At 37.2% G+C, this 71565-nt stretch overlaps 5 protein-coding genes, 1 long non-coding RNA gene and 3 pseudogenes across 8 annotated transcripts; 8 read left to right on the top strand and 1 right to left on the bottom strand.

The window, feature by feature from the left end:
• Positions 1–16191: 16191 nt before the first annotated feature.
• LOC143540074 (phosphatidylinositol 3-kinase, root isoform-like) lies at positions 16192–21502 on the top strand (annotated as a pseudogene). The gene is made up of 18 exons (XR_013136540.1): positions 16192–16510; positions 16582–16684; positions 17462–17558; positions 17631–17788; positions 18227–18436; positions 18507–18685; positions 18772–18919; positions 19002–19097; positions 19178–19313; positions 19402–19523; positions 19593–19787; positions 19854–20018; positions 20101–20238; positions 20316–20470; positions 20558–20701; positions 20903–21049; positions 21132–21286; positions 21366–21502. The product of XR_013136540.1 is annotated as a phosphatidylinositol 3-kinase, root isoform-like (transcript).
• Positions 21503–23170: 1668 nt separating this feature from the next.
• LOC143540075 (ADP-ribosylation factor 2) lies at positions 23171–25543 on the top strand. Its single transcript, XM_077033227.1, has 7 exons — positions 23171–23242; positions 23939–24111; positions 24186–24256; positions 24678–24797; positions 24893–25011; positions 25103–25184; positions 25267–25543. The coding sequence occupies exons 2-7, from the start codon at positions 23964–23966 to the stop codon at positions 25270–25272; spliced, it is 546 nt and encodes a 181-aa protein (XP_076889342.1). The 5' UTR covers positions 23171–23242; positions 23939–23963; the 3' UTR covers positions 25273–25543.
• A 9887-nt stretch (positions 25544–35430) lies between these two features.
• LOC143540045 (BOI-related E3 ubiquitin-protein ligase 1-like) lies at positions 35431–37383 on the top strand. The gene is made up of 3 exons (XM_077033210.1): positions 35431–35670; positions 35757–36082; positions 36490–37383. Exons 1-3 carry the CDS (start codon positions 35565–35567, stop codon positions 36985–36987), a joined length of 930 nt encoding a protein of 309 aa, XP_076889325.1. The 5' UTR covers positions 35431–35564; the 3' UTR covers positions 36988–37383.
• A 1539-nt stretch (positions 37384–38922) lies between these two features.
• Positions 38923–40750, bottom strand: LOC143540046 (axial regulator YABBY 4-like). The gene is made up of 6 exons (XM_077033211.1): positions 40324–40750; positions 40058–40195; positions 39810–39966; positions 39535–39583; positions 39374–39449; positions 38923–39245 (listed from the first exon to the last, which is right to left on the bottom strand). The coding sequence occupies exons 1-6, from the start codon at positions 40507–40509 to the stop codon at positions 39156–39158; spliced, it is 696 nt and encodes a 231-aa protein (XP_076889326.1). The 5' UTR covers positions 40510–40750; the 3' UTR covers positions 38923–39155.
• A 7867-nt stretch (positions 40751–48617) lies between these two features.
• On the top strand, positions 48618–49317 carry LOC143540047 (uncharacterized). The gene is made up of 5 exons (XR_013136533.1): positions 48618–48650; positions 48751–48784; positions 48888–49007; positions 49071–49160; positions 49255–49317. It is a non-coding gene; the product is annotated as an uncharacterized LOC143540047 (long non-coding RNA).
• Positions 49318–49848: 531 nt separating this feature from the next.
• Positions 49849–50523, top strand: LOC143540094 (uncharacterized). Its single transcript, XM_077033246.1, has 4 exons — positions 49849–49979; positions 50074–50121; positions 50182–50306; positions 50384–50523. The coding sequence occupies exons 1-4, from the start codon at positions 49849–49851 to the stop codon at positions 50419–50421; spliced, it is 342 nt and encodes a 113-aa protein (XP_076889361.1). The 3' UTR covers positions 50422–50523.
• A 4135-nt stretch (positions 50524–54658) lies between these two features.
• On the top strand, positions 54659–58044 carry LOC143540048 (ATP-citrate synthase alpha chain protein 1-like; annotated as a pseudogene). Its single transcript, XR_013136534.1, has 12 exons — positions 54659–54719; positions 54845–54960; positions 55073–55249; positions 55319–55480; positions 55556–55636; positions 55745–55796; positions 55884–55997; positions 56984–57065; positions 57136–57332; positions 57409–57525; positions 57600–57716; positions 57814–58044. The product of XR_013136534.1 is annotated as an ATP-citrate synthase alpha chain protein 1-like (transcript).
• A 2444-nt stretch (positions 58045–60488) lies between these two features.
• Positions 60489–62385, top strand: LOC143540095 (uncharacterized). The gene is made up of 3 exons (XM_077033247.1): positions 60489–60984; positions 61170–61751; positions 61865–62385. Exons 1-3 carry the CDS (start codon positions 60489–60491, stop codon positions 62383–62385), a joined length of 1599 nt encoding a protein of 532 aa, XP_076889362.1.
• Positions 62386–70112: 7727 nt separating this feature from the next.
• The window catches only part of LOC143540096 (F-box/kelch-repeat protein At1g23390-like), a 1647-nt pseudogene continuing 194 nt past the window's right edge, over positions 70113–71565 (top strand).

The raw sequence follows: 71565 nt of genomic DNA on the forward strand, positions 1-71565 counted from the left end.
GAAGCATTATATCTGATAACGACGGCAAATGGTGGCGTCCGCCGACAACGTTGAAGAATATTGTTGGTAATTACAAAAAAAAATTGTAAATTTTGTTATTATTTGCTGCTTCTTTTGCAATAATATTGTTGGTAATTACATAATTTGTAATTTGTTGAATTTTACTTTGGTTTGGTTTTTGTTTTCACACAGGTACAAGGTTGGAACCCTACCGCCATGATTTTTGTATATCATGAATATTATACCTTTGTTGACGTTTAGCAACCGGAAAAAAATGGTACAGAGAATTTAAAACTTTGCCAAAGTCCTAAATAGAAAATATACAAGAAACATAAGACATTTAAGTAAAACAAGCTTTGACAGACAATTGGTGGAGAGGTGGTAATGGTGGTTATGAAGTTATGTTATAATTAAGGGCACCGTGTGGAAAGAGTGTTTTATGGGATATTGGTGTGTATCAACCAACTTGGGAAGACAAGTGAATTATGTTTGGGAAATCATAATTGTTTTCTTTAAATGTAAGGAACATTTACGCCAAATACATCAACTTTTGTATCAGGTAAACAATGCATGCTCTTTGAAGACCATACCAAACTGAAGCTACTTCAATGCTCATTGAATACTACACACTTCACGGATGAGAACCACACATGTTCAACACCACCAACTTATATTTATGACAACTATGATCTAAGACATCCACCCAACCGTATAGTCACAAATCCGGCGTTGGGTATAACTACTATTTTATTAACACCACGAGTGACAGCCCCACCGCAACGCGACGAGTCCTTAAAACTAGTTTGATTAAAATATCAAGACTTTTAATCATTCATAAATAATGGTAGCTAGGATATGGGAGTCATGATCTCTACATTCGGGGTAACAAAATAAAGAAATGCTCCATTGGTCAAGGAAGTGCCGGATGTATGACGTCTCTTGCGTTCTATTTGTTTGATAGGTGACTGAGCGTACTCAATCGTTGTGGGACATCGTTTTAGCCCAAAACGCCGGGGAACACCCCCCACCCCCACACTCTGGCATTTTGGGAGCGTTTTGGCTTTAAAAATCTCCCAACGTTATGGAGAAAACGCTAGTTGAAAGAATTACTAGGGCCAAAGGAAGAAACCATCCAATGAGACGGGAGGTGGTGGCGTTTCCCACATTATGACTACGGTTAGTCTAAGACACTATTTTCCCTTTTTAAATAACTAGCTTATTGGCTAAACAACTAGGGTGTGCGTGGTGCGTTTTGTTAGCTAAAACCAAATCAAAAAACCGAAACTTTATTTATATTTTTACTATGAGGATTCTACCGCCGCTTTATCATCTCTCTCCATTGTCTGAGATCTTTTAGTAACACCGCCACCATTGGCGGTAATAAGCAGGAGGTGTTTGCCGGTTTTATATTTAGTTGTGGTGAGGAGTTCTCCTCAAGCGACCCGAGCATTTACACCGCACCGCTTTTAGATAGCTTTCCTGGCGTGACACGTGGCGGGAGATTTTGTAGTTGGTTGATTGGGTGTGGCGTGTTAACCCCATATGTTAAAGAATCTGAAGAACAAAAGGCGGTGCGATGTTGTGTGCATATGTTTAGTGCTGTCTATCTGATCATGTCTTATACCCCATGAAAAAGGGGTTGATGTGGTTTTTGTTTTGGGATTATTTGGTGGGCTTACAAGTGGTTATTTTGTGTTTGTCCTAGGATTGCAGTTTCTTCCTTGTAAAATGTCTAAACTTCTGTTACTATAATCCATTTTAGTGTTTACAATAATTGTTTACATCTTTGATTTTCATTATGCACTTGCAAGCAAGACAATTTGATTCCTGAAGTTGATGAACACTAAATTTCATATTAAAAACTTCAAATCGCATTTGTTTGGTAACTGAAATTGTTATAGGACTTGGAACGCGATTGTTTGGTGTATGGAGTTGGAGCTATTAGAATGTTTAATGTTTTTGTTGCAAGTATGTCCGATGAGAAGATCAAATGGCAAATGGTAATTTTATGAGAATGATTCACTTGGCACTTCAACTCAATCTCTATAATTTTCATCAAACTCGAAATTTACAATCACCATGATATAACACGCAAGTTCAGATGCATATACAGACTCAAACTTGACTACATAATTAGACTAAAATCCAATCGTATTCAAATACAAAATCATTAATAAATAAATTCATTGTTGTCTAAGTCATTGGCTCAACTTGTTCTATACGTAATTTTGATTTCTTATAAACCGAGCTATAGGCTCAACTTGTTAAACAAGACGTCAACCCATCATAGGTGATAGTCTCGTGGTAACCTAGTTTAACAACAGTTAGTGGAAGAGATGAACCCATAACAAATATCAAATGTTAGTGTAACTATTATAGTTCACAAATGTTATCTGTAATTGTCGGGTACAAAATAGAGTAATTTACGGGATCAAGTAGTCACAAAAGTAAATTATTTTACAGCTAGTGTAATCAAACAAATTTTATATAAACTATTGTTATATAGAGTAACATTTCTACTTTTTTTAACAGCCGAATTTATTAGTAATCAAAGAGGAATAGCAAGTCACTAACCTCCAAAGAGTTACAAATCAACAAAAAAACAGTTTACACTAAGAACAAATGATATTAATTAGAAACAAAACATGCACCAATTATCCCCTGAAGAGGTATGTACCCGCCTCAACACTGAGCAAGGCGGGTCAATCCACAAGATAAAGACATTATGAAGGCACAAAGCCAAAACCTATGCGCATGGCGCATACGAAACATGCTCAGGCATCATATGCCCAGGCACACATATGCTCGCGCATCACATATGCGCGCGGCGCATCAGCGCGCGGCGCATATAACATGCTCGTGCATATCACATCTGCCCAGGCACACATATGCTCGCGCATCACATATGCGCGCAGCGCATCAGCGCGCGGCGCATATCACATGCTCGTGCATATCACATCTGCGCATGAAATATCTGCGCGTGAGAATAAAGAGAAGACCTCGCGCATCCTCAGGATGGGCGCATATCACACGTGCACATAATCAACCTCGTCCTTATCCAAATCAGGATTAGGGCAACCTTGATTGTGCACGTCAGACAACCTTCCAGAAGGCATCTTTTTAAGGAGTAAGAATATGCTGATGTTGACAGCTGCCAAATGAAAGGTCGACAACTCAGCATGACACATGTGTTACCACGTGATTACAACCAACGAGAAAGCGCCAGGTGTCCCAGAGGACACGTGGCGCAAATCGATTGGAGGAGGACAACAAAACCCTAATCTGATCTCAGCTCAATTAGTGGAAACCCTAGCACTATAAATACAGCATCAACTCCACTTTGATGGACACATTCATACTCAGTCATTGACAGTTACAGGCAGTGATATCACATTCAATCATATTGAATTACATTCACTCACAGTCAGTTACATACAAACACACAGTCTCACAATCAGAGGGCATTCAGCTATTAAGCAATACTCTTGAGATTCCCTTACTCACACATTATTATCTTCTCCACCATATACTGATTCTCACGCCGGAGGGTTACCCCAAAGAGGACCCCTCTGTCCCTTTCTGAGGGGTAAGTAACGGCGCTGTTCATTTTGTAGGTGGAAGAACACGGATCCAGAAGAACCATCGGTGAACTAGTACAATCAAACCCGAGGAAAGTAGATCTGCTACCAGTGAGTAGATCCACGTTTCTTCATTGGCGCCATCCGCTGTTACATCGGCAATCAGATCTCATCAGATCTACATAAAAAAAATCAATCACCATGGTTTCTGGCGTTCGTAACGTTGATCAAGCTCTGGAGGATATTGAACGTGAGGGTGTTAATGACGGACAGCAGGTTCTGAGGGTTCCGCGTGATTCTACGCGTACCACCAGCAACCGTCCCTTCGTCACAACCCCTCACGGCCAGACTGAAACTCCTCCGGACGATCTCATGTTACAGAATATGGCCGGCGCAAAACTGAAAGGACCAATGGGTCCAGAAGAAGAAACAAATGATCCAAATGAATGGCTCATAAACGAGCAGCGGCGTCTGATGGAAAAGTACACTGAAATGGTCAAACAGAAGAAGCTAGCCGACCAAACACAAAGGCAAGCGTTTGATAAGCAGACTACAAAAAGGCCGCGCGCGCCGGAAGAAGGACATTCTGTTCACACTGCACACACTGAGTTCAGTGATGAAGAAGTGCATAGCATGAGGAAGACACGGGATACTCATGCAGGAGGCTCACAGCTCCGCGCGCCTGTGAACATGGCGCCTGGAGCCAGAGCCGATCTGGATCTGCACTTGCCGTACAGCCCACCAGTTAGAGGGCAAGTGGACGTAACCACACCCTACAGACCAGCCATCTTGGTGAAACACTCAAAGTTCACTGCGCGCATCGCGCAGGCTCCCATCCAGCACAAGACCAAGATGCCAAGTGGTCTGGGTAAGTATGACGGCACGACAGATCCAGACGATTTCTTGCAAGGTTTTTACAACACGGGAAACCTGGAGAGCTGGACGATGCCAACATGGTGTCATATGTTTGCTCGCTGCCTAACGGGCGCGGCGCGAGTATGGTTCGAGAGCTTGCCGACTGGGCAAATTGATGGGTTCGAGGAACTATTAGAAAAGTTCCAAGCCCACTTCGTACAGCAGCGCAGGCACACGCGCGATCCTGATGACATCATGCACTGCGTACGCAGGAATGATGAAACGATTGAAGATTACATCACTCGGTTCAATCAGGAGTCTCTGGCAATCGGAGGTATAACCGAGCAACTCCTGCGCATGGCCTTTATACAAGGCGCGCGCAGTGATCAATTACGACGAGCTCTCGTAAGCAAAGATGGCATGCCCACCACGTGGGCCAAGTTAATGGAGGCATCGCGAGTTTTCGCGAGAAATGAAAAACATATTGCCCAAGATAGGGCAAGAGAAAGAGCGCATCAGGCAGAATCACCGCGCAGCAAAGAGAAGAGGGCCAAACAGAACTCTGTATGGTCCAGGTTGCAGCCAACAAGTTTTTCTTCCGCAGAAAAGCAAGCGCAACCAAGCTCATCCCAGCCCCAAAAAGATGTTCGTAATCGCGGGGAGGGTGACAAGAGGGAGGGCGGCAGAGATCCAAGCAGACCTCTGCCAAGAATATGGACTCCCCTAACTAAAACACCTTCACAGGTGTTAAGTACTGAGAATGTCCAATTCAAGCCCCCCAAGCAACTACACTACAAGGGACCGCAAAACAGTGGCAAATATTGTGAATTTCACAGGTCCCCGGGCCACAACACCGACGCATGCCATCATTTAAAGGATGCGATCGAGAAGGATGTAAAGTCAGGCAGGCTGGCTCACTTGGTGAAAAACCAAAGAATAGAAGATGAGCAACCGGAAGGAGCCTCTGCCAGCAAGAAATACAAAAGAATCTGTGTGGCTGAGGGGGGACGACAAGGGCAGACGTCAAAAAAGAGAAGCGCGCAAATCCACGGGGATTGGCGCGAGCAGCAAGTCATCTTCCCAAGAATCAGGGGAGGCCCTTCAATAAGCAGTCCTCTCGTCATCACCACACACATTGCTCATTACGAAGTGTCAAAAGTCCTGGTGGACACTGGAAGCGAATCTGACATTATGTATGAGCAGTGTTTCAGAAAGTTAGACCCGGCAGACCAAGCGCGGCTCGAAATTGTGAACGCACAAATCTGTGGTGTTTCAAATGAAATCATCCATCCCCTAGGCCAGATTCAGTTTGAACTAACTATGGGGGATGATGAGCACAAGCGAGCAGAAGTTGTCAACTTCTTGGTCTTGCCTACCACGTCATGCCACAATATGATCCTGGGTAGGGGAACGATTGCCCAATTTAATGCTGTACCGTCGCCAGCGCACGGCGCATTGGGGTTTCCTACACCAACAGGCGTAACATTTGTTTATCGCGATCATTTGTGCGCAGTGACAAGTACGCCGCGGGAGGGGAGAATGAAACTTCCAATGGCGGACAATGCGCCAGAGAAGTGGATTTTAAACCCAAAATTTCCCGAGCAAACGGTCACAATTGGCGCTACCATTTCAGACGAAACGAGATTGAGAATGAAAAGGTTGCTCACAAAATACACGTCGGTCTTCGCGTGGCAACACTCCGATATGACTGGGGTCCCGCGGGACTTGGCGCAACATTCTCTTAACACGTTCAAGTCGGTGGAGCCAATTGCTCAGAAAAAGAGAATCATGGGGGATGAAAAGGCGAAAGCCATGAATGAGCAAGTTGAGGACCTGTTGCGCGCAAACATCATCCGCCCGATCCGATACCAGACGTGGGTAGCCAATCCTGTGATGGTAAAGAAAAGCAACGGGTCATGGAGGATGTGTATTGACTTCAAGGACCTCAACAAAGCATGTCCGAAAGACTGTTACCCCCTACCAAACATCGACGCAAAGGTGGACTCCGTGGCGCTATTCAAGCTCAAATGTTTCCTGGATGCCTACAAAGGCTATCACCAGATTCAAATGGCACCACAAGACGAAGACAAGACGGCCTTCAGGACCGACAAGGGTGTTTTTTGTTACACAAAAATGCCCTTTGGTCTAAAGAATGCGGGCGCCACCTATCAGAGACTTATGGATTCGGTTTTCAGTGAACAAATCGGAAGAAATCTAGAAGTCTACGTTGATGATTTGGTGATCAAGAGCAGGGAGGAGAGACAAATGCTCAAAGACATCGAGGAAACTCTTCAGCGCCTAACGGAAGTTAACATGAAGCTCAACCCGAGCAAATGTACTTTCGGCGCGGAAGAGGGGAAATTTCTTGGTGTAATGGTCACTAAGGATGGTTTCAAGGTGAACCCTGAAAAGGTGGAAGCCATCCTTGACATGCCTTCACCATCCACCATGAAAGAGGTTCAGAAGCTGAATGGTAGACTGGTGTCAATCAACAGGTTCCTAGCGAACCACGCCAGCAAATCTACTCCATTCGTTAATACTTTGAGGAACTGCTTGAAGAAGAGCCAATTCAAGTGGACGCCTGAGGCTGAGCAAGCTTTCACTGAGATAAAAGAATGTCTCATAAAGCTGCCCGCGCTCACAGCTCCACTTCCTGGCGAAACCCTTACATTGTACCTGTCAGCTGGAGACCGCGCCATCGGCGCAGTATTATTGGTGGATCGCAAAGGGATCCAAACGCCAATATACTATGTGAGTCGGGTGCTCACAGACCCTGAGACGCGCTATTCCATCATGGAAAAATTAGTTTTGTCACTAACACACGCGTCGCGCAAGCTACATAGATACTTCAATGGTCATCCTATTGAAGTTCTGACTGGTTACAACATCCAGCAAGTCTTGCGACGCCCCGCGCTCTCCGGAAGGCTGACAAAGTGGGCGCTGGAATTAGGTGAGCACACGATCACCTATAAGCCCCGTCCAGCAATAAAGGGTCAAGTTTTAGCGGATTTCATCACGGAAATCCCAGAGGGAAAGATCGAAGAAGCTCAGCGCGAGGTAGACCCTCCGCGAGCAAATGATGAAGAAGATGTTTGGAGGCTATTCACTGATGGGGCCTCCAACAACGAAGGGTCCGGCGCAGGCCTCAAACTGGTGGACCCTGATAATCATGAATATACTTATGCTATTAGGTTGGACTTCAAGAGTACCAACAATGAGGCTGAGTATGAAGCCCTGCTGGCTGGTCTGCGCATTGCGCGCAAGTTTGGAGTTAAAAGGCTAGAGGCCCATGTTGATTCTTACTTGGTAGCTGCTCAGGTCAACGGACTATATGACGCCAAGGAGAACACAATGCCTCTATATCTAGAGCAGGCAAAAAAGCTCGTTGAGCAGTTTGACTTCTTCAGAATCATACACATCTCACGCAGCGAAAACAAGTCCGCTGACGCGTTGAGTAAAATGGCGTCAACTAATTTTGATCACTTTGGCAAAGATGTCAGGGTGGAAGTAATGAGCAGCCCGTCAGTGCAAACGCAATCGGTCCTTGTAATTCATACAACCCCTTCATCCTGGATAACTCCAATAATGGAATTCCTGAAGGAGGGGAAGTTACCGGACGATCGCGCACAGGCGAGGAAGATAAGACACAAGGCGCAGAACTATGAACTACTTGAGGGTACATTATATCGACGCTCTTATCTTGGACCGCTCATGAAATGCCTGGATGCTGAAGAAGCAAGCTATGTGATTAGGGAGATTCACGAAGGAATCTGCGGAATACACGCTGGCCCGCGCATGGTGGTTGCCAAGGCAATGAGCGCAGGCTACTATTGGCCAGGCATGTACTTGGATGCGCTAAAAGAAATCCAAAAATGCAAGGCGTGTCAGAGCCACGCGCCAAACACCATGCGGCCAAAGAACAACTTGATTCCAGTGACCTCCGAATGGCCTTTCCACAAATGGGCCATTGATATTGTGGGGCCCCTGCCGCAAGCGAAAGGGCGAGTGAAATTTTTGGTAGTGGCGATAGATTATTTCACAAAATGGGTTGAGGCCAAGCCACTAGCAAGAATCACAGCTGAGGCGATGAAGCAATTTATCTGGAGCCACATCATTTGCCGTTTTGGCCTTCCTATGGAAATTGTGAGCGACAATGGCAAACAATTCACTGACAGGAAGATATCCAGCTGGCTCAAAGAATTGCACATCAACCAAATCTTCACTTCGGTCTACCACCCTCAAGGGAATGGCCAAGTGGAGCGCGCGAATCAAAGTTTGTTAAATGGGCTGAAGAAAAGGTTGGAGGGGGAATCCCATTCTTGGGTCGAAGAGTTACCTAATGTCCTGTGGGCGCACAGGACATTAAGCAAAACTAGCAACGGCGAATCCCCGTTCAGCCTAACCTATGGGACAGAGGCTATGATCCCAGCAGAAATTGGATGCCCATCCCATAGGGTACTCATGATGAGCAAGACTGACAACGAGCGCGAAAGAAGATTGGACCTCAACTTGCTTGAAGGGCGCAGAGAAGCGGCTATCATCAATGAAGCCAAATACAAGAAAAAGCTGGAAAAATATTATAATCAGCGCGTTAAAGAATGCCACTTCAAGAAAAATGATTTTGTCCTTCGAAACAATGAAGCTAGCCGCGCGATACCCCCAGGAAAAATGTCCCCCAATTGGGAGGGACCTTATCAAATTTCAGAAGATTTGGGGAAAGGCGCGTACACTTTAAAAGATCTGAATGGAAAAAAGATACCGCGCGCGTGGAACGCGGCACAGCTTAGAAAATGCTTCATGTAAAAGTTCAAATATGTAATCAAGGCTTTTAAGCCATCATGAATGATGATTCGCGCTATCTTTCAATATTTGTTCTATTACCTTTGCATACATGTTTCACACTTCCTTTATTAATTTGGAGCAATATGACAACACTATATTGACTTCAAAAACAAAATAAAACGAAGTAAAACATACATGCGCGAGCCTTAGCTCAAACGCGTTAACGAGTCTTAACTCTAAAACGTCAGGGCCTTAGCCCAAACTTACGAGCCTTAGCTCAAACACGTTAATGAGTCTTAACTCTAAAAACGTCAGGGCCTTAGCCCAAAACAAAGAGCCTTAGCTCAAAACACTCACAAACATCCATCTTACACCCCGCGCAGCCTGATCATAAAAATCATTAAACACAACTAAGGCAAAGTACATGCCATATCATAGTTGTTAAGGTCTCAGGTCGAGGTCACGCGAGGAATCATAGTGGATATCTGAGTAACACATGCTGACATGTAATGGCTAAAACTCATACTTCCATATAGAAACCGCGCGACAACGACGCGCAGAAAAGGAATTGTGAAAAGTTATCGCACATGTCAGCATAAACAAGATACTGCGAAACCACTTACAAAATAGGACTATGGTTAAGTGAATAATTTCCTTACAACCTTGTTCTTATTTTAATGTGCAAGCATATCTTATATCTATACAAGCAAACATGAAGAGATGAATGGAAATGCGCAAGATGTGAAAAAGAGAAAACAAGTTTCATTCCATACAATTGAAATTTACAAGTATGATGAGTTACAAATTACAAGTACAAAAAAATAAAAAAAATATAAAATTTGATGAAGGGCTTCTCAAGTCTCCACGTCGACGTCAGCCGCTTCATCACCCTCATCATCTCCCGCAGCATCTGGCGCGGCCTGCTCCTCATCTCCGAACTGACCATAGTCAAGTTCTTCCTCCTCATTGGAGTCTTCTATCACGACGGTGTCAGGAGCAGATTATTTCGCCGCGCCAGAGCCGCTGGCAGGGGCAACATCCCCCGCGCCACCATCATCGCCACCAGCCCTCTCGCATTCATCGAGCAACTTCTTTAGTGCGCCGAGGTCGGGCTGGTCAGCAAGCGCAGCTATCTGCAAATCATTAGAAAAGTATTGAGTACAAAACACTTGGAAAATTAGTCAAGTAAAACTCATTAAGGTCAAGGTACCTGCATAAGGATGGGGATGGGAGTATTCATATACTTCTCCCCCACCGCGGCCATGTCCGCGCAGGCCGCGTCGCTCTTGTAAGGGTACTCGGATGGGTTCTTCTTCAACATGCCGTATTCATACCCATCCGTAAACCCTTCAGCTCGGCCCACCAAGCGCGCGGCAGCATTGCAGTCCATCACAAGGGCCTGAAACTCGGCGGAATATTTCATCGCCAAAGCGCAACGAGTCATGCCCTGTGACACCAGCCATTGGCGATCCTGCGCGAGGCCAGCAACAGACGTCTCGAGGGCAGGAACCTGGGAGTTTAATAACTCAACAGTTTCCTTGGTCTTTTTTAGCTCCTCCTTATCAGACGCTGCTGCCGCCAAAATTTTTTCTTTCTCCGCCTGCGCAGCATCAAGTGCTTCCTGGCTGGACGCTGCCGTCGCCAAGGCCTCATCTCTATCGGCCTGCGCGGCCGCCAACTCCTTCTTCAGGCGCGCAACCTCGCTCTCCAGTGATGATTTCTCAGTGATACTCTGGACGAAGCTTGGTCACGCGCCTCCGCCTGCTGTTCCAAGACACGCACTCTCCGCGCGTACTTGGCAACTTCGGCCTCCGCCGCCTGCTGCTTCTCCCGCGCAGCTTGGAGCTCATGCCCGCGCTTAATAAAGGCGGTGTTGGCACTTGCTCGGTTTTCGCTGAGCTCAGCCTGGAGTTTCTCAGCTCGCGCGCGAGCATCAGAAAGGTTCCAGGCAGACACCTTAGCCTCTCGCTGGGCTTCCACAAGAGCATCGCGTACTTTAATATAATCACGACGAAGCTCTTAGGAAGCAGCGAAGAAAGCCGACCCAGCGAAAATATGGTCGTTCAGCAAGTCCGCGCGGGTGCGCTCCTCCTGATACCTCCTTTCAGTAGGAGGCACGGCATGAGCCCAGAAGTCCTCGCATACGCCCATGGATTGGAAGGAACTGTCTTCATTAATATTCCATCTCGGGCGGTAAACGTGGTCACCTTCCTGCAAAACACAAGAAATGTTCTAAGTCATAAAACATACTTATATGGAGGAACGCGCAGCGGAGCAACAAATTAAAACATACCTGCGGGGATGAAGCAGAAAAGTCAGCGCCAGCCCCACCAGAAGTCTGCGCTGCGAACTCTTGCGGCATCGCAGGGCTGGCGCGGTCTCCCAAGGAGTCTTCAGCTTGAACCCCCTCATCCTCCTCATCTTCTTCAATAGGCCTCTTCTCCTGCGACCTGGAGGGCTCCAAACCAGTCTCGCGGGGAGGGCTGCGTGTAGGATGAGGCGAGGGAGGTCTCGACGCCGCCAGTTCGGCGCGCAGTACGGTTTCCTACTCCTTGGTAATCCCAATAAGGGGAGACTCAGCACTAGCAGGAGCAGGAGCGGAACCAGCGGCGCCGGCAACGGCGCCAGGAGTGTCACCAGCAACTTGTGCGCCAGCTACAACTCCTATGAACAAATCAACAAGGAAAAATGGTTTATGACTGAATCCAAAAGAAAAATTCAGAAGACAAATGTGCAAAACATACCTTGGCGCAATTCTGTCCGCGCGGCGAACATCGCCATAAAGTTCATTCTACCCTTTTCAGAGGGTAGAACAGGGGACTCCGAAGCAGCCCCCGGCGCAGCCTCAGCACCTTGTGGCGCCTGCGGCTGATCTGCGACCGTCGCCGGTCCTGCAAACATTCAAAGGAGCAAAGGTTTAATAACAATTCAATCAGATGAAGATAAGCAAAGTATACCTGTTGCAGGCGCGGCACTGCTTCTCTCTTCAGCCGCGCGAATGGAGGAGGTGACGCCACCATACCTCAAGTGGACAGGAGGTCTGCCCACTCTCACAGGCAGGGAAGCTAAAGAAACCTTGGTGGTAAACACCTGGGTTTCCTTAGGTCCCTTGGTTTGAGCATGGGGATGAGCGACAGGGGTGTCATCTTTCTTCTGTTTCTTACTGGCCCCTGCGCCAGATTTCCCCTTAGCTTTGCGTTTTAGTAGGGGCGCCTCCGCTTCCTCCTCCTCCTCCTCCGCGAGCTCCAGCTCGTAGTTTTCGAGCGCATCTGCAAATACAAGCAACACAGCTGTTAATAAACTTTGGTATTCTAAGGGAATAAGCATAAGTGCGAAGGCTTACCAGGCGCGTCACTATCAAAGTCAAATTCCAGATCCACTGGGATGAACATGTCATCGAAGCGATCTGGGAAACCAACCTCCCCAGCGCCAAGCGCGACGGAGCCATCCTCCACTTGATCATCATAAGCGGCGTGGATATAATCCTTGGTGACTGCGCAAAAACAAATCAAGTGATATCAACAAAAGAATTATGTTCGCGCAGAAAAAGAAATAAAGCAATGAAGTAAACTTACACAACCCGTCGACTTGGATAACGGGCTCAAGCGCGCTGTCGGCCCACAGCTTAGTCATGCCGACCCCCACCAGCGCCTCCTCGCGAATTTTCTTGGCGGGGGATGGTTCGGCGGTCAGTTTCTTAACCCAGGCGCCGGTTGGGTTCTTAATAACATCCGCATCCGCGGGCGCAGAATCGATCGCGCGCATCGTCATACGGATGGGGATCACACCAGCCCTTATGTAAAAGAACCTCTCAGACCAGTCATGAAGGCTCTTGAATGAAACAGTGGAGCACTTCACCTTCTGACTGCGAGGAATAAAGGAGATCCAAGAATCTTGGATCTTGGGCTTGTAAAAAAATTGAAAGCGCCGAGGGGTAGGCTCCTCGCGCTGTGATTTGCACATGAACTCGAAATGAGTCATGCGCACAAGTCCAAACGGATGGACTTGGGATATATGAATCCCGAAAAAACGTAACACCGCGCCTACAAACCTTGTCATCGGAAGACGAAGGTTGCAGTGGGTGAAAAAATGGGTGTACAATGAAATATAGCCGGCAGGCGGGTCCGCCGCCGTTTGCCCGGCCCCAGGCAACATGCAGCCAAACAGGGTGGGAAAACCCTGAGAGGCGATAAGGCTGTCGAGATCGGCCTGCCTCAATTTGCAGGGGATTTCATTTCACCTTTTGGTGGCCTTGGTCCTCCCTACTTCCTCCGATGTGGTCTCAACAACCCTCTTCCCCTTCCCCTTTTGCTTCAATGTCGACATCACCACAGATTTCACACGGCGTCTTCGAGAGGCAATAGAGGTGATTGAGGGGCTAGACGAGTCTGAACTATCAGACATACAACTGCAGCAGCAAATAATAGAAGTTTCGAAACGATGAAAACACTCAATTCAGAATATGAAAGGCAGAAACTCGAAAATTTGCAACAATGAAGATGAATATAAAAATTTCCTAAGGGCCTGCTTTTATAGGCCCAGGAGAGAGAAATGTGGCAACTGATCGGATTTCACGCGCCCCCACTCGCAGGTCCAAGCCAACGAGGGCGCGGCACGTGTCCCTAACACTGTTGAGGGGATATAAAAATGTAACCGACCTGCCACAGAGCAGAAACGCGCCCCCACTCGCAGGTGCAAACCAATGCGAGCGCGACACGTGTTCCAGACAGCTGTGCGAGGGGACATGAAAGGCAACTGTAGCACCTCGAGCACACGGAACGTCTGACACGTTTACGGCGCACGTCACCACCAACCAACCACGTGTTTGGACCCTTCGTTTCAACCAAATGGATAGAACTTCGCGCAACCATGGAAAAAACCAGGAAAACGACAAAACCCCAGTAAAAGACCAAAATCAGTAAGTCTAATATCTATCTTACCGCGCTCGCGCGAGATAAGACACACATTAGACTGGGGGGGCTTGAAGAGGTATGTACCCGCCTCAACACCGAGCAAGGCGGGTCAACCCACAAGATAAAGACATTATGAAGGCACAAAGCCAAAACCTATGCGCATGGCGCATACGAAACATGCTCAGGCATCATATGCCCAGGCACACATATGCTCGCGCATCACATCAGCGCGCGGCGCATCAGCGCGCGGCGCATATAACATGCTCGTGCATATCACATCTGCCCAGGCACACATATGCTCGCGCATCACATATGCGCGCAGCGCATCAGCGCGCGGCGCATATCACATGCTCGTGCATATCACATCTGCGCATGAAATATCTGCGCGTGAGAATAAAGAGAAGACCTCGCGCATCCTCAGGATGGGCGCATATCACACGTGCACATAATCAACCTCGTCCTTATCCAAATCAGGATTAGGGCAACCTTGATTGTGCACGTCAGACAACCTTCCAGAAGGCATCTTTTTAAGGAGTAAGAATATGCTGATGTTGACAGCTGCCAAATGAAAGGTCGACAACTCAGCATGACACATGTGTTACCACGTGATTACAACCAACGAGAAAGCGCCAGGTGTCCCAGAGGACACGTGGCGCAAATCGATTGGAGGAGGACAACAAAACCCTAATCTGATCTCAGCTCAATTAGTGGAAACCCTAGCACTATAAATACAGCATCAACTCCACTTTGATGGACACATTCATACTCAATCATTGACAGTTACAGGCAGTGATATCACATTCAATCATATTGAATTACATTCACTCACAGTCAGTTACATACAAACACACAGTCTCACAATCAGAGGGCATTCAGCTATTAAGCAATACTCTTGAGATTCCCTTACTCACACATTATTATCTTCTCCACCATATACTGATTCTCACGCCGGAGGGTTACCCCAAAGAGGACCCCTCTGTCCCTTTCTGAGGGGTAAGTAACGGCGCTGTTCATTTTGTAGGTGGAAGAACACGGATCCAGAAGAACCATCGGTGAACTAGTACAATCAAACCCGAGGAAAGTAGATCTGCTACCAGTGAGTAGATCCACGTTTCTTCATCCCCATCAATCGTCCCCAATTCTTCACTCATGTGAACGAGCTCCGGTACTTGTTTTCCACAAGAACCAACAAGCCTTTAAGATAACCAATTGAATAGCCTCTTCTTCCTACTATCTTGAATCGTTACATTTAAATGAATTTTTAAAAGATCTCTACCCATAAAAGCATAAATTGGAGGTACCATTCAACTTCAAATTTTTTATAGTATTATAATATAATTGTTTTGAATTAGACTGTACCTTTTTGATTAATCTGTTTGCATGACACATTGGCATACAGTAATATGCTATATATAAACAAGGTAAAGTTAAAATAATATTTTTCACAAAAATGAAAAGTGTGTGAAAAATTTGTAATTAAAAGAAATTCTTTAAAATAAATTAAAAAAATAATAATAAAATCATAACTCAATATATAAATAGAAAACAAAAAAATAAAAAAAAACTAAAATGTTTCCGCCATTATTCACGTTAAAAAAATACAAAAAAATTGACGAAAGACACAATGTCGAGCAAAGACACACTTATAACTAAAAAAGACACTGTAGATCGCAAAATATAACACAATGTTGAGCAAAATATAGCATAAGGTTGAGTAATATAACACAATATAAAGAAAAAGACATAATGTCAAGAAAAAAGACAAAATCAATGACGAAAATAAACACAAAACACAATGATAAACAAAAAGACACAACGACTTTTTTCACTTACCGTTGTGTTTTTTTTATGAGAACGAAAAAGACGGTGAAAACATTTTTGTATTTTTACTTTTTTTAGTTTTATATTATATTTTGAGTTAAGATTTATTTATTTACTTTTAACTTTTTTAGTGGTTTTTTTTGTCAGACTATAAATAATTCTCTTTCCTCGTTTTTTTTGCTTTTTATATAATAACTTACCCTGCCTCTTATAATCTTAAAAATAATAATAAAAATGAACAAAAACGAAACCTATACATATACGTTTTGTTTCAGTTTGATTGATCCAGTCTGTAGTCATCTTCCTCAACGAAGCTGTAACCTGCACTACACGCGAATCCACCATCTTATCTTTATTTTTCAACCCACTAAACAATCACAACCCAGATCATCAAAACCCTAATTAATGAATGAAATCAGTTTAATTGAATGAACCCATTGAAAAAAGTAATGACCGGAAACGAGTTTCGATTCTTCTTGTCGTGTGACATTAATCTTCCAGTCACTTTCAGAATCGAAAAGCTTGAAGGCCATTTACCCAATTCCAGTTCATCAAAACCAGGTATAATTTATATTAAATCAAGCCCTAATTTGATAGTTTGGGGTGTGATCAGATATCTTGGATTTATGCAGGGGAGATAGGTAATGGTGTTGTTGATGATAAAAAACCTGAGCTTTATGTTGAGTGTGGATTGTATATTGATGGTGCTCCGTTTGGGCTGCCCATGAGAACAAGGTTACATTTTTCATTGTTTTTTTTAATTTATATCTTCTTAACTTATAGGCCTGTAAAGGAACAAACTTTCAGTGGCGGAAGTTCGTTTATAAACAAACGGACATGAGCACATGTTTTGTTTGTTCATTTACGTTCGTGAACATTCGTTTATATTTGTTCATATATTGTTTCATATATATTAATTTAACTTGTTCAACTGTGTAATTATATAACTTTTAACGTGTTAGACTGTTAGTAATCCAACCCTAGCTGCATCTTCATATTTGGGAATTAGCTCTCGGCCTCTCTCATTTTCTTCCAAGATATTTAAACATGGTGTTCGTTTATTATTCTTTGTTTGTGATCATTTTTATTCGTTCATTTGCGTTCAGTTATGTTCATGAACTGTTCGTTTAAAATGTTAATGAACGGATATAAACGAACACGAACATGATCATTTTTCTAAAGAACGGACATGAACAAGTAAATATGCCCGTTTAACTGCTCGTGTTTCTGTCTGTTAAATTCAAATGAATGAACCAGAACATGCCCTCGTTCGTGGTCGTTCGGTTCATTTTCAGTCGTTACAACTTGTAATGGAATAAATGGTACTAAATACAGTAAGTGGTGTTTTGTAATAGTTCGTTAGGTCAGTTAGTTGGTTTGGGTACTTAAACGTGTATTACAGTTAGAATTGTTAACCAGTTGAAAAACTAAGCTTTGCTTACTCCCCTCTCTCACACCAGTTTAGTTTGTATCACAACTTTTGTTGATTAATAATAAAACTATTATGTTCAGGCTGGAATCTTCTGGTCCACCCTTTTGTTGGGGTGAACTCATTACATTAAGCACCAAATATCGAGACTTAACTGCCAACTCTCAGCTTGCAGTAACCGTAAGTTATTAATTTTACCATATTTGTTTATACGACTTTCATGTCATTAGACTAATACTTTTCTGATTGTAGGTTTGGGATGTTTCGTGTGGGAAAGATGAGAGTTTGGTTGGTGGGGCCACTATCCATTTTTTTAATGTGAAAAAAAACTCAAAACCGGGAAGCATAAACTTAGGCTTTGGAAAGGAAAAGATGCAGACGGGTCGATTCACTCCACTACCCCTGGAAAGGTTTTGTAAACACGTTATATGTTCGTATTTATAAATTTATTAGGTTAGAAACCCATGTATTACACGGGCTGAATAAATCCAACCTGTTGTAAACCAGCAATTTTTATGAAGATACGTATGTTGGATGTCATCAACCATTGGTGAAATAAGAAATAACAAAGATTTAAGAATTATAAATAACAAAGAATGAAGATTTTAGAATTATATTTTAAGATAAGATATAATGAAATCTTTTTATGAATTAGTAAGTTTCAATAAACTATTAGAACAAATTTTAGATATTTAATTATTAAATATTAATAATTTATTAGAGAGATAAAGAGAGGCAGGAAACAAAATCTAGACTTCACCAGAAGTTGACATGTGGCAAACCAAGTTACTTATTATAATAAGATACGGTCGAATTTCTCACTAATTACATGCTATTGATATGCTTAGGTTCCTAAAGAGGAACGAGGGGAATTGGAGTGTTTGGAGAAGCTTGTAAATAAGTATGAACGGGGTCTAATCCAACGAGTCGATTGGTTGGACCGTCTTGCTTTTAAATCTATGGAAAAGATTAAAGATCTTGAAAGCAGTAAAAACAGGAGTAATCATTTGTATGTGCTTGTAGATTTCTGCAGTTTTGAACATCGAGTTGTTCTACAGGTGTGAATTTTATAATTTGATACATGAACTATGTTGATTGTCTTTTGACACTTGTGCTGTGACATTTTAGGAATCGGGGCCAAATTTATTAATGCCAGCATCTATAACTTCAAGTAATGAACTGGTTACCGTGTGGGATCCAGAAGTCGGGAAAATCAACCCGTCTGAGCACAAACAATTAAAGCTTGCAAGGAGTTTGAACCGCGGTATCATTGATAGAGATCTTAAGCCCAGCTCTACTGAACGGAAGTAAGTTTTCTTCATAATTATTCATATTTCAAAAAAGTTTAGTTATTTATTTTTATTATTATCATTGTATGCTTTTTACTTATTTGGTCAATACAAAGAATATTAAAGTACCCACCAACACGAACTTTGAGTGGAGACGAGAGATAGTTATTGTGGAAATTCCGTTTCTCGTTAATGTCAGAGAAACGCGCTTTAACAAAGTTTCTTCGATGTGTCGAATGGAGTGATGTTCAGGTACATACCCCCCACCCCACCTCCAATAAGTAACCAACATAGTGATCTGTGTATCTATATATGAATCTTTTCATTTTTATAGGAAGCGAAGCAGGCGATTGAATTGATGGGAAGATGGGAAATGATTGATGTATGTGATGCATTAGAGCTTTTGTCTCCTGTTTTCGAGAGTGAAGATGTATGTTTTCAACACATATGACAGCACATGTTAAAGTTCAATTTTGACGGTTAAACACTGATTTTGACTTGTATCAACAGGTTCGGGCTCATGCGGTTCGTGTCCTTGAACGGGCCGATGATGAAGAGCTTCAATGCTATTTACTTCAACTGGTTCAAGCTATGCGGTTTGAACGCTCGGATAAATCTCGTCTTTCTCAGTTTCTCGTGCAGCGTTGTATGCCATCTATAAAATTGAATTTGAATCTTAAAAAATTAGTTTCCAACATTCTGGAATCTGATATATTTTTTTATTGGATTGGCAGCATTAACGAACATCGAGTTTGCTAGTTTCCTTAGATGGTATGTTGCTGTTGAACTTCACGACCCCGCATACGCAAAACGTTTTTATTGTACCTATGAAATGCTAGAAGAAAATATGATTAAGGTAAGATTCTGTTTGCATGTGGTATCTAGCTGGCATGGCATCGTGTTCACTTTACTTTTGATTTTACAGTTGGGAATGGGGGCGTATGATGGTGGAGATGGTTTTAAATTATGGCAAAGTTTGGTCCGCCAAACAGAATTGACAGCTCAGCTTTGTTCGATAATGAGAGATGTAAGAAACGTAAGAGGCGGTACGCAAAAGAAAATTGAAAAGCTTCGCCACCTTCTTTCGGGCCTTCTTAGTGAACTTACATACTTTGACGAGGTAATATATTCTTGAAGCTTCTAGATTCTAATGACTGATGTGACACTAAACTTCTTACATTTTTAGCCTATACGATCACCTTTGGCACCCACGGTTCTGATCACGGGAATCATTCCATCAGATTCATCAATATTCAAAAGTGCATTGCATCCTTTACGTCTCGCGTTTAGAACGTCTAGTGGTGGATGTTTAAAGATTATTTTCAAGAAAGATCTTCGACAAGATCAATTGGTATATAATTTGACCTTTAGTTTTATACTTTTTCTTCGTGGGCCCGGCTAGAAAATTGATGTGTGTTTGGTTATTCTTGTAGGTTGTTCAAATGGTGTCATTAATGGACCGTTTACTTAAATTGGAAAATCTTGATTTACATTTAACACCATACAGGGTGTTAGCAACGGGCCATGATGAAGGCATGATGGAATTCATACCATCCAAGTCTCTAGCTCAGGTTTGACTTTTTTTGGTCAAATGACACTGTCATTAAAATATTTTTTTAATGAGTTTAATAATTTTGGTTGTCTGTAGATTCTTTCGGAACACCGAAGTATTACAAGCTACTTGCAGAAGTGTCATCCGGATGAAGAGGGACCGTTTGGGATAACAGCCACGTGTCTTGAAACTTTTATTAAAAGCTGTGCAGGATACTCGGTGATCACATACATACTCGGCATTGGAGACAGGTTAAACTTAGACTTCATATTCCAATTCATACTAATTCTGCAAACCAAACGATCCCTTAACTTGTACTCGTTATTTTGCATGTGTAGACATCTGGATAATCTTTTACTTAGGGATGATGGCCGCCTTTTTCATGTTGATTTTGGTTATATTTTGGGTCGTGATCCAAAGCCGTTTCCTCCACCTATGAAGCTTTGCAAAGAAATGGTGGAGGCAATGGGTGGTGCAGAAAGGTATTTTGATAATATATCATCATCATCATCATCTTCATCATCATCATTATTATTATTATTATTATTATTTTGTTATTATTGTTATTATTATTATTGTTATTATTATTGTTATTATTATTTATTATTATTATTATTATTATTATTATTATTAACCTTTTCATGATGCAACAAGTATCAACTTTTTTTATTATTTTTCTGCAGCCAATATTATACAAGGTTTAAATCATATTGTTGCGAGGCGTATAACATTCTTCGTAAATCAAGTAACTTGATTTTGAATCTCTTTCATCTAATGGCGGGTTCCAACATTCCCGATATAGCTTCTGATCCCGAGAAGGAATTTTAAAGGTGCATTTTATCCCGTCTTTTGTATATTTTATTTTTGTAAATGTAACTATACTATAACTTGGATCTTTGTTAATTCTTGTAGCTTCAAGAGAAGCTTCGTTTGGACTTAGATGATGAAGAGTGCATACATTTCTTCCAGGATCTTATTAACGAGAGCGTTAGTGCGTTGTTTCCTCAAATGGTTGAGACAATTCATCGTTGGGCACAATATTGGAGATGATTATTGGTCATACACAGGTTTTGTTTATTATTTGTCATATTGTTTTGTTAAAAGTATTTGTCTATTTTATTGATTCATGTGTCGATTTTTCTTCAGGTTGCAAAGGGGTCTTGGAAAAACAAATTTGTATAGGGTTGTAAATAATGCTCATATCTACGTGTGTTATCGGTTTAATTAGTTTGTAGAAGATGTTGGCATTTCCTGATGGCTTAGATGGTAAAAACCAGGACTATACAACAAGGTTACGTTAGGGACGGTTTCGATTTCTTTAATATTTTTTTTTTATTTTTATCGATGCCATAATGTCGCTGTGGTATACATGTTTTCAGGTAGGATAACACATTTGGTGATTTGCTTAAAAATTCTCCCTTTTTTTAAGTAATAAAATACTCTAAAAAACACTGCTTTTAACGACCTCCCCGGTCCAACAATAGACCAAAAATAACATAAAAACCGATAAATGATGTTCCGCATACCACACAATAAAAAAGAACACAACTAAACCCTTAGTTTTAAAGCCAAGGCATTCACGTCAAGCAACTTGCTAACTCTGCTGTCATCGTCATCATCTCATCTTGACTAGGGTTGGGGCGTGTTACGACCAAGGTTTAGGTGACTGTTTTTAGCAAGAACCCAGAGTGGGAGTCAGTTTCATGATTTCTCTTCATTGGAGTGCCACTAGGAGAAGAAAACAGTACTTGTTGGTTTATTCGTGGTCTTCCATTGTAGTTGTGTCTTTGAAGATCTGAAAAAACAAGTTGCGCAAAGAGTTGGTGCCCAAAGAGATGTTAATATACATTTTTTTGAAGAATGGGAGAGAGATTGTGTATGGCTAAGGTGGCGAAAAGTTTTAAAGTGCTTCAGATTATCAATTTTATGTTAGTTATCAACGGTAGAAAACTAACAAAAAATGCTAGAAAAAAGATACGAAAGTCACGGAATAGTTATATAACTAGGGTTTGGATCAAATCAAATGAAATTAACGTGCTAATTGTGAGAATCAAGTAGAGTAATTATCTAATTACATTATAAAATTAAATCACATAATTACGCTACTTGTTTATAATTACTCTACTTGACTATCACAATTAGCACACTAATTTTATATGTACGTTAACCAATGTTGTAAAAGTAGGTCTACAAGGTCGAGTACTCCCCGAGTATTCGCTACAAGGTATGGCGCCAAGGGTAGTTTTTTTAACTCCGCCTAGTTACTAAGAATCGATCAAAGGTGGTCAACCTCAGCCAGAATCACATCTAGTTGGTCAACTTTGACCGATTTTGACTTAAAAAATAAAACATAATTCATATTTCTATAATATTGAAAAAAGAATATCATTTTTTTTAACTAATGATTAAATACTTTTAGATTAATTTACTATTTAAAAATGCATTTATTTTATTCATATTGATATTCACTCATTTTGTTATAAATATTAGCAAACTTATGATATTTGACATATACATAATATCCAAAAGTTAATTATCTTTATATTTACCATTTCCGAGTACTCTCCGATCCGAGTACTCCCCGAGTACACCCAACTCTCCAGTTAACCGCCTAGGGTCCGCCTAGCGACTTTTGCAACCTTGACGTTAACTACTATAGTTAATGTTGTTACTAATTTAACAATTGTGCGAAGGACTGGTTTGAGGTGAGCCAGGCTCATCTCAGTTTAAGCGAGCCAACGAACAAGCTCATATCGGCTCGTATAGTAATTAGTGAAGGTGAGTCACAAGAGGTAGATGACCGAACTCCCCTAGCTACATTTTTAAAACAAGTAAACTAAACAAGTGCTAGGAAAATGTTTAATTAATGGTTAACATGAATACGCGGGTTTGGGGTTATATAACCTCCTCCTCCTCCTCATATTCATTATCACTTTTATTTATTATCTCCATTTTTCTTCTTATTCTCTCTCTACGAATCGATCGGTGGATCCATCACCAACAACCACCTCTAGTTTTCTCAGGTAAATCCAGACCCAGATCTTAACAGTTTATTACCTTGATTCATAATATATTCTAGGTCATCATTTTATTTGCTAATTGCGTTAAAATTGCCTGTAATTATGTGTTTTATTATGCAATTGAATGACATCTGGATCATTTTGTAGCCTTGATTTGAAATTATGCGGTTGCAAGTGATGTTATTGGTAGAATTGGTGGAATTGCCGATTAGGTTTACGCATTTTTAGGTTTTTGTGATCCGATCTGATTACTGTTTTATAAACTTTAATCAGATCCGTTTTACGGATGCATCGTCTCGTAGATAGATTCTGTAAAGCGACACGATGCATCCGATCTGATTTACGGCTTTGTAAACTTTATGTTGCTGAGGTTTAACAATTATATTATGCCTGCTAAGCCTGCTAAGTTTGAATTTAGGATCTGATCATGAATATTAACTTTATGTTTAATTACCGTTTTGAAGATTTTAATATACAGTCTTCTGTTGGGATTTTAATACTGTTTTAACGGTAAATCAGTGAATTTTAGAAGATTCTTTTGAACTACACTAGCTTTATATAATTAAGTAATAAACTAATAAAGTATGTCGGATGTGATGGATTAGTTTACATTCTGGAAATTGCCACACTGAAAGTTTTAGTTGCGATTTGCTATTTTTAGATTTAATGGTTTTGATTAAGTGGCGGTGTTGATTGTAGGGATCCTCGCTAGCAAGAGGATAGGATGGGGCTAACTTTCACTAAGCTTTTTAGCCGGCTCTTTGCCAAGAAAGAGATGCGTATATTGATGGTTGGTCTCGATGCAGCTGGTAAGACTACCATCTTGTACAAGCTCAAGCTCGGTGAGATCGTCACCACTATCCCTACCATAGGTAATCATTTAGCTACAACTTACACCTATAATCAGAGTTAGAAGTTTAATAGCTAATGAGGTTATTCTTTGCAGGTTTTAATGTTGAGACTGTCGAGTACAAGAACATTAGCTTCACTGTGTGGGATGTCGGGGGTCAGGACAAGGTAGATATTCCATTTACTTTATAATATACTAGTTTGAGGCCCGTGTACTACACGAGTGGTTCTTGAAAATACATTATTTAATAAATAATCAGTATATAAGAAACAATAAACCTGTTAAACACTATTAATACAGTCGAACAATAGTCTTTAAAACAATTTATAAATATCAAATGTTTGGAAAAAAAATAGGAAGTAAATATTAAAATAACAAATTTTGAAGCATAAATTTTAAGAATGGTAACTATTATTTTACCATTATAAATTTGTTAAAAATGATGAGGTTTAATCTAGGAGTGACAAGTGGCAAGACTTGTAGCCTTTTATTAGAGAGCATAGATATAGATGTTTTCATAAGAAAAACCCTAATCTTGTTTTGGTTGAATGCTATATAATTGCTTGTAATCATGTGTTTGATATGTAGATCCGTCCACTATGGAGGCATTACTTCCAGAACACCCAAGGTCTTATCTTTGTGGTTGATAGCAATGATAGGGACAGAGTTGTGGAAGCTAGAGATGAACTGCACAGGATGTTGAACGAGGCAAGTTTGCATTTTTTATAGTTCATTTTATATAGTTGCTACTTTTAAGTTGTTATATAGTTACTTGAATGCTATTTTTTACTTAATTATGCCAGGATGAGTTGAGAGATGCAGTTCTTCTTGTATTTGCTAACAAACAAGATCTCCCGAATGCAATGAATGCTGCTGAAATTACTGATAAGCTCGGTCTTCACTCCCTTCGACAACGCCACTGGTAATACAGATTAAAAGCTTTTATCGTAACATGATATTATTATTATTATTTCAGTTTTGTTTAAACATGCTCATCTTTATCTTTTGTTCAGGTACATCCAGAGCACTTGCGCAACCTCTGGAGAGGGACTTTATGAAGGACTTGATTGGCTTTCCAACAACATAGCAAACAAGGCGAGTAGTGCTACAATTGTGAGACCTTAAAACATGTTTGTTTGTTTGTCAGAATGTTAATTGTATGGCATTTTTGTTGCAGGCATGAGGCAGATGGTTGATTATGAGGGTCGATGTTTGGCGGTTTTCATTACTGGTTTTGGAACTTGTTTGTTTGAGAAGGTATTTTGTTTTTTATATACAAGTGTAGTGTTTATCGAAAGCATTGTTTGGATTTCAAGTATGTGTTAGGTAGGTGGTTCTTGTTTCTCAAGTAGTAAGAGGTTGAGTTCTTGTGGTTGTTAGATTTCAATGTTGTTTGTTATGTGTCCATTTCGTGAAACTCTTTTATTCCGTCGGTTTTTTCATATTGCATGTTCTCTAATTGTGTTGTAATCAGATAAATTTTGTGATAATAGTTCGGATCGTACATGTTACATTCGTCAAAATAAGTATTTGGTATTATACATGATTTGGGTTTTATGAAATCATCTTTGAAGAAATTTCAAATATTTAAGAACCGAAGTGTCTTAACTCTTATGTATTGAACCCGTCAATATATTTGACTAAGCGAAGATAATATGTACATGACTTTCTACATTTTGAACCCGCAAATGCAGTAATTGGTTCGGTTTCCTGTTAAAAACCAGTAATAAGAGACTCGAAGATAGATTGTTATTGAACTATGGTCTGTTATTTTGTTCATGGTTGTTTGTCACTGAGAATTCGTTGGATGTTCATTGATAAAGATTGCCCTGGTTTGTTCACTCCTTGTTCATTGGCCATGAAGCACCTTTAAGTAAACCTGCATATTGCTGTTAATGACACAAAACAAGTAATGTCTTATTACTTCATACACCATTTAATGACCTTGGTTATCCACATTGTAATTTTGGATTATTTGTTTGGCCTAAGCTTCATATTTAAATCAATGAGAGTACTTGCTATAGAACAATTTTCACAATTGAACTTCTTAGATATTTGTAATTGGAGTTTGTAGCGCGTTTAACTGCCAATTTATTATAATCGTTTGAATGTTAAATAACAAACATTAACCAAGGTGTGACTTATGCATTCACCGTATCCTTCAAAAGGGGTTTGATCATTGATGACAAGTTCTATTGTCAACTTACTCTTCATTCGTACGAAAATAATATCATGTCATCAACATATAACATATAGTCAGATGATTACTTATTGTCGGACTATCGAATCTACCATACATAAAAGTTTCTAACTGGTGTGAGTTATTACCGTTAGACGAAAACAATCTTATAGAGTTTGTTGCCATTATCTGAATTTATATTAAACTACACAAGAACCACATGACATTTACATCTAATAATTGATTAAACTAAAAGCATCGAAAATGCTTTTACTATTTAATAAATAAACGAATAATACACCATGAAAGAAAATTCTAGCATCATGTTGAATTGTCTATCAAGAAATTAAAATACTTGTCAATAATCAAGTCCAAATCACAAATATGGTACAAATCAGATGCCTCCAGAAATCCAATTTTGACCATTTAAGGGACCAACAATCTTTGAAAAATATGCTCTTTTAGCATCTAAAATTCTAAGGTCTGGACTCCTTTAATAAGAGAATATTAGGTTTATAAAGAACATTATAACCTCAAATACCACTATTGTGTTTTGGTTGTCAAGGAGAAGCAAACACTCATATTTAAACTCATTTGAATATTAATTACTATGAGATTGAATGATCTACCTTATGTCAGGATTTGAACTATGGTCTTCTTCTCTAAACACATTTGACATTAGCTATTACGAGAATTTGAATGACCCGTTCAGAAAAATCTTTGTATGTATTACCAATGAAATATACTTGTTATGGTCTTCTCCCCAAAACATGTTTGATATTAACTATTGCGTGTAACCAAAAACAAAATTACCAATGAAATATACTTGGTAGGTGGGACCGGGCCTTCCACCTATTCTATTGCAACACACATTCTTTTAAACATTTATATTCTTAATTTATTGCTAAGGAAAAGCACCGACACGTTGTCTCCTCCATATTTTGATGTATTTCTTTTTCATGAAAGTTTCCATCTTATTGAAATATCAAATTTAATGTAATATACTAATACATTTCTTTTTATACCTAATGCAACCCATTATAGCTCAACTTTTTCAGATCCAATATTCAAAATATCTCACCAGAATTCGGTTTAATAAACTACTCTAGATGCTTGGGTTGGGTCTCGTTTTCCTAGTTGTTAGGTGCAACTATCTTAATTAAATAAAACTTGTCTCTAAATTGCCCCAAATTCAAGGGAAGGAAAATTGTGCCTCAAAAGAGTGAAATTCGTTTTTGGATTAATGTATTTCGTGTATAACGATATCATTAAACAGATTTGACATAAAATTCTTTCAAAGAGTGAGATGTTATAATCTTTAAAATTCGAATGAATTTTGATGATGAAATTAGACCAAATGATGTCCATATATAGGTGTTGAATCAACACCAAGATTGAGGTGAAACGTCAAGACTCTGTACCAAAAAACTATAATTCTACTGAAATTCCGCATCTGCTATCGATCATTCCATCTTTCGTTTTACTACCGGAGTCAATAGTCACAACTGACCTTCACTAACACTAATGATGTTCAAAGTCACTACCGACAAATAGTTTACTACCGAACAACATCTTTAAAAGATCATTTTCATGTACCTTTTGTCATCCATGTCGATCTTACACATTTATAATGAAGTATCTTTAAGGCAGCTTTTTGCCATACATGTGGATCACTTGCCATCTAAATAACCTTTTTGTTAGCCGATACGACCCAGTTATTGGCTTTGCCCTTGGGCGCCGCATGGGTCCAACCCTTTCATCCTGCCAAGGTCCTGGGACCCCTCATAATATATTTAGGTTCTCAATATCAAAGTTACAATATTATTTGACTAGTGTGGTGTACACCTTCTAAGTCCTAACTTTGTAATAATGTATAGTATGGTTTCTCATTTGGTCTACATGTAAATCCGATTACTCAAATAGCTTCATGATATTAAATCACCAACAATTACTTTAGCTCAAATGATATTTATAACTTGTTGCCTTTTCAATTGTTCTCGTCCATGTTATCTTATTCTTAATTAACAAACCTTTATATATTTTGCTGAGGTTAAAGATCCATGGAAAATATTGGAGAATGAGGAAGTAAGAATCACTAGAGTTAGAAAATGATGAATAAATTGCTTAATATGAAGAGTTGAATGAAGAAAATTACAATAACATAAAATAATAAACTATCAAACTTTAAATGTTAACATTATATTAAATATACTTTCTAAAACAATACATGTAGTGTTTGATACTCGGATTAGCATGTTTATTAAACATATCATGTTCAGTTGACCCATTTAGTAAACAAATTATATTTACTAACCAAGAGTCTAATTACTTTTAACGTACTTAGGTTTGGCCCTTCGGTTTGCTTCAAGTAGACCGGTAACACCATCACCAATGGGTAAGCTTCCATATTCAGTTCGTACCACCCGATCAACATTGGTTTCGGCTTGAATTGTGATTGGGTTGTTGTGGATCTAGGTTAGTGTTTTTTATACTAAACCCCACCGCATATCACACACACCTTGATATAGATTAAAAATCAACAAACTAAAGAGACCGAAGTTTCAAACGATCATAGACAAGTCCGAACAAAAGTTTATAAATGAGAAAAAACCTAATATTATGGGTCGTCGTTTTCTCATCGGCCAGCATTTACCCGCCCCAAAACTATATGGTGGGCCCCACCATTGTTCGTACATCCGTCCCTGGGCATCGGACCGACCACCGCTCTTTTTCCTACATTCATTCATAGCATTTATTATTTCCATGCAATTTAACTCTTATACACTTATTATACCTATATTAAATGTAGGGCAACACGATCATCAAAAATCAATTTCAAAATTTAACTTTTTATTTCTCTCAAATTTTCATTGCTTTTACAGTAATTTTATTTCCTTTGTGAAACATTTCTTGGCTAATTAATAAAAATTAATCCATATTTATTTATTTTCTTATTCTATATTTAAGTCATTTATTTTATTTCACAAAATAAGCTTATATCTTGTATCGTGATTACCACTTTATACGTATCTGGATGCAAATCAATGCCATAATTAAATACATTCTTTTCTTTAGCAAATACAAATACACAATCAAAGAATAATGATAATTAAGTAGAAAAATTAAATTCGGTAACATAACATTGCTACAAAATAAATTTTTTTTTTTTTTTTGAAAATTGACTTTCATTAAAAAAAGACACAACCAACGACTATCACCAAGACGGAGAAAGACGCTGAAATCCAAAAACCAAAACCAACAATCACGTTACATCAAATAAACACCAATTTTTCCAATCCACCACCCCTATCTTAGATCTATTTTTGTACCAAAGAAAACCCAAAGATTTTATATCCGCAACCATTTCTGCCACGTTAGTGCTCTTGCCCGAAAAAATCTTTTCATTCCTAGCCCGCCAAATCCTCCAACAAGTAATGATGACAATTCCATGAATAATCAACCTTTTATTCCCCGTCGCACCACAAACCTTATGCACTTCCACCAAATCATTGACATGAAAAACAAATAGTCTAGGGATGTTGCACCATGAACCAATCGCATTCCAAACGGCCATAGAAATGGAACACCCGGTTAACAAGTGCTCGAGCGATTCCTCATTACTCTCACATAAAGCGCAACTATGATCATCACAATACAAATGACGTCTAGCTAAAGCCTGCTTGGTTGGAAGGCTATCCTGAACGGCCCTCCACATAAAAATATTACATTTTTTCGGGACCCAATCGCTCCATTGGAAACTGGAACTCCCAGCGTCCACAACGGACCGCACCATCCATCTTTTAATCGCCGAAACCTCAAACTCTTTGCAGCTACCAACCGCCCAAGACCATGAATCTTCACGGTCAACCATCACCACCCCTTGAAGGAGATCTTCCAACTCCTGCTTCTCGCTGACCTCCTGATGGGAGCAAGGAGCTCTAAGCCAATCCCACACAATGCGACGAGAAGATCCAGTGACCACCAACCGATCAGCTAACAAGACATTTTTATGTTTTTCTACCGCATATAAGGACGGATACTTGTCCATAACCGGCGCCGAACCCAACCACAAATCCGTCCAAAACCTAACTTGGCGACCATTCCCGACTGTGGCCCGGATCACTCTATTAAAACCCACACCATCAACCTTAAATTTGTTCCAGAACATAACACAATTCTTCCAAACCCCGGGAACCCCATTATTAACCGGAGCAAGCCCCCAACAGCGCGAGGTCCCGTGAATAGACAACACTACTCTTCTCCACATCGCGTGCTGGTCATTTAGAAATCTCCCAAGCCATTTAGTAATCAGCGCTTGATTATTAACCTCTAAACGAGCGATACCTAAACCCCCTTCTTTTATAGGTTTGGTGACTACCTCCCAAGCCACCCAAGACATCTTCCTCACTTCATCCGAACCTCCCCATAAGAACCTTCTCATCAAAGCTTCTAAATCATTGTTAACCTTCTTGGGTGCCTTAAAAAGCGAAAAGTAATAAGTGGGAAGACTATCCAGCACCGATTTAATAAGGGTTAACCGACCAGCAATAGATAACGAATTAACTTTCCATTTAGAAAGCCTCTTCTTGAACTTGGACACAACCGGTTCCCAATTAACCACCCTATTCATGTTAGCTCCAACCATAATCCCAAGATAAGTAAACGGGATTCTACCCGGCTTACAACCCATGAAACCGGCTTGGATATCGATCTCACCATCTTCTACACCTACTCCAAATAACACTGATTTATGGAGATTAATCTTTAGCCCCGAACACAAGTAAAATATGCGAAGAATACGTTTCAAGTTATCAAAATTAAAAGAAGACCACTCTCCCATAATCATAGCATCATCCGCATAAAAGAGATGGGATAAAGTAGGACCTTCGTTAGGAAGAGTAATACCATGAAACGCACCTATATCACAGGCTTGTTTCAACATACCTGAAAAAGCCTCCATCATAATAATAAAAAGAAAAGGCGATAGCGGGTCACCTTGACGAATGCCTTTATGACATCCAAATTCGAAAGTAGGAGATCCATTAACAAGAACAGACGATCTGCTCGCCAACAAGATACCACTAATCCAATCGCACCAGACCGAAGGAAAACCCATCTGAGAAAGAACCGACAACAAGAACTCCCAATTCACATTATCAAAGGCTTTATCGAAGTCAATCTTGAACATAAAAATTCTTCTTTCCCTCTTTTTAGCCCAAGCAATAACCTCACTAGCCACCAAAGGGCCATCAAGAATATATCTCCCGGATAAGAAAGCCGACTGATGCTCTGAGACAATCTTATTCATAACCGTTTTGAGTCGATTCACTAACACCTTCGACACAGTCTTTAAGATACAACCAATGAGACTTATCGGTCTAAAATCCCCCAAAGAAGACGGATTGTTTACCTTAGGAATTAAGGTGATAAAAGACGAACCAACCCCCGAGCAAAAACTTTTAACCTTATGAAAATGATCAAGAATATCCACAAAATCCTTCTCGAACAACTCCCAAAAAAACCGAATGAACCTAAAATTAAAACCATCCGGCCCAGGAGCTTTGTCACCACCGCAATCAAAAACCGCCTTCTTGATCTCATGCACGGAAAAATCACTGATCAAAAAATCCGCCTCCACCGAAGACAAGACCGAAAACCCATATCCAATCAACCGAGGCCGGAGTGTAATAGATTCTTTAAACTTACCAGCAAAGAATCGCAAAACTTCCTTTTTAATGAGAACCGGGTTTGTTTCCCACGCCCCATTCACTTCCAAACCCGGAAAATAATTTGAAACTTTACGTTTATTAATAAAACCGTGAAAAAATCGAGAATTTTCGTCTCCATGAATCGCCCAATTACAACGAGCCTTTTGCTTCAAATCCCGGTAGTAATGATTATCCAACTCGCCTAGCCGTCTTTTAATTTCGCTTAAAGACCATGTCTCTACTTCCAACAAATCCCGGACCTCCAAGGTTTGGTCCAAGTCCCGCAACTCTTGCTCCAATAAAACCCTTTCCTCCTTTTCTTTGGCTTTACAATCGATCGCCCATCTAGTAATAGCAGCACGCAAAGCTTTAAATTTATACAGCAATCTCGCGTCCGGAGAACCATGAAACGAGCCATCAACAAGCGTCTTCTTAACCAACGTCCCAAAATCCTCTTTACCAAGCCATGAATTGAAAAACCTAAACGGTTTGGGACCATAATTCTTGGAAGAACCAATTTTCAAAACCAACGGACTATGATCCGGCTTATTCCTCTCGAGAGCAATATACTCCGCACACGGCCATTCCATAAAAAAATCCCAATTAACGAAGATTCTGTCAATACGGCTTAATTTATTTCCTGCGACAAAAGTAAAACGCCTCCCTTTCAAGGAGTACTCGTGAAGATTCGAATCATCGATGAAGTCGTTAAACTCATCGGCCTCACCCACATTAAACAAAGAATTCCGCCTATCCTCAGCACACCGAACGGAGTTAAAATCTCCTGCCACAATCCACCTCCCATTACCCTCCTCGATCAAATCACGAATTTCCCCCCAAAGAGCTCTTTTAGTAACTAGATTTTGAGGAGAATAAACATTGAGAATATGATATGAGCTACTCTTTCCTTTCACAGTGCCCGAAACAAGAAGCCAATTATTATTCTTGACCACCCTTTCCATACGAAAGACTTGAGAATCCCAGATCGATAATAACCCACCCGACCTTCCAGATGAGGGAACCCAATCAAAAGAATACTCACCATAACCCCAAAACCGACCCACATCCACAGAATCCAAGGAAACAAATTGCGACTCTTGTAAGACAATAAAACTAATCTCGTGATGGACTCGAAGACCTCGAATCCAATCGGCTTTGCTAGAACTCCCTAACCCACGGATGTTCAGAGAAAAAACATTCATTGAACACCATCTTGATAGCCTTCGGAAACAAGAACCTCTCTAACATTAGAATCAAAATCTTGCAAATTCTCAACGCCTAACGCCTTACTCAGCGCAATGGTCTTCTCCAACTCCACCTCAATCGGACCTTGATGTTGCACCAGATCTATACCTCTACCAATCATCGAGGCCTCCTCAGACTCTCCCTCGATGTCTCGAACCACCTCCGTATTAGTAGACATCCCTTTGTTAAGATCCGGTGTTAAGAACTCTCCTTCAACACCTAAATGAATCCAAAAATCCGGTGCTTAAGATCCGGTGCTACAAAATAAATCACAATCAAAGTTTACAACTAAACTAAATGAATCCAAAAATCTGTCATAATATACTTTCCTAAATCCAATTAAACATACTTAAGTATACAGCTAATCAAAACATTAATACAAATAAATTACAAAAAATAATAATAAATTAAAATGATCTAAAATTTAGTAATAATATACTTCCCTTAATCCTAATAAAATGATTTAAATCTTAAATATATATAAACGAAACCTTTAAAACTCCCTACTTTTTTTCTCAAGACATCAGATTACTTTATTTGTATATGAAAGTCTCTCATACATTTGACCCGAATTCATGAATATGAGTTTCACTAAAGCCAGATAGCCCTTAAAATTATTATAAACGAATAAAGTAAAAAAAACCGTAATACGAGAAGATAAAAGCTAGTAATATATATACCAAATTAAACAATATCAATTTTCATAATCCAAGGGTAATAGGGTAAATTTCAAAGTAAAAAAAAAGAATAGAAAAAAGAGAAAGATCTGGTGAATCGAGGGTGGCGTGTTTGGTGGGTCCCACAGTATACGTATTTACCCGCCTTTACTTTTTGTCCTGTCTGTTCCACTGTCACCATAAAAATACGTTATTAGAACAACAACAACAACAACAACAACAACAAAACCGGTTTTTATTATTTATATTTTTCTCTCAACTTCCGTCTGATCAGTTATTCTCTCTTCAACTCTAGGTATGTTATCGAATTGAATTCTTTTAAGTGATTTGAGTTTATAGTTTTGCAGGATCGATTTGTATTATTATTATTATTATTATGTTGATTGATTGATTGATTGTTTGATCATCTTGTGGTTGGTGATATATTATTAGATTCATCTGCTAATATCCGATCATGATTTTTCTGATTTTCTTATGGTATGATGATAATATAATTAGTTTGGTTATTTTGTTGTTGCAGGTTTACCTGCCACTTTATTGTAATTGTTTGGATGTGATAATAGTAATTTGATTTAGAAAATATATATTACTGAGATGTTTAAGCTATGAGTTTTTTAGTTTTTATGATCAAGGACTCGATTGCTTGATCGGATTGTAGGGTTGGTATTTTTCGGAGCATTTGTTTAGCATAATAGTTATTTAGTTAAATCACTAGTGTCTGAGTTCTTAAATTTGGACCTGGACATTTATAACTGCTGTTCGGTTTGTTAAAAAGCCCAGGTACGCTCAGTTCGGCTTGGTTGGCTTGAACTATTTTTTTTAGTTAATTTATATTTATAAATAATGCTCAGAAACTCGCTCGATGCTCAATTGAAAAATGCTTGTTAGGTTTTGGATCGGTCTGTAAACGAGCCGAGCAATGCTTGTTAAGTTTTTGCTCAGATTGGTTTGTAAACGAGCCAAGCACGAGCAATCTCTTGTTCAGTTTTGTTCGGCTTGTGAACAGTTCTGCATCGTCTATTAGGATCTTATTGGTGCATATATACAATGAGATGCATCATTATGTCTGAATTGATGACTTGCATCGTTAATTTTAGACTTGGACATTCATAACTGCTGGAAAATGCTCATTTGATTTTGTTTCGGTTTTTTAACGAGCCAAGAACGAGCATAGGTACGCTCAGTTCGGCTCAGTTGGCTCGAACTATCGTTTTTAGTTATTTTTATATATTTTTTTTATTCTTAGAAACTTGCTTGATGCTCAACTAAAAAGTGCTCATTAGGTTTTGAATCGGTTTGTAAACTGGCCGGGCAATGCTTGGAAAACGCTTGTTCAATTTTCGCTCGGCTTGGTTTGTAAACGGGCCAAGCATGAGCAAGCTCTACTCGGTTCTGTTCGCCTTGTGAACGGTCCTGCATTCATATATTATGATCTTCTTGTTACAGATACACAATGAGTTGCATCATACTCAAAATATTTTATATTTTGTGAAATATTGTGGGAATCTTATGCTGCTGGTAGCATTATTTTGAATGGTGTAAACAAAAGGAATTGCTTTAGAAATTGGCAACTTGTGGTCTTGTGCACTTCAAATTCTAATTCCTTTTGCTATTATTATTATTCTTTTTGCAGGTGGATTGTTTCTGTATAAAGCATTTGTCGAAGATGTTCGGAGGAAGTAACAACAATTCCTTGGTCCCCGTCTTTGTTGATGAACACCTTTTACAATATCCATCAAACACTTCAAATAAGTTGCAGTTATTTGGAAACGGTAAATCTCTATCCTTCTAAAAGACTAAAACAACATTTAAACTCTATAGTTTATAACGTTACTCGTATTCTTTTATATTCATCCAGTGCATTATGACCACAATAGTCCTGCTTTTCGCTCCAACAAACGTCAAAGGGAAGTTGACGATATGTTTATGCAAAAGAAGCTTCAAATGTCATTAAATAATAACTTTTATCACGATGATTTTGATCGCCCTTCGAGTATTTTGAACCCGCACAAAGTATCAACTGGTTTGAAGTTATCTTATGATGACGAGGAATGGAATTCGTCAATCACTTCTGCTAGCGCAAGTATGACATTAGCACCGTCACTTATGTCTTCTATTGGTTATAGCATTACAACTGAACTTGATCGGCACAATGAAGAGTTTAAAAGATTCATTACGATTCAGGTAACGCTTACTCACTTTGTCCCATTAAAAGTATCCACATTTCTTATTTTATTTGTCTCATTTCAAATGTCCACTTTCAAAGTTTATTAGCCAGTTTCCAAGTTTACCCTTAAAAACACATAACTAGCTTTAATAAACAATATTGATGGACCCAACTTCTAAGGGCATTATTGTCATTTGGTAAGAAAAAAAGTAATCATTCAATCTACCTGGAACTTTGTGTTTTTCAAACCATGACACTTGACGGAGGGAGTAATAATTTTGACTAAGTTTACTTTTTTCCTTGACTCGTGTTGATATATGTCAAGTCAAAAGTGGTTATAACTTAATCAAACATTGTAAATGTTATTGTTTTATGCAATTTTTTGTATAGCATAGTAAATTAACCTATATATATTATTTAACAGGAAGAAAATATGTTGAAAGGAATGAGGGACATAAGGCAAAGACACATGACAACTTTATTGGCTTCTATTGAGAAAGGTGTAGAAAACAAACTTCATGAAAAGCAAGTGGAAATCGATAACATTAACTGTAAAAACCAAGAACTTGTAGAGAGAATAAAAGAAGTGGCGAACGAAGCCCAAAACTGGCAATACAGAGCAAAATATAACGAGTCAATGGTCAACATCCTGAAAACAAATCTTCAACAAGCACTGGCCTGTGGAAATGATCAATTCAAAGAAGGGTTTGGAGAGAACGATATTGTTGAAGTGTCGTCTAAAGGAGTAGCGGATGGTAATATGGGGAAGTCTAGTTGTAAAGCGTGTAGGGTGAATGAGGTATCGGTTTTGGTAATGCCTTGTAGGCACCTTTGTTTGTGTAAGGAATGTGATGGGTTTGTGAGTGTTTGTCCCGTTTGCCAGATGGTTAAAACGGTTGGTATGGAAGTGTACCTGTCGTGAAATGAATATCGACAGTAAACGAGTTATATATAACTTATATGAGACAAAGAAACCACCCCATACATTTTGGTTATGTTTATATATGGAGTGTTTTCGGTATGCGTATTGCTTGATTATCAAAGTTAAAGTTGAAGCATGTTGTTAGATGTTGTGAAAGGTGCTAATGTTATTTTCTTAAAGTTAGTAACTCATGCCAGAAACACATGACATGTATGTAGCCAATGATTAAAGACACTTTAAAGCCCAAGGTGTGCTTTAGACAGTAGTGTAATGTCTAAGGGGGTGTTTTTGTAACTTGGTTGGTCAGTTTTGACTTATTTCGTTAGGAAAGGCTTTATAGCCATCTACATAGAGCCCAATGTTATCCGGATTGTTTAGCAGCCCACTTACTTAGCAAGCCCATATAGGCAAATACATGTACACTTACAAATACACTTAATTAAAATATGTACACAAATTACTTAGGGATTGAGTTTATATATTTCAATAGATGGTGCAAAACTACTATTGAGTCAGAGGTCTCACTGAAAACAGTCTCTTTATTCCTACAGAGTAGAGGTAAGGTTGTTTACACCTTACCCTCTTCAGACCCTACCATAGCTTTGTTATTGGTGAGATTTACTGAGTACGAAGATGATGATGATGTTTACATGGTGCTAGCCTATAAGTCTATAACTCAAGAAGTTAGGATAATGTGGTTAGCTTAGAAACTTGTTCATCTGTCAATAGACAGCTTACATGGTGCTAGCCTATACAAAAACACCTCTTTTAGTTAGAGAGCGTTTGCAAGACTTTTAAGAGTGTTCTTTTCTCGATGGTTATCTAAAAACCGAGAGAAATCATCACAACAAAAATCTATGGTTTTCAAATGTTTAGGTTGTGAAATGATTTATTCTACACATGATAGCAATTATACAAGTCCCAGTTTAATCATCTACGTATAAATATCAATTATACAAGTCTTAGTTTAATCAACTGCGGTAAATTGAATACAAGTCAGGATACGTGCTTGAAGAAGTTCCAATCTTCTCAATGTTAGGAGATGGAGATGAAGTCATGACAATCTTGTATAAGACTGTACTTAACCTTCAATGTTTTGATGTGAAATAACTTTCTTGGGAGAATGTTCTTTGATTAAAGTAAATGATTTTTTTTAACTCACTCATATATCTTTAACCACAATTATTTACACATTAGCCCTTTAGGACATCAAATTCCATTACACTAGATGCCCTAAGCATAGAGACCATAATTGTCAATGCTCAAAGAGGCTATTTAATATATTTCTAACATTCATATACATGTCAAATGACTCAAATATATTCAATATTGGAGTACATAGAAATTAGATGATTACATATTTATTTATTATCATCCTCAAATATATTCAACGACAATGTCATGATCACTCACTCCTCTAGTATATATCTAAAGATGTAATATGAAGTAACCTTTTCTCCTAGTCACGTTATAATATTGCAAGTGTAAATAAAATATATCAGTTAACAATCAAAAAACAAAAGTAATAAGCAACTTCGGTTTGACTTACAAATTAATGGCACAAGGTGTGCTTGTCAATCATTTGTCACTCTTAAATTGAGAACTATTGAAGCTCTAGCATCACAACTACTTCAAACCCTTATAAAGAGCATCTAGCCAGCTATCACATACCTCATAACTCACAAGAGATACAATATACACACTATTGGACCCCCTAACACCTTCTTAAAATAGAAAGAACAACTCATGGTTCTTAACTCAATGGGTCAATTTCACATATATCATTTAAAGGGCTTTTAATTTCTTTGCCTTCAATACTTTCTTTTTTAAAATAAACCAACCATTGCCTTGTGAAGGAACCTGCAAGTTCTCAAAACAGAAAACCATGCTTCTATATCTATGGACTATGGTGTAAACCACTACTCATACACTAGCTACCAGTAACATGGCGTTTACTGGCTCGAAAACGACATAACTTTGTTTTAATTTTAATTAGAAAAAAACTACTTCAAATTAAGTGATTGAAATGAATAAAGCAGTAGCTACATCACATAGGACATGAAAATTGTGGAGCAAGACATCCTTTACACAAGAAAACTTTTAACTACTTAATTAAGGCAACTATATATCAATATTCCTCTAGTCTTTAAAATGTTTTTCGACTAGCGCTAAGACGTCTGGTCCAAACCAAGTTCACCACTTGAGCCCTTTGATTTGACTTCTTCTTCATTCTGTTGACTCGGTTGTGAATGAGCCCACTGAAACAAGAGACAAACTTCAAATCTACTTCATAGCATCTATCATCATGTGTTGATCATGTGTTATATTAATTGTTTTGTTTCCTTAAAGGTACATTTGGTGTACTTTGAGAAATAAAAAAACATACATTTTTGGCAGCTGCACTGAAGGCTGGCTTATGAGTCATGTTTGGATGTTGTGTCTTTAGCCTCCTGAGTTCATCCCTGATAATGTACAATATCTAAGTTAAGGATAATTATTACATAAATCAACTCGAAATCACGAATTAGCCTTTTATGAATACTTTACTTAATGAATTGGTTATAGGCAGATGGGGCACGCTGCCTCTTCTCCGGTGCTACAAACAAACACATAAATTAGATGAGTTCATAGTATCTAAGGTTTGTTCCAAATAATATTTATATATAGCGGATTTTAAAAAAACAATACATTACAATATTATACAACTGATATAGGGTTTAGGGTTTAAGTGATTTTGTATGGCATAACCAATCTTTTATCATGTGGGATACCTATAAAGATCTATTCTTGGTTAATATAAGAAGATTCAAGTAAAATTTTACGCTTGTTGGAGACGTGGTTTACTACTTCAAGATCATCATGATCATTGTCTTCATCTGATGAAGACGATGACGATATGACAGGAGAAGAGTTATGCTTGCTCAAGGTTAGTTTAGGAACTTCTTCATCATGATCATTTCCACAAGCCTCCACCATTGGCTGCATGTAAGAGAGACATGATACATAAAACCAAGATTTTTTTAACTTATGATAAATATAGTAATAACTGAAAAGAAATGTAAAAACACACATCTTCTTGATTATCAACAGAAGAAATGAGATGAAGAGGAAGAAAGGAGGATCTTGACATGTTTACTGGAAAAAAGCTTGTGCAATGGCCACATTTAACAGTAACCACCATAGATAAACACCTATACGGTACACAAACCTACATATGTAGAAAAAAAAAGACAGGTAAATGGATATATATAAACATACATAAGTAGAATAAACCGAAACAGAAACCGAAACCAAATTGATACGAAAGAAAAAACCGTAATTTTGTTGAGTAATTACTAGTAAAACTGTGGTGCAGAAACCACATTGCACATAGCAGATCTGTTCTTGCATTTGGAGGTCTACAAGATGGTTCAATGTTGACATATCAGGGAGAAATATGGAGATGAGAACATGGAGGAGGGTGTACTTTGCATACACATTGACATATTTAAGTACAAATATAGGAGTGTGAAGCATAGGCATTCAATCGCTGACATTTAATGAAACAATGTAGTCATTTTCATGCATGATACTTAGTTAGCTTGTTAATATTTAGTAGAGTGTCAACTACTGTGTAACTACTTAATGTATGCAATGGATGATACTTGTAATTAATTGGATTATAAGTATCGATCATATCTAAATTAAGAGAATACTAGTAATTATTAAATCTCTTACTATAGGTTATGTAGTGACATATAGTGTGATGTTTGTAGTGACATGAGTGTGATATGTTTTATATGCATAATCTCAAAAAGATTACTTGATCTATGATATGCATGTACTCAATCAAGATGTCATGTAACAAATGTATTGATAATAACTAGTTATATTCGTAGTGAGAAAACTCTTACAATTTCCTAGAATATTGATGTGCCCCTTTTTTCTGTGTGTCGTCCCCTTGTTATGCCAGTAGATTGTTAAAGTATTGCATATGCCTAACTTATTAAGAATATTGCTAAGTCTTAAGAACATATAGGATTGTACATCTAGATGGATGTGCAATCCTATATGTTCTTATGTAACCAGTGATACTTTAAAAAACACACCTGTTAATTAGTTAAAACGTCGCATCACTCGCATCACTCCTATGTAAGCAGTGATACTTTAACAAACACACTTGTTAATTAGCGCGTTTTGTAATAACTAGCTAGTTATGATGGTGGAGAAAATAAAGAAGCAAAAAATTTTGATTGGTTGTTAGCTAGTGGGTGGATACCTAAGATTAATGATTATGGAGCCTCTTAATAATTAAGTTCTAGAAACATGCAGAACGATTTAAATGCTATCTCTTAATGGCTCAACACAAAGTCACTATCACATGAAAGAAACGTGCAATTTGAACTTTAGATACAATTATACTAATTACTAGGGTTTAAAGTAGAGTTAATTGTCTGGTTTAAGGATAAACACAAATTGATAATGCTATCACGCGTTTGATTTTTTTTTATTTTTTATTTTTTTTTGTGGTAGTTTAACATCATGAATGTTAATATTGCATGCTATATAATTTCAATTGTGTATTATAATTCTTGATTTATAAGACATCAATATGAATATTAATGTGTTATAATTCTTAATTTATAAGACATCAATATGAATAAGAAACAGTATATATCCCATTGTAAGGTGAAGGTTAAAACCTTCACAATTGAACTCAATGAAATTCACAATTGGTTTTGATGGAATGAATATACGTTGTGTGAATTAAGTCCGTAATCTCTGTAGTGAACGTACGTTCATTCCAATGAGGTTTTCCCCTCATTTAACATTAAAAACTAACGGAGTTATAGATTTGGCCCAGTTGCAAAAAGATAAAAATAAAAATAAAACTTTTTGGATGAAAATCGTATAATTCACCAAACCTTAAGAGAAGATTTTGACACTCTACTATATTCTTATACTTGGTACACTACTATATTGTTTAATGGTTATAAATAATAATCAGTTTCTACCCTAACAAAAAAGAAAATATATGTTTTGGTCTATTCAAAAAATTATGATATTAATGTTGAAAGCAAAATTAACATGGATTTGGATGGAGTAAATGAAGACAGTTATTTAGGGCAAGTTCTTCATGTGATGTAAATTAGTAGGTGTAGAGGTGGCAAATGGGTTGGGTTGGGTCGAAACGGGTCATGGGTCGGAACGGGTCATGGGTCGGAACGGGTTAGGGTTGAAACGGGTCATGGGTCGGAACGGGTCACTTAAAAAAGGGTTGTTTTGGTTCGGGTTGGAACGGGTTAGGGTCAACAGGTTCGGGTTAGAACGGGTCAAGGTTGGAACGGGTCAAAACGGGTTTGGGTCAAAACGCGTTTAAGCGATTTTCAGTTCGTTTCAGCACGTAACAGCTCGTTTAAGCGATTTTTCAGTTCGTTTCAGCTCGTAACAGCTCGTTTAAGCGATTTTTCAGTTCGTTTCAGCGCGTAACAGCTCGTTTAAGCGATTTTTCAGTTCGTTTCAGCGCGTAACAGCTCGTTTAAGCGATTTTTCAGTTCGTTTCAGCGCGTAACAGCTCGTTTAAGCGATTTTTCAGTTCGTTTCATCGCGTAACAGCTCGTTTAAGCGATTTTTCAGTTCGTTTCAGCACGTAACAGCTCGTTTAAGCGATTTTTCAGTTCGTTTCATCGCGTAACAGCTCGTTTAAGCGATTTTTCAGTTCGTTTCATCGCGTAACAACTCGTTTAAGCGATTTTTCAGTTCGTTTCAGCACGTAACAGCTCGTTTAAGCGATTTTTCAGTTCGTTTTAGCATCTAATAGCTCGTTTAAGCCATTTTTCAGTTCGTTTCAGCACTTAACAGCTTGCTTTAGCGATTTTTCAGTTCGTTTTAGCATCTAATAGCTCGTTTAAGCGATTTTTCAGTTCGTTTCAGCACTTAACAGCTTGCTTTAGCGATTTTTCAGTTCCTTTCATCACTTAATAGCTTGTTTCAGCATGTTTTTGTTTCGTTGTTTTCGACTTTTCAGTTTCGGTTAATTTGCCGATTTTTTTTTGAACGAGGACAACGGACGAAACATTTTAGTTTTTTTACATTTTTTGTTTTTGTTTTATGTTTTGAGTTATGATTTTTTTATTAATTTTTTTAAATATTTTTTGATGGTTTCTGTTAACATCAAAATCCCTCAAAAAAAAATTCAAAAATAAATAAATAAAAAATCATAACTCAAAATATAAACGAATAACGAAAAATGTAAAAAAACTAAAATATTTTCGCCGTTATCCTCGTTCATCAAAAAAAAAAAACCGACAAATTAACCGAAACCGAAATGTCGACGAAAACGAATCAAAAACCTTAATCGACCCGTCTAGTGCGAAAACTCGAAAGAAACCGAAAGCCAACCCGTCCAGTGCTAAAACTCGTGTCGGCACGAAAGCTGATCCGAGCCGAAACCTAAACCGATATCGTTCTAATCTAAAACCCGTTTCAACCCAAACATGTCACTTTTCCTTATGACACTAACCCACATCGACTCGTGTAGTTAAATTTTTCAACCCATTTTGACCCAAAAATAAGAATGTGGTATTTCAAGTGACCCATTTTGACCCATTTAATTAAAACCTATGACCCAAATCAACCCATTTGAATTTTAAAACAACTCAAATTGACCCATTTAGAATGGTTTGGGTTAAGGTTGCCACCCCTAAGTAGGTGTCACAAATGAATCACTCTACTCACCCATTAATAATAACTTAGCCCCATATTTTAATTTTGTTGTCACCTACTTAACAGTGAAACCAGCTTCGATCAGTCAGCCATGTGCATGCACGTGCGTTTTATAACACTCAAATTAGTTAATTTGTTTGACTTTGACCAATGCTTTTAGTATGCAAACTTTAAAAACATTAAAATCATACGACTTCTAGTTAGATCTTCCACACAAACGATGTTGTCATAATGATTTGTGAGGCTGAGGTTTGATAACCAGAGGGGAAAAAAGACAGGCAAAGGTATATAAAACCCACTTTGTTTGTGAAATGTCTTGTCCCGCATGCGTGCTTATGCTACTAAAGGTAAGTAACTTGATTAAACCGCTTCAAAGCAATATGTGGCTTCTATGCTATCAATAAAAGACTAATTCATTCAACAGTTACGACCTATTCGTTTTCTCTAATAATATTCATCAGAGTAGCACATACACACTATATTACAAGTAGGGTATAAAAAGACCATCCAGCCCTCATCACAGAGAATAGGCTCATCATCAGGTCTAATACACGTGAGTTGTCCTGGCAGACAAAGTTCTTCCAAGAGCGTATACCAAACATTATAGTCAAAGAGAGCTTCTTTATCATTCTCTCTAGTTGAAAGAACAACAATCAGTATAATGCTACCCTCGGAAAATGTCCGACAAATACAGCCGTCTAGAACAGAAGAAAAACCCCCTGACATCAATTTCGAAGTGAATTTATCCAGTTGAAGCATCTTGATTGAGAATAAAGAATCCCCCCTAGGGGGTGGTAACTTGCTACTACTTAAACTACTTATATTAATCCTACTTATGCTAAAATTAAAAAATATAACATAAGTTAAAAATCACACCGCATAGATAAAATGGAACAATAAATAAAGTCTTTTCACTTTATTTTCTAGGGATGGCAACGGGACGGGTATTGGTCATGTCCATACCCGTTTGTAAAAATTGAGAACTACATCCTTAACCCAAACTCAAAATTTAAGCATTTTCATTGTATTTTTAATGAAGGTTATAAAAACAAATTAATGGATTATTTTGAGAAGATATGTAGGTGCAAAAAGAACAACCATACGTATACGTTTTTGTTCACAATTGTCATTCTTGCAAGGTTGTAGTTGTTTTTGCATTTCGCTAGCTATCACCCATTTGACGTGTTTTTGTATTTTACGTTATTAATTTTTACACATGCATGCAAATGGCATGAACATGATGTTTGATGGTATCATGTTTCATAAAATTTGTGTATACACTATAAAAGTCAGTTTTCAAGTTTTACAAATATATTGAAGCATGCACCATTTTAACTTAACAAGGTTAATAACATGTACAATGCACACTCAGTTTTTTTTTTCCTTTTTAACAACTAAACACACTTTTTTTTCATCAAATAACCTTACGTAGATTTAAACAGGGTAAAGTTAAAATACAAAGGATAACAAAAATGAGAAGGGTGAGAAGGAATGCAGTCTGCTGATCTTAGATTTGAATGACTAAGATTAATTTAATAAATAAAAATTGATGGAAAAGGCATGAAAGTATAATTCACATTTGTTGACTTTCTCTCTCCACATGTAAGGCACATGTCAATTACCCCATCATTTTAAAATGTCCATAACTTTTTCATACGACATTATTCTTTAAAAAAAAATCCACCATAATAATAAGCCTTTTTTATCTTTAATATGAGTATCATATTGTTGTATAAAAATAAAAAAAAATTAATGGGTTTTTTTTATTGTGTTTTGTTGTTGTTCATTGTGTCTTTTAGTTGAGTTTTCACATGAATTGTATTATAGATTTTGATCATTATATTTTTCAATTTGTACTCATATGAAAGATAAAAATTAAAACAAAGAGTACGTCATTGTGTCGTTTTGTTCGTCATTAACTTTTAGTCATTATGTAATACGTTCATTGGCTTGTATTCGGATTGACATATGACAAATTCATTTAATTTGAGAAAAATAGTATTGCGTTCATTGTGTATTGTGTTCAAGTCATTGTGTAATATGTTGTTTCCATTGTGTTTTACGTTTCAAGTCATTGTGTCATATATATTTACCATTGTGTCTTACGTTTTAGGTCATTGTGTTATACGTATTCAACATTGTGTTTTATGTTTCAAGTTATTGTGTAACATGTATTAATCATTGTGTTTTTATCATTATTTTTACATATTATTATTACACAAAAGTGCTATTAGTATTTTAAAAAAACATAATGATGAGTTGAAAGACACAATGACGAAAAAACAAAATGACGAAAAAAGACACAATGATAAGCGAAAAGACATAATGGTGTGCGAAAAGACACGAAAAAAAGACACAATGGTGTGCGAAAAGACACAATGACGAAAAAAGACACAATGATAAGCGAAAAGACACAATGGTGTGCGAAAAGGCATAATGACGAATAAAGACACAGTGGTTTGCGAAAGACACAATGGTGTGCGAAAAGACATAATGACGTGATATTTGTTTTAAATTTTATATAACAAAAATTATACTCATATTAAAGATAAAAAAAGGTTTGTTATTATAATGAATTTCTTTTTAAAAAAAATATCATACGAAAAAGTTATAAACGTTCTAAAATGATGGGGGTATTAACATTGTTTTGCATGTTGAGAGAGAAAATGTGTACAATTACTTCTATACCCTTTTTTTGTCCCCACTTGACATATGTCAATTATTTATGGCTTCTCACATTTCTCATTTTTGTTACCATTTGTAGAATAACTTGACCCGATTTAAACATAGGGTTGGGTACACTCAGTGTCGTTGAAATAGAATAAATATTTTATTTTAAGATTTAAAAACTATTATATGACTTTATTAGAGTATCACTGACAGTTTTTCTATCTCTATTTTTATAATTATACTAAAAAATACTACATTTTCTCTATCATATACAATTAAATAAAACTTCTTAATATATTTATCATTATCTGCTCTCCCACCTCCACTCACAACTACTTTCAAATATATTAAAAAAATAAATAGATGAGCAGTGTTCCTCCAAAATTTACCCATCTCTTTAAAAAATTTTCTCTCCTTCATTCACAACCACTTACAATTCTTTAAAATTTTTTTAGAGATTAAGCTCACAATAATTTAAAGAAGCTGCTGAGAATGCTCTTATTGAATGCATAAATGCATAAAACTCATTTAATTTCTATATCGTCCATCATCCGTTCATTATCAATTGTGATGGTCGATTTCCACAATAACACCACCACAATGATTGGGCCACGCGTCAAAAGGAGTGTTCGTCTCCGGCTATGCCACCTTTCTCCGACATCACAATGCCACCATCACAATGATTGAAAGTGCTTGAACGATGGGTTTGTTGACTCGACTTGGACTTCATCGAGCATGACCTCAGCGGGAAAGGAAGGCGTACATGCCCAGTCATGCTTGCACAAAGAACGCAACATTGGTTACGAGCTGTTACCGCTCACCTGATGTGTCCAAGACAGGACGAAACCAGCAGCCCCTGATTATAAGCAGACTAATTGGCTAGCCTTTGAATGTCACACGAAGTCTGAGAGGATTGCTTCGTGACACTTGGCTCGATTCAACTCGTGACACTAGTAGTCTGATTATTGGATTTACCTAGGGTTTGATCCTTGGACCCCATTCAGGCTCTATCCCACCAAGGCTCTGTTATTCTCATTTCACAAGAGGGCTTCGCCTCTTAAAACAACCACATTTGTTGATGCGAGAAATCATGAAAGTCGAATGTGTATTTAGAGTTAAACCTCTAAGAACACTCGTATTACAGTCTCTATCACTCGAACATCTCTAAATTTAAGAGATTTCTAAATTTTTTTTCCTTTTTCATTCATATTTCTATTCCCAAAATAGAAAGATTGCTCCACTGAATCTCCATACTTTTCACATCAAAATTTAAAAATTGAATCTCTAAATCAGAAAACTCTACTCTAATAATAAAAGAAAATATTAAGGCTTAGATGTTAATGGTATATTAATTCATAGCCAAATTTTTCATGCTAATTCCTAATCTTTCATTTCATTTATCCTAATCCATGAGTGTCATGTATTAAAACCATTTTAATAATTGAGTTATAATCAGGTTATAAAGATGCTTTCTCAAATTTATAAATTTGATATTCTAAGCTTTTTATTGTTTTTCATTTATTTTTTACCCTTAATTTTGATTTTTTATTTCAAATAACAAACCTTATTTTCTTTTATTTGACAGATCTCGTATAATAAACGAGTTCAAAAAGTAGTAAAATTATAAAAATAGTTATACATATAAACCAAAATTAGGATTTTTTATTTAGTTAAAATTAAACTATTTTCAAAAAGAAAACAAATTTAAAATTCAGGCGTTTCAGTTGAATTGAATTGAACCATTTCATTTTGATAGCAGCTACCATGCCAAAAATACTAGCGAATACTCGGCCGGTGCCCATAGGCTGCAGAAGCGGCTGGTATCCTCCACTCAATTCCACTTGCGATTAGCCGCTGGACTACTGACTAGCGATTAATCGGGGATTAATCGGATTTTTACAACTATGATTGGAAATACAATCGTACCCGAATCAAACATTGCACAATTTGGTAAAATGAATTTCAAGTTAATATAAACAATATATTTTGTAAACAGGAGCATCGAGTTAATTGGGACCCACTGATGGCTGTTGACACAACCGACCCCCCGAGTTACTGTTTGACCTGGAGGTTTTTCCTCAGTGTATTACTGCTATGACGTTAGCAGGATTCTTAATAATCAAATATGAAGTATTCAACAAAAAGAAAAGAAGCGATGAGCCTGACGTGGAGCCCATCGGGATTTTGTATGAGGATGAAACTTGGAGGACCTGTTTGAAATTTACAGATTAGTTGCGTTTGGTGTAATGTTAGCGTTGTGGAGCTAATTCACTTTTCTTTTACACACAGTAAGTAATTTTAGCTTTAACATTTTTTAACTTTTAACCCCTTTATGATGTTGAGTTCGTTAAAATGTTTTTTTTTTTTTTTTTTTTTTGTGACGAATAGGTGGACATTTGCTTTGGTCACTTTCTATTTTGGGGTATGAAAAGTTGTGACTTGTTAATTATATACTTATATGTTATATGTATACGTTCTAATTAGATTTTTTTTTTAAATTTGTGTTTTGTGTATGCTATATGCAGCTTGCATCTTTACACTCGATTTATGGATGTTACAAATATTGGAATGAAGTTGTTGATAATAATATCAATCATGAAAAGACTGCGGGTGTATGGGGCTATTTCTTTCAAATAATATTTCAGGTAAGTTTGTATAATATAAATCTTTAACGGTGTTATATTGTGTCTCACTGTTTTAATAAACAGACAAGCGCGGGTGCTGTTGGACTCACGGATAGTGTGTTTTGGTTTATAATCTATCCGTTTCTTGCTCCTGCAGGCCACAAGTTACAGTTTGTATGTTTTTTTCTTTCATTCTTTAAATCAATGATTTAGTTATGTAATTTGTTTCTATATTATGCTGAGAGGTATTTTCGTCTTTTCGTTACAGTTTGATGTTAGCTTGCCTTCTTTCAATGCTTTTTTCCTTGTTGATATAGCTCTGAATCGCCTGGTAAGTTATGTTATTATATATTATATTGTAAGTTTATGATTGAGATGTTTTTTTTATTATATAGAGTAAACTGCGGTTTTCGTCCTTGTGATTTATCCAAATTTACGGTTTTAGTCCAATAGTTTCTAATTTGCGATTTTCGTCCATGTGGTTTCATTTCACTTGCAATTAAACCCGATCCCACTAACCCCGTTACGCCTGATCGTTAAATCCGTCAGCGTGCCCCTCACGTAAGGGGCAGTTTTGTCCTTTTCCTCTCCAAATAAAACCCCGTTTTAATTCGCAAGCACCCTCACGTGAGGGGTTGAGGTGTATTTGCGGAAAAAAGGGCAAAACTGCCCCTCACATGAAGGGCACACTAATGGGTTTAACGACCATAATTAACAGGGTTAGTGGAGTCGGGTTTAATTGCAAGTGAAACGAAACCACAAGGACGAAAATCGCAAATTTGAAACTATTGGACTAAAACCACATATTTGGACAAACCACGAGGACGAAAACCGCAATTCACACTATTATTTATTAAGTTATATGCTTGTTGACTTGACTAGATTGACTTTTTTTAACTATCGGTTTCCTTTCTTTCGTGTGGCGTATTTTGGTATATGGACGTGTATATTTGTCATATTCCAGTGGATATTTCATGCATGTGTAGCAACGTGGTAAGATGAGATCTTATTATAACCAGATCAGTAATAAAAAATGGATAATATAAAACTTATATTATGCTTAATTTCATTGTTCTTGATATTGCAGGTGGCCATATGACTTTCTTGATTTATCAACTACATATGCTCCCCTTTGGTATGTTTTTATGTGAATGTTTGACTATTTAATCAAAAATAAAACACGTATTGTTTGCAGGTATTTAGGATTGGGATTAATTCATTTACCTGCATATGGTATCTTTGCACTCATAGTAAGGAAAGCAACATTTATTGTCAAGATTATCCTAACAAAATGGAGGAATTTGTTGCATGATCCTAAAGGTTAAAATGTTATTATTACTATTATTATATATTATGTGTGTAGTTAATAATTAAAATTTTCTGTTATATAAATACAGAGGTTGAAGCATACTTTAGGATGTGGGATGGATCATGAGAGGACTAGAGAAGTGGAGATATTATGTTATCTATTAATTTATCTGTCCATATAATAACCATCTAAATTAGCTAAACCAGCCCATTTATAACCAAATTTGAGCCAAAAATCAAGGCTTTTGTTACTGTGGACGGTCCAAGAAAATTTACCTTGGTTACCAGAATCTTTACCATGCTACTTGATAGAGATGTACAAAAAAAAACCCTGTTTAAGCCAAACCCGGTTCCCCTTCTGAACTAGCGAATCGGTTCTAAAACCGGACCGGTTTGAGAAAAACAAACCGGAAACCGGTTCTAAACCGAACCCATTCGTTTGGACCAGGTTGAAATTTCATGCTCCTAAACTGGTTTCTAAGCCGAACTGATTTGAAACCGGTTTTGATCATGATTTGACCAAACCGGTTCGGTTTGACAAAAAAATCGGTTTTGTGCACCTTTACTACTTGATACCATATATCAAAATGTTGAAAAAGAAAAAAAGTGAACACAACTTTATATTTAGATTTTTTTTAAATTAACGAGTGCAAGTTATCAGAGCAAATCAAGTTAAATGATAAATGAAATATTAAAAAAAATCGATCATCTTGTGGGAAGAATTTGATTGGGCTTGCCACTATTCACTCCATTGCTTTTTTACTTTATGTTATATTTCTTTCTTTTAACAGCGATATCATATGTAGTGTATTCTACCTCTCACCAAAAAAAACAAACCCAAGACATCACGAGGTGTTGTAAGTAATAAATACTTAAATAGACTTTATGAGTCGAGCTTAATATGGCAAGCAAAATTAAAAGAAAGAATAATGTCATGTTTCTTTTTTTTTCGTGGATACCCAACATCATTGTTTCTCATTAAGCATCTTCACTCTGAGAACGTCATTGCAAATATTTCATATTGTAGAACTGAGAGGCATTGTGTCAAATTTGTTTATACTTGACTTGCGTTTTTGCGGATCAAAATATTGTTTTAATCTTTTGTAACTTAAACACTGGATATTGATTAGAGAAAGAAGTTTATGAAACAATTAGTCCTTACAGGGTTTCAAAATGTCTGTTGCCTCATTTTTAAATCGAAGGTTTCAAGTAAGAAATAGTTATAACTTAGAAGTGAGTTAATGAGTAGCAATACCTAAAAAACGTGAGACATGATTAGCACACTACACACCAAGTACCAACATAACAAGTTTTACTCACCCACACATGATTTTTCTTTTATTTTTTCTTCATCTTTTTTTTTCCGTTAAAGTTTTGATTTAACTTTGACAATTGGTACTATTTTAATGACAATTTTTATAAACGAAACCATAGAAGGACAAATAGTTTTATAAACTTTTTTCTTTTTAATTTATTACGATTTACGAGTGTTTCATTTACACAAGATTAACACAATAGGATAATTTCATATATAACCTAAAAACTATTAGAATTTCATATGCACGGTGCACCCAATGAGTAAAATTTCGTACATGCCATCACAACTGGTTAAAATATCAAATTTATCATTCCGTTAGAAACAATTTAAAAAATGACTATTGTTCTCGATTCGTCCATTTGTTTACTATGAAGTATGAATATTCAAGGAACTTAGATGAGGTATATGCATATATGCATGATGCATAGAAAGAGGATCCATAAACATGTTTTTCCTGTGCTACATAAATATGAATAAAGCATTTGCAATTGAAAAAAAACTTTTATTTAGCCGTTAATTGTCATCAAAATCTTTTATGTACGAAAAAACCTCAATTGCATATTGGGTTAAACAAAATTCTTAGACCTAGGTCACAACCTCAAACAAAGTACACGACTATTTAGTAGCATATATTGACTAAAGGGAGGAATAAAACCTTAAATTAAGCGAAGACAACAACTTTCTAAAATAAAGGTCACGTGTTTTGAAATAATGATTTAATATATCTATCCTATTATTAACACTATAGAAGAAAGTCAAATACGAGGGGTAATGCACCATTTCTATGTCGATGTGACCTTTTCTTGACTTTCGATCAGTCATTGCATTAGTTATGCTACGTATGTGTTTGAAAGGTAATTCCATTTAAGTCTTATAATATTATATTTTGAAAACTTTTGAGTAACAAGCTAAGTCTTATAATATTATATTTTGAAAACTTTTGATGAAAAACTATTATGTATATAGCTTTTTTAAAACATGATACTCTTGCTTTACTTGCTTTAAACTTTGACATAGAATAGCAGATTAGTTTTTGTTATAACATAGACAAACTTTTTGGAAACATTATAAGGGTGTTTGAGGTGGAGCTCGGGTTCATTTAAGGTAAACAAAACCTAATCAGGTACGTTGCTATTAATGCCATTATCCATAATTCTCCATAGAGAAATCGGGTTACCGAAGCTGATTTCAGGTAAACAAAACATGATTAGGTACACTACCATTAATACAACCCACTTAACTATTGTTAGGGCTCTAAATGAAACAAACATTCAATGAATCATTCGTGAACATTCAGCGGGAAGTTCATTTACGTCCGTTCAATAAGTGAACGAACATGAACATGAAATTTCGTCCGACTAATTAAACGAATGATTATGAATGTTGTACAATTGTTTTCATGTACGTTTCTTCGTCCGTTTACATTTGTTCATTTTGTTTGTTAATTTTAATTTGTTAATGTTTTTTTTAAATATTTTTAATGATTTATACTAACGTTTAATCATTTTATATTTTTTAGTTTTACTAGTCTAATTACATTAACATTTATACTAGGAACCCCGGTCCTCTCAATTTACATCGTTTCTTTTTCTTTCAATTTACATCGTTTCTTCCCCTTTCCTTCCTCATATCAGCTTCCAAGTTCCACGAATTGTCTATCACTAACCAACCATAATTATTACACCAAGGCATTTTTCAAATTATCATGTCTAAGTATTTAACTTTATTTTTTGGGTTATTGTGTCTAATGTTTGCGTTTAAGAATGTTAGATTTATATTTTTCAAATTCATACATGTTCTACGAAATTAACGATTGAAGACGAACAAAATAATTTCCGTAATGAGCGAATAGGAACAAGAGGTTATGTTAGTTATATACTTATATGTACATAAAATGTCTTTTATCTGATATACACTTAACGAACGAACATAAACAAAGTCTTGTTTCTCTCGATTCGGTTCATTTAAATCCCTAAGTATCATCTCTATGGGTTCAACTCGAAATTATGTCATGCCACATATTAAAATACATAATTAAAATCTTAGGTATTAGTCTCCGAAATCAAAATCATATTTGTCACCCGTATAAAAATACTAATAACTTAAAAGTTAATTTCCTTTTTTAAAAAACAAAATTCTAAAGCAGAATCTTAATACATTAAAACAACGGAAAATTCTCAAGATAAGCGTTTATGAAAACGTTTTTCAGGTTTTAGGTGTCATTTGCAAGAAATTCCCAAAATAGGTATTATAATATAGTCGTGACGAGTAGTTTGTATAACCAATTAAAACTTGGCACGTATCTTTAAACTAACCGTAACGAGCAGATTTACTAACCATTACTCGTCACGACTAAATAAGTTTTATGCCTCGTAATCAATGCCCACGAGTAATTCATAAGTTCGTTACTCACAACGAGTAGATTGTAAGGTTAAACTAGTCGCGGCGAGTTAACTACTAATAAACTACTCGTGTAGGGAATGTAAACCAGGTAAACTAGTCGTCGCAACTAAAGGACTTATAAGTTACTCGTAGGCGTTGATTACGGGACATGAAACTAATTTAGTCTTGACGAGCAAATTATTAGTGAACATGCTCGTTACGGTTAGTTTAAGGGCACGTGGCAAGTGTTAACTGGTTCTACAAACTACTCGTATGCAATCATAAACTACTCGTCACGACTAGTTTATAATACCTATTTTGGGAATTTCTTGCAAATGACACCTAAAACCTGAAAAACGTTTTCATAAACGTTTATTTTGGGAATTTTCCCTTAAAACAATTCTAGTTGAACAAACAAAAAGATTGTCATTGCCCATTTGTCTCTATTATTAATATTCTAAGTAATCATATGATACAAAGTTCTACCCGAATTTGACTTGTGGGTTTGAGCCTATGAGGTGTCAGTTAGCCGGTAGAGATCATCAAACCACCATCTACATTACTTTTCTTCCCGCTAAAATAAATACCATACCAAACTTTATTAACAAAAAATAAATAAATAAAAAAGTGTAACCGAATATTAAATCAAGAACCCCACCAATTTCAAGCATAAATTCACATTCAGTTGCATCGTATCTTTCAAGCAACAACAGCAACTACCACTAGTATGTTTCAAATTTAATCAATCTTTATTTCATTACATTATATATATATATATATATATATGAACTGATTCTAGTAATGTGGATGTGAGTTGATATTTGTTGTGTATTGTTTTTGGTGTAACAAGGTCTTATAGGAACGAAAATGGCACGAAAGAAGATCCGAGAGTACGATTCGAAGAGATTACTCAAGGAGCATTTCAAGAGGATATCTGGTTATGAATTGCCAATTAAATCTGCACAGGTGAAAATAGTTATAACTTAATTTGAGAGTTAAATAGTTAATGTGTGTTCAAACATAAACAATTACTTAATAGTTAAATGTTAATTGACTAGTAACATTTTTGGTGCATCAGATTACCGAGACAACCGACTTTAATGAGCTGGCACAAACAGAACCATGGTTAGCTTCTTCCAAACTGGTTGTGAAACCGGACATGTTGTATGGAAAGTGTGGCAAGAGTGGACTTGTTGCCTTAAATCTTGATTTGGGTCAAGTTGCTGAATTCGTTAACGAACGACTTGGCAAAGAGGTAAATTGTTAACTTTTTATTGGTGTCGAAAATGTGGTTGTTAAAACTTACAACTTTCTTGATTTTTAGGTTGTGATGGGAGGATGCAAAGGACCGATAACCACATTCATTGTCGAACCATTTGTTCCACACAATGAAGAGTTTTACATCAACGTTGTATCAGAGCGGTTAGGATGTAGCATTAGTTTTTCAGAATGTGGAGGTATCGATATTGAAGAGAATTGGGACAAGGTGCATTCTTCTTAATTTTCGATAAAATTTAACGATTGGATTTGTTAAATTACAAATTTACCCCCGGATTTTCAGGTTAAGACAATCTTTTTAGCCACAGGGGTAGTGTTGAATCAAGAGCTATGTGCTCCACTTGTTGCTACGCTCCCGTTAGAGGTGAGATTATTACTTATGAACGGGTCATGCCTTCTAAAAAGATTTTATTTTCCATTGTAATAATATTGTGCATATTGAATCTATAATGATCAATTTTTTCATATGCAGTACAAATCTGTAATTGAGGAGTTCATCACACACATATATTCCTTATTCCTAGGTAAAATCTTGTCACATATGCAAACATTCATAAATCTAACCAAAAGTCACTTTTGAATTTTATTAGTCATGTTTTTTTTGCATATAGATCTCGACTTCACGTTCTTGGAAATGAATCCATTCACTCTGGTTGATGGAAAGCCGTATCCTCTTGATATGAGAGGCGAGCTTGACCACATGTTGCTTTCAAAAACTTCAAAAAGTACACCATCTTACTTTCTTTTTATTAACTCGAGTTGTTTTTATCCCTGTGGTTTGTTAGATTTGCTTATTTAATCACCTTTTTATTTTTTCGCCAAAAACACATTGTGGTTTCCAAAACTCGTTATTTCAATCCAGATTACTAACGCCATCCATATCTGTAGTTAACTTTTTTATAAAGGAAAATTGATGCCTTTTGATCATTGTCGATCCCAACTAACGAATTGGTCACTGATGGTCCCACCTTTTAATGTATTTGTTCCTAACGGTCCGCGGCTAACAGAATCCTAACTCTGTTAGTTTTAGGTCGCCGGAAAAACGTTTTTGGCCAGGAAAGCCATTTTTTTTGCCGGAAAACACCACCTGAACACCGCCACCATCACCAATTGACTCACTGCCAACCAACCACCATCACTTAAGCACCATCAACTGACTTCGACGATGGTTCTAGGGTTCCGACGACCTCAATAATTGAGCCTTTTACTAGAAAAAGGTTCCATAATGTACGATACAAAGTTGACATGATGTTTGTGACAAAATTGTTGAGTTTTCGGGAAAAATGTGTGTTTTCCGGCCAAAAACGTTTTTTCCGATGACCTGAAACTAATGACGTTAAAATTCTGTTAGTCGCGGACCGTTAGGAACAAATATGTTAAAAGTTGGGACCGTCAGCAGCCAATTCGTTAGTTGGGACTCGCAGTGACCAAAAGACGATAGTTTGGACCAATAAAAACCAATTTTCCTTTTATAAAATGACCAAAATACCCATGTAACTAAATATATTATAAGTTTTTTTTAATACTAGGGGTATTTTGGTCATTTTATGAAGAAGTTAACAGGCGACATGGATGACGTCAGTAATCTGGATTGAAATGTCGAGTTTTGGGAATCACGATGTGTTTATGATGAAAAATAAAAAGAGTGATCAAAACAGCATTTGACTCTATTAACTATTAACGAAACTTAAAAGATGTTATTATTTCGCAGGTGGGGCGATATTGAGTTCCCAATGCCATTTGGAAGAGTTATGACTCCTACTGAAAGCTTCATCCATGGACTTGATGAGAAGGTGCATATAAGTATATATACAACTTTTTTGGAATTATATATTTTAAATTTTTTATTTTAAATCGTTGCAGACGAGTGCATTGTTGAAGTTCACGATTCTTAACCCGAAAGGACGGATTTGGACCATGGTTCTGGTGGCGGTGCTAGTGTCATCTATGCAGATACAGTTGGAGATTTAGGCTATGCTTCTGAGCTCGGAAATTATGCAGAATATAGCGGTGCACCTAATGAAGAAGAAGTTTTGCAATATGCTAGAGTTGTCATAGATGTTAGTGACTCATTCTTTAATATTATGTTGGCTTTGTGGGTCCCACTTTTATAAAATTTAACATTTTATGTTTCAGTGTGCGACTGCTGATCCAGACGGTCAAAAGAGGGCGCTTGTGGTTGGTGGTGGGATTGCGAATTTTACTGACGTGGCAGCTACTTTTAATGGGATTATTCGTGCGATGAAAGAGAAGGTAATTTGTTTGTTCATTTGCAACCGAAAGGGTAAAACGGTCATTTTGGTATTAATCGTTATAAATTTATGTAGGAGTCGAAGTTGAAAGCTGCGAACATGCATATTTATGTGCGACGAGGAGGGCCGAAATACCAAAGAGGGCTTGAGAGAATGCGTGCACTCGGGGCTGAGATTGGGATCCCTATTGAGGTACATTAGAGTACCTTGTTTCTACTTGCATTGTTTCATATGATTTCTAAACATTTTCAAGGGTAAATTGGTCATTTTACTATGATTTGGGCTTTAGGTATATGGGCCAGAGGCAACAATGACTGGAATATGTAAACAGGCAATTGAATGCATCATGGTTGGTGCTTAGATTTGGTGGATCTTATTGGACTTAAGTTTCATTGTAAGGCTAAAGTTTCAAATGAGAGGTTGATAAGAATGTTGCAACTGAGAACTATTATGATTTGTATTTGTTGGTTTAATGAGTAATGATACACTTTGCAATACGATTGAAATTCAGTATAATTTCATAAGTTTGTGTGACTTTATATTGGTTCGCTTGTGAATTTACTATTCCAATTAACGTTAGTTCACATGTAAATCCGTGTTAAGTCATATGTGTATTTACACTCTTAATTTAGCTAAGTTCTTTTTTTTTATTTGAATAAGATATTAAGATTTGACCTTGATATAAATTTTCATGTATAGTCAATTTACATGGTTGAATTTACACCATGACTTATTGTCACTTCTCCCCCTGTTTTAATCTTAATAAACTTTAAAGAAGCTAAACACATTCGCCTTGATAGCAATTCGTCTTCGGCATATCCAATGCACACAATGGCAACAATGGTTGATATCCAATGCACACAATGGTGACATTGGGTTGATTATATATGTTATGTTGAAAAGCTAGAGAAAATCGAAATCTCAAAACTGCGGCAGTTATATTCATATATCAATTTATTTATTTACTGGGTTCGGGTTTCACTATTTGAGAGCTTCGCGCTGAACCAAAATGTGTCTATAATAAGTTGCGAGGATTGAAAATTCGATGCTAAAAATAGTGTGTTTGAAATACGAAAACTATGATGAAATGTGTGGGAACTTGTCCCAAATTGGAGGTGGAACCTTGAAGTGGTGTATAAGAGCAACCACATCGGGCTTCAAAGCCCAATGTCCAAATCTAGTTGGCAACTCACGGACCTCAAATGAAGCAAATCCATTGATGTGGAGGTAAAGATTGTATTTCAAAGGTTGCATTCACAACCCAGCAACAGACGAAACATGTGGGCCCTCCACTTATAAACCTAGGGGCATATTGAAAAGGACTATTGGTTTTTATTGGTCCCAAGTATTTCATTTTTGCCGGCGCTGGTCCCAACTATCACTTTAACTGCCAACGGTCCCAACTTTCACACATGTGTCTGCCACCAGTCCACGACTAACCGAGTACTAACTCCGTTATGTTTTAGATGACGTGTCCATCCTACGTGTTAAAAAACCTTGACGTGGCTGCCTGCGTGTATATTAATAACAAAAAACCCTTTTCCTCCTTGAATATATAATAATATCAGCAGATGACAATTTAATACAAATCCCCAAATCGATATCTCCAATCGATCAAGAACCCAATCGATCGAACATGTTACAAAATCTGTTGTGGGGCATTTGAATCATCATCTTCAATCGATCGAACAGGTTAGAAGCCCTAATTTTAACAATGGATAATCAAGTACGTATTTCCTTCCACACTAATGGGGCATTTGAAGTTGCACCACCGATTTTAAGGTATGTTGGTGGAAAAAAAACTTCATTAATGTTAGATGTTGACAAACTTTCATACTTTGAGTTATTGGATTATGCAAAGGATTTTGGTTCATACAAATCGAAAGATGGTCTTTGGTTGTATTGCAAGATTCCTGGTGATGGTCGTTTAAAGCTATTAGTTAGTGATAAAGAAGTATTTGAGATGTTGTCTTTGATTAGTTCTAGTTCCAGGTCTGCACAAGGTTTGGTTTCATATGTTCAAACTGATAAGTTAAGGAAAACCACAACCGATACCAGTCACCCTCAAGCCCAGCCAATTAACTCTCCTGCCCAGCACATTATCTCTGATGACCAGCCCATTAAGTCTCCAGCCCAGCCCATTTTCTCTCCAGCCCAACAAAATATATATGAAGCCCAGCCCATTAGCCAACCAGAAGTTTGCTTGAGCCCTAGTTCAAAGGTTAAGAGGTACTCCAAGCTCACAGCTAGAAAACAAGTTCCACCAACTTCAACACTTAAATCACCAGCTAAGGTTACTAGTTTATCACTTGGATCTCTAGTTAAGGTTAAAGACACCACACTTAAACCACCACCAATTGACACAAATAAAGATGAAATAGAGAGTGGTAGGTCAGATTTAGAGAGTTCAGAAGATGATGATTCTGATGATGAGTCATATAAATTTGATGATTTGGATGATGATGGATCTGAGAAAGATGATGATGAGTGGATAGGTTCAGTTGCTAAGTTACAAGAGGTGAATGAGAAAGATCTTGAAACAAAAAAGAAGTTACTTGAAGAGTGTCTAAAACAATCCGCTGATGCAATTAAAGAAGCATCTAGTAGTGCTGAAGATTCTGATGCTTATAGTGACACATCTGGAGAGAGTGAAGATGATGACATAAGAGGGAAGAAACAAAAAAAAATGTTCCAGATATAAGTGAAGAAACTAATTGGTCTAAGTTTAAATGGGTTGTTGGGATAAAGTTCCCCACTAGGGAAGCTTTCAAAGAAGCAGTTTCAAATTATGCTGTCACAAATGGTAGAAATGTTTACATTGCTACAAGTAACAAGAGTAGAGGGGGACGTGTAGGTGTCAAATGTGTGGAAGGGTGTCCATTTAGTCTATATTGTTCATTTCACAAGGGCAAGAGTAGCTATATGGTTAAGACTGTTAATAGTAAGCACAACTGTCAGAGAAACATGGTAAAGAATAAACAATTGACTGCTAAGTTTATAGCTAAAGACTTATTGCCTTTATTCAAAGCTAAACCTCTATGGAAAGGTAAAGAGATCCAGGATGCAGTTAAAGAGAAATATAAGGTTCTTATACATAAATGGTTGGCTTACAATGCCAAGCATTGTGCATTTAAGATGCTTCACGGGTCAATGAGGGAGCACTACAGTAAAATTGGGTCCTACTTGGCAGCTTTGAAACAAATAAATCCAACTTCAACCTTTAATTTGGTAACTGCTCCACCAGGGTTTAATACCCAGGACCCAGGTTCAAACTTGGAGACATTTTTTAGATTATTTGTGTGTTTTGATGGGGTGAAGAGGGGGTTTTTGGAAGGTTGTAGGAAGATTTTGTGTTTGGATGGTTGTTTTTTGAAGACCTTTTTAGGTGGTATGTTGTTGGTTGCAATTGGGAGATATGCTAATGATCAAATGTACCCTGTGGCATGGGCTGTTGTTGAAGGTGAGTCTAATGATAGTTGGGAATGGTTCATGGAAGAACTAAGAAAATGCCTAGATGTCCAAGATGGTGGAAAGGACTGGACACTTATCTCTGACCAACAAAAGGTATGACCTTACTTTGTTAATATCTAAGTTATAAGTTGTAAGTTCTAGATGTCTAAAGTTTCTCTATATTTATATGACAAGGATTAGTGAATGCTGTGTATTTGATTTGGAAAAATGCAGAGCATAGAAACTGTGCAAGGCACATCTTTGCAAATTGGAAAAAGAAGTTTAAGGGTAAAGAGTTAAAGACATATTATTGGCAGACATGTAGGGCTTATAATGAGCCTGACTTCAATGATGCTATCAAGGAGATGAGAGCAATATCAAATGATGCAGTGGATGATTTCATGAAACAGAATCCTAATTGCTTTGTAAGGTGCTTTCTTAAGGGTAATACATGTTGTGATGTCATAGTGAGTAACATGGCTGAGACTTTTAATGGAACCATAGTTGAGGCAAGAGCTATGCATATTATAGACATGTTAGAATCAATTAGGCTCACAACAATGACTAGGATAATTACTAAGCATTCTGAAATGTTAGCTGAAGATGTGGTTGTGTGCCCAAGGATACAAAAAAAACTTGATAGAGCAAAAAAGTGGGCCCATAAATGTGCAGTGTTCCCATCAGCATATAATGTGTTCCAAGTTAAAGATTTTGCTGATGATCTTGCTGTGGACTTGAATAACAGGATATGTTTATGTAGAAAGTGGGACTTAACAGGTATGTTAACTATCGTTCAATAATTCAATAATTAAGTTATTTATGACTGGTCTTCCAAAGGTGAATAACAAAGATTGTATTTACAGGTATACCATGTAAGCATGTGTGTTCAGTTGCTGGGTTTCTTAGAAGAAATGCTGAACAGTTTGTTAGTGATTGTTATCTTAAGGATACATATTTAAGATCAAATTCATACACTATTCCACCCTTGCCTAGCGAAAGGTATTGGCCAAAAGTTGATTATCCTTTGGACCCTCCTCCCATCAAAAGTCAACCTGGAAGACCAAAGACAAAAAGAAAGAAAGATCCCCATGAAGATCCTAAGAACCCATGTAAATTGATAAAACATGGAGGAGAAATGAGTTGCAGCAACTGCAAAGAAAGTGGTCATAACATTAGAACTTGTACAAAGCCTAAGACATCTAAGAATCAAGCCACATCAGAAACTGTTGCAAGGGGAAGGTCAACAAGGTCAACTCAAGCCACACTAGAAAGTCAACCAACACAGCAGTCAACAGGTTCTAAGAGGCCACGGAGGATGACAAACGAGTCAAGTCAACCAACACAACAATCAACAAGTTCTAAAAGGCCACGGGGAAACACAAAGGCCAAAGGCAAGGGGAAAGCTACTTGATGGTTTATGGTTAATATATGACAAGGATTATGTTGCAGACTTCTTAATGTTTAAGTAATGTATTTTGGAATGTTTAAGTATTTTAATGGTTAGCAATGTCAAAAACTTATGTTTAAGTAATGTTGCAGACTGGTTAATGTTAATGTTAATGTTGCAGACTTGTTATTATGCACAATCTGTTATGGGCATTTTGGTCATATTGTGGTCATATTGTTATTTTGGGCATTTTGGTCATATTGTGGTCATTTTGGTCAGTTTGGTCATATTGTGGTATTGGTCATATTTTGGTCAGTTTGGTCATATTGTGGTATTGGTCATATTGTTATTTTGGTCATATTATAGTCTGATATGCAATTTTGGTCATGCAGTTGACTTTATGCACAATCTGTTATGCAGACATGAGCACTAATGGTGGGTTTTATGTGCTCACAAAACACACAAACCAGTGTTTGCTTGCTTTGGTAGATTTTCTTTTTAGTTTCTATTTATTAAATGGTAGATTTTCTTTTTAGTTTCTAGGTGCTAAATGTTATGGGCATTATGGTAATTTTGAAGTCAAGTTTAGTCTGATATGCAATTTTGGTCATTTTGGTCATATTGTGAAGTTAATTTTGACCATTTTGTGCAGTAATGTTACATAACATGCTAACAATCAGTTCTTGATTTGGTTGCATAAAGTGTTACATTTTCTTGATTTTGGTTACCAACACATTGTTACAGATTATATGTACTTGATAGCAACAACATCCATTACAAATCAAGTCTATATATGGAGAACAACAACATCCATTAACATTAATACAAATTACATGAAATTGATAGCCAAGGGGTCCCAAGAAAACATCTTACATTCCACCATAGTGCTATGACAACAATTGCTAAACCTAAAACAACATTACTCTTCCAATTGGACCTTTTCAATGAGAGTTGAAGCTTCAAATTCTTGTTCTCTTCTTCCAACACCATGTTCTTTAGCTTTAAATTTTCTATTTGCATCTCTTGATCTCTTTTTGAACTGTATTCCTTTAAGAAGACATCAAAATCTTTTCTCCACATGAACATTTTGCAGTCTTGATTCTAGCCACAAAAGAAGAAGGAATTCATGTAATAAATTTAACTTGAAAATAGTAAACTAGACAATGTACTTACAGGCCATAAACGGCAGCCGTAGAATTCATCCCCATTTCGAGAACTTCTATGACCAGCAATCCTAGAAACTGCAATTAAATCGTGGTGGCAGTAGACATTGCCCTGTAAATCAATTTTAACAATTTTAGGGTTTCTCTTACTAGCAGATGTACAAGACGATGATGAACTCATTGCGCGTAGAGTGTGATTAGGATTAGGGCTTAGGAGTGAAATCGATTCAATGATTGAATTAGGGTTTTAATTTGGGGTTGTTCTTGATCGATTGGGTTCTCGATCGATTGGAGATATCGATTTGGGGATATGTATTAAGTTGTCATCTGCTGATATTATTATATATTCAAGGAGGAGAAGGGTTTTTTGTTATTAATATACACGCAGGCAGCCACGTCAACGTTTTTTAACACGTAGGATGGACACGTCATCTAAAACATAACGGAGTTAGTACTCGGTTAGTCGTGGACTAGTGGCAGACACGTGTGTGAAAGTTGGGACCGTTGGCAGTTAAAGTGATAGTTGGGACCAGTGCCGGCAAAAATGAAATACTTGGGACCAATAAAAACCAATAGTCCTATTGAAAAAAATGTATTAAAAACATCAAAATAATTTAATTTTAATAATTTATTTTTTGGTTAATGTATTTTATTGTTTAATTGATTTATTTTTAAAAATTATTCTTTTAAAATGTTTTTCTTTTCAAAAGTTACATTTTTTAAATGTTAGCCAATGAGCTTGTGGAAGACTAGACGAATAAGTAACGTTCACTAGTTGGATCATTGAATTGAACATGTTTTATCTTAACGCACTATCGTGCCTTCGAGTGAGTGTTCATGAGCGTTGGCCTTAGGTGAGGGTTTTCCCTGGATCGAGAGACAAGTGTATGTGTATCCTGATAGCCCGTTTAGAGGATTCGTTGGCCTAAAAAAATATTTTTTAAATGTTTAATGTATCAATTAAATACATACAAGACATAAAAACTAAATTTGTTATAAAAGTAATTTAATTAAATATAAACTAATTGTAACGGAAGATGATGATGTGGAAGTTTGTTGTGGAAAAAAAATGAGGTTTTTAAGAAAAGTTTGGAATATGAGATGACGCTGATGTGGCGGTTTGTAGGGGTGTGTTTTTGTGGATGCTCTAAGTGGGGGACTTCTATGGACGTCGTTTCCTTAGCCACAAGGAACAAATGGAGACCCTGAAGATTGTGAAGCACCCTCACACACTTGCACACATACGCATGTCATGGACAGTTGACACAATGTGGTGCACTTTGCACATTCCCGCTACTACGAGTCTCCTTTGTCTTTTAAAGTTTAGTTTGCACCATTAGTGAGGTTAGTGGTTAGTTACCATTGATAGGTAGTGCCCGACGTGTTCCCACGGATGTCACCTAGTTAATGTGACTGATGATCGGTTCTTACTATGTTGATCGCTTCCTCACAGTTATTGCTAATGCAGAGTAGTGATACAAAAAAAGCCTAAATTGTTTCGGATGATCACTAAACTGATTAAATTGTCATTAAAGACGTTTTATACAATTTAACTTCTATGTTTAATAAGTTTAATGCTTGAAAATGTTACCGAATACTTGGAATATAAAACTAAGGTGCTTCCTTACTTGTAAGTTATAAGAACTACAACTTGAGAGACTTTGTATCATTGTATTCTCTCATATAATACTCGAAACACAAGAAAACACAGAAAAATTTCCGGCAACTACATAATTGTTAGGTGAAATTCAAACCCGGTGTTCATCTCAGGCAATTGAAGCTACTTCTTGTTGTGCCTGGTGAGACAGACATTCTCAAAGGAGATCAGCGCGCACAAAATCTAAACTAAGGAAATCGTGTCTAAAAGTGGCCTCAACATCTTTTCTTCTACTCGTTCTTTATATTTAATTTAATTTATATAAAATCATATTTTAATTTGCATTCATAATGTATTTGTTTTCTTTTCCTGTTGTATTTTATAAAAAATCATAATGGTATTCCTACAGTTTAACAAACGTTTGGGTTAGAGTGGGTTACAGTAGGTTACCAACAACAATATATGATTCCAACCGATATAAGGATCCAAATTAAAATGATGGAAGGTTACCAACAACAATATATGATTCCAACCAATATAAGGATCCAAATTAAAATGATGGAAGAATATTAATAGAGCAAAAAAAATGGAATGGCGACATTATATTAACAAAGGCGGACTAGCAAACTAGCAACTACTGGTCCCCAACAACAAAAACAAGAAGCTTACATATTTAGCATTTCAAATATACACAAACTATTCCAATTGATTATATTTTTTTCTTCGATCTTGAAACCACCCATAAGTAACTTTGTATTTTTATATTTTCCACAATTTAAGTGGGGAAGGTGTTTACTCTATTAAAGATCTTGTCGTTCTTTGCTCTTCAAATACACCAAAGTGTGACACGAAAAATGGCTTGAATTAACTTTGTACGTCTTCTATCCCGGGCCAAGCTAGATTGGTAGTCCAGCACTTCGTTTATGGAGAAGGCAAAAAAAATGTGGAAGCTTACACCAACTAGCTATATATTGCCACACTAGGTCCGTCATCAAGTAGTAAACCAACAAATGGTTCACTGTTTCATCAAGATCAAGACAAACAAGACATACCGTACTCCCCATGAGCACATTCCTTCTCAAGAGAGCCATTTTTGTTGCGATTCTTTGAAGTTGGGCTTTCCATTCGAACATGTTTTTCTTGATCGGAATCCAATTGTTTCACTTGTATGGGATTAAAGTACCCATTCATCATATGCACATTCATGATTCATATCTAATTTACAAAAAATAAATACTCAACCAAAGCAATATATGACGTCATTTTCATTACCACATGATAACAAATAATTTTCTTGAACGAAGAAATTTTTTTAATAATTGTTGTTTGTAGAACTTGAACCTCAAGACCTTACACTCTCAACTATTTCAGTACGGTATCTTCTTCTTTTTTTTAGAACGACGACTTTCTTGTATTTAGGCTATCGCACTCTCCTTTTTGAAGAGTCCCAATGCCCCACTCTGGCCAGACTATGTTGTCTTAACCGGGCCCCTGCTGGCTTCAGATTTTGGCTTGGGCGTTCCCCCGGGACACCATGCCGGCGAATGCCACTTGAAAGTCGTGCCACTATAAGAGCAGAACTCTCTGGCGTAACACACGGTGGGATGAAAACCCAGGTGAGCTCAGGGTTCGAACTGACAATCTTTACACAAGGTCTAACTTAAATCATTCATTGTCAACATCCACCAAAATGTGACACGAGTGAGATTCGAACTTGAGTCACTGTAGAACACAAGCCTCCTACCACTAGATCACAAGTGGGGTTATTTCAGTACGATATCTATTAATTTGATTTTAATATATTATAAGAGAATATAGTACGAAAATAATTTGTGGGTAGAAATAAATTGAAAATGAAACTTATTTGTAGCCAAATATATGGACAAAAATTCAGAAATAATGCGATGGTGGTCCTGAAAACAATAAGTGATATATGAACAGAACCATTCCTTGTACAAGATCTTTGTTCTGTTGTGTGCCTTTGTTTTAGTCTTATCCAGATACGAACAATACGAAATAGACCTGTTTCCCCGTGATGGATCTCAGCTTTATTATCGGAAAGGGACCTGATTCATGTCTAGCCACTAATATTAAAAATTTCTGAAATTTAAACTCAATGTCGATGCCTAATAAAACTAGCGTGGGGATCACTGGGTCCATCAAGACATATAACGTGTTTGAACATAACGGATCGAATTAAAAAGAAAATATCGTTTTGGATCTGAGTCAAACATGTTTTAATCAAAACAATTATGGGTGTCACTTTAAAAAATTGTGAGTTTAATAAACTGTCACATAGTGGTTCTCTCTGCTAACCAACTTTGACATCTCTAAGCAACAAACTTGCGGGTAAAGTAAAAAACAAGCTTACACCTTAACTTAGGCACATGCTTCTTATTAAAAGTTTGTTTTTAAACTTCTAACTTATCACAAGGTTTGGGTTCGCAATCTTGTTGGTCTGATAAGGTGAAGTTTTAGAGCATTGACTTGATATTCGAAGGTAACTTGGTAAGTCTTTCAAATAGCCTTGTTCTGACTCGATTGATGCCAGTTCAATCGGATTTGGTCCAATAAGAGGTATTTTTGAAGCGGCATCAATATTATTAGAAGTGAATCCTGAAATGGATTATCGGGAAAATTGAAGGGGCTAAAAGTGAAAGTGTTTTAATATGTTTATTTTAGTATGGTAAGAATATTATGGGTTATTTAGTTTCCTATAATAAGTTTTCTTGTTTTGCAAGTTGTTAGTTTTAGTATAAATAGATTGTTAGGGTATTGTAATTTGTGTGCTTGGTTTTATAATAATAAAAAGAGTCGAACAAGTTGTTCAATCTCGTGTTCGTGTGTTTGATCAAGGGCCTGATTTCCAACAAATATATCTTAAAAGAGAATGAGAAAAAACAAGTGTGTAACAAATATAATACCATCATACTCTTCGACATACTTGCAAGAACTTGTGGGGACGACAGTTGGGTGTTTACGAACTCATCTTACATTCACTCCTCAAACTTCTGCAAAGAGGTTATCTTCATTTTAAACTGTAGAGATCATTGTTACAATGTCTCATTGGGAAGTGATCACCTTTCATGTCTCTCTTTTAATGTAGAGGTAAACGGTAGTTTGTAGAGATCATTGTTCCATTATGCTCAACTTGATAGGATCACCGATACTCATCTCACTTAGAGATGACAATGGGTCATGTTTGTAGGCAATCTCAATCCCATACCCGATTATAAAATTTTGTCTCATACTCTTCCAAAACCTATCGGGTATTTGACATGTTAGCCATTGGGTATACCCACGGGTTTAATAAAAATACCATTGGATATACCCGACCCAAAACTCATAGTGTATCTATCAGGCAACTATTAATTAAACAATTACATTTAGGAAATGGTGGGAACTGTGTGATTTGCGAAGACGGTTAAAATAAATACAATATATATACTTATAATAAATAAATAAATAAAAACAAAATAACGTTGGATATATAATCTGGTAAATGGGTATATCACAAAAACCCAAACCATCGAAAAATTATAAAAGTAAACAGGTATAATTGTCCTAGATTTTTTGGTTTCAGTCTTCTTTAAGTTTGAGTTCCATCGTCATCCCTAAATTCTCACTAGTTTTGTTAGTAATCGCGTTTTAAACTTATCACTAATCTAGGTAACGATCACCTTTTTAAATCTCACTAGCTTTGGTATTGACATTATATTTGGTGAAAATGGTCATCTATACCAACCTTTTCCAATTAAACTAGGCCTATTGTAGCCTTTTAAGTCTAATTTAGACAATAAGCACCAATTTCACCATCTACCATTTTCAAACTTTCATCAAATTTAATGAACTAAATGCATTACAATATTCATCAGTTTGTTCTCATCACTTGGTGATGATCAAAAACCCCATTTGGTCCCAGATGTGTGTTTTCACTTGGAAGTGGTGTAGTGACTCGAAGTTTAAAGAAGCAATCAACAATGGCTTTATTAAGTACTGAGGTCGAGTACATAGCTTCACTAAAGTCTACAACCACTTGTCAAGCAGTGTGCATATATATGAAGGGTATTGAATGGTTCGGGAATCCAGTAGAGTAAGGACACTATCATGTATTTCGACAACATGTTCACTTTACAGCTGAGTAAAAACCAGTTATGCATAATCGATCCAAACACATAGAGGTCAAGCATCATTTCATATGAGAAATGGTAAATTAAGAACAAGTGAAGTTAGAGTACTTCAATATGAATAAACAATTGGCAGATGTTTGAACTAAAGCTTTACCACGTGAAAAGTTTGTATAAATTCGTCATTGGCTCGACGTTATGGAGCATGAATCAAGAGAATGCGATGAATAGTGATTCAAGTTTATGTCAATATTACATGCACGTGATCTTATCTCTTATTTATCAGGTATCGTTTTATTTGAATAAGAGGACTAGCTCTTGGTTGTTAATTTAGTCCGAGTCTTTAGATTATACGCTTGCTTTCTTTTGTATATATGTAAGAGAATGATGTTTCTATGATGATATTCCTTATTAATTGTGGTTACAAGGAGAATGGTCTGGTTACAAAACAAGGTAAACAATAAATAAAGGATTCCTAACAACTCTATCCAAAATCCATTTAATTAAGAACACTTGACTAAGTGCTCAATTATTTATTTGAATTTAAGCATGCAAGACTCGTGATCCATTAGTTTAAATTTTATTCAACACTCGCCCACTACACCAGCACACCTAACAAATTATTTATATGTGCATATATAACGACTAATAAGGACCCTACACCATTTAATCATAATTTTAAGTAACCAATGTAATTTTAAACAATCAATTAGATTGCTATCAAAACATAATTTACCCCAAAAGTCTATCAAGCCACCTCATTTTTTTTCTTGTGATATAATATAAAAGAGTCAGTAAAAGAGCAGTTCTCTAACAGTACTCCGATGACTTTCTTCATAAAAGGTCACCAGTTTAAAAAATATCATGCGCAAGCTAAGAGGTAATTTTACCAATTACCATAATGAGTCTTCAAACAGTGAGTTTCTCCTGGAATTGATAGCGGGTCGGGTCACCGACGCTGTTTGCGATCTCGGACATAAATGGTTTTTTTGCTCGTTGATGTACACAGGTAGAGATGCACAAAAAGCCTGTTCCGGGCCCAAACCTACCCTACCCGTGGGTACAGGTCGGGCTTTGGGTTTCCCCCCAAAACTGTACCCGGAACCTGTTTCACCAAGACTCGGTCAAAACCAGACCCAACCTACCCGAAAAGAAAACCTGGTCAAATACCCGACTATACCTAGAACCGATTACTATCAGGTTTCGGTTCATAAAAAAATATCCGGTTTATGCACCTCTATATCCAGGTGGCAGAACTTTATTGGTCATTTAAAATAATATAAAAAAGAGTTGTTTATCCAATATAAAAAGAGGTGTTTGCATACCTTTTTTCATCAATCACACTTCACAAAATTATTTCCAAAGATAGAAACCATCCATGGGGATATGCTAGAGGCCATACTCTCTCACGTGCCAATCATCCACTTAATCCCAGCATCACGTGTCTCCAAAACATAGACCGCCGGTGTCTCATCCACTCTCCGTACATCCACCACCACCAAACCATGGCTAATCCTACACACACAAAACCGTAACCACCCGAACCGGACCGCCACACACGCATACGAACCGGACTCAAACTCATGGATCCAAATCCACTCTCCGGATCTCAACCACATCGACTCCACACTCCGATCATCTCACTCTAACCTCCTCTACATGCTCACGTCATCAAAGCTGTTATTATCATTCGATCCACTCCATCTGACGTGGCACCACGCGGTGGCGCCAAAAGTTTCACGGATTGATCCGGTCGTCGCCGTCGTCGGTCCGCGCGTGGTTGTTGCCGGCGGCGCGTTTGATTTTGAAGATGATCCACTCGCCGTTGAGGTTTACGACCTCCGGTCACGTAATTGGATCAACTCGGATCCAATGCCGGAGTTTTTTTAACGGATCGGCTTCGTCCACGTGGCTTTCCGTTGCTTCCGATAATAATAATAATAATAATAATAATAATAATGTTTATATAATGGAGAAGATTTCAGGTGTGACATACTGTTTCAATGTGAATAATAATATTTGGTCCGGACCGTACGATTTACGTCCTGATGGAAGCGTTTATTATTCGGTTATCGGATTCTGTAACGGGAGGTTGATGGTGAATGGAATATTAGGTCAACCTGAGGAAGTTGATGGCGTTAAAATATACGAAGTGAATTGTGATAATTTTGAGTGTGATGAGATAGGAGAGATGCCGGAGGATATTGTTGAGAGTTTGAGGAGTTTGAATTCGGTTATTTAGTATGTCGACGTGGCAATGGCGGGAAATATGGTTTATATGTGTGCTGGTGAAGAGGTGGTTATTGTGTGTGAGTTT

The sequence above is a fragment of the Bidens hawaiensis genome, unplaced genomic scaffold (assembly GCF_021521415.1).
Source record: "Bidens hawaiensis isolate Kalapana, Puna unplaced genomic scaffold, B.hawaiensis_p1.1 tig00012136_1, whole genome shotgun sequence".
NCBI lineage: Eukaryota > Viridiplantae > Streptophyta > Magnoliopsida > Asterales > Asteraceae > Bidens > Bidens hawaiensis.

Coding starts and splice junctions, on each gene's coding strand:
- LOC143540075 (XM_077033227.1), top strand. CDS start 23,964: ATGGGGCTAACTTTCACTAAGCTTTTTAGCCGGCTCTTTGCCAAGAAA. Junction 24,257..24,677: donor ATGTCGGGGGTCAGGACAAG/GTAGATATTCCA, acceptor TTTGATATGTAG/ATCCGTCCACTATGGAGGCA. Junction 24,798..24,892: donor TGCACAGGATGTTGAACGAG/GCAAGTTTGCAT, acceptor TAATTATGCCAG/GATGAGTTGAGAGATGCAGT.
- LOC143540045 (XM_077033210.1), top strand. CDS start 35,565: ATGTTCGGAGGAAGTAACAACAATTCCTTGGTCCCCGTCTTTGTTGAT. Junction 35,671..35,756: donor GTTGCAGTTATTTGGAAACG/GTAAATCTCTAT, acceptor ATATTCATCCAG/TGCATTATGACCACAATAGT. Junction 36,083..36,489: donor AAAGATTCATTACGATTCAG/GTAACGCTTACT, acceptor ATTATTTAACAG/GAAGAAAATATGTTGAAAGG.
- LOC143540046 (XM_077033211.1), bottom strand. CDS start 40,509: ATGCCTATGCTTCACACTCCTATATTTGTACTTAAATATGTCAATGTG. Junction 40,196..40,323: donor TCTGCACCACAGTTTTACTA/GTAATTACTCAA, acceptor CTACATATGTAG/GTTTGTGTACCGTATAGGTG. Junction 39,450..39,534: donor GCCTATAACCAATTCATTAA/GTAAAGTATTCA, acceptor GTACATTATCAG/GGATGAACTCAGGAGGCTAA.
- LOC143540094 (XM_077033246.1), top strand. CDS start 49,849: ATGCTTGTTGACTTGACTAGATTGACTTTTTTTAACTATCGGTTTCCT. Junction 49,980..50,073: donor CATGCATGTGTAGCAACGTG/GTAAGATGAGAT, acceptor TTGATATTGCAG/GTGGCCATATGACTTTCTTG. Junction 50,307..50,383: donor TTTGTTGCATGATCCTAAAG/GTTAAAATGTTA, acceptor ATATAAATACAG/AGGTTGAAGCATACTTTAGG.
- LOC143540095 (XM_077033247.1), top strand. CDS start 60,489: ATGGTAAAGAATAAACAATTGACTGCTAAGTTTATAGCTAAAGACTTA. Junction 60,985..61,169: donor GGCATGGGCTGTTGTTGAAG/GTGAGTCTAATG, acceptor TTATATGACAAG/GATTAGTGAATGCTGTGTAT. Junction 61,752..61,864: donor TAGAAAGTGGGACTTAACAG/GTATGTTAACTA, acceptor ATGTGTGTTCAG/TTGCTGGGTTTCTTAGAAGA.